This window comes from Argopecten irradians, chromosome 13 (genome assembly GCF_041381155.1).
Source record: "Argopecten irradians isolate NY chromosome 13, Ai_NY, whole genome shotgun sequence".
Classification (NCBI taxonomy): Eukaryota; Metazoa; Mollusca; class Bivalvia; order Pectinida; family Pectinidae; genus Argopecten; species Argopecten irradians.
Window position 1 is genome coordinate 2177098 of NC_091146.1, and position 72089 is coordinate 2249186.

Below are 72089 nucleotides of genomic sequence, written 5' to 3' on the forward strand. Positions count from 1 at the left end.
TTTTTTCGTCATAAAAAGAAGGTTGGCCAAGTTGTAACGTTAATAGACCCTGGTTAATTTGTTAAAGATAATGACTGCTCCCCAATGCTAAATAATGAGTACTCCCTGAACCGGATGTAGTAAACCGGATGCAGTTATTACACGTGGTCATGTTCCCGTTCAAATTATTATTGAAAAGTATTATAGCTGTTCATCTAGAATCAGTGTTAAATGAGTTAAATACGGAGTCAAAACCAAAGTTTAAACAAATAATCCTTTCCTTATGAAACAATATTTTAAAACAAATCTTAATTTTAACTTCTTTGAATATTGTCTGTATTGTGCAAACTTTGAAAGGACAGTAGCTAACTTACCTTTCGTTGCATCTCTTTGCTTCCATTTCAGAATAGTGCTCATGTCCTTCCGAGCAACTGTATACAGATTGTCTTTAAAAAAGATTCAATAAAGAAATCACTGCCTTTTTTAATTTTCATTTTAAGAAAAACAAACATTTTGATGACGTTGTTCAATAAATTGCATTTTAAAGAACGAAATTATAAATTGAAAGTATCCTAAACTAAACCCTTATGCATATGCTGTAAATTATGGTGGCCCGTTAGTGCCATTTACTAATATCGCAATATCGCCCTCTCAACTTAGGTCGACAACGCGAGATCGCGACAACTCGACGGCGACAACGCGACAACTCGACGGCGACGCTCGACAACTCGACGGCGACGCTCGACAACCCGACGGCGACAGAGCGATATTATCGCCGATATTATCGAGCGTCGCCGTCGAGTTGTCGCGTTGTCGAGCGTCGCGTAAATTATGGACATGCGTATTACACAATTAAGCGCCCAACTGATCGAGTGTTGTCTGGCGGCGTGGTCAAAATGGCTTCCAACACAGAAGGTAGACTAAGTGTTTTGCTTGTCATTTACTTTATTTTTGACTTTTTTTCTCTCTAAGAAACACTACAGTATGAATAATACACTATTACAGTACATGAATATATTGTCCATGTTCCATACTAATCGAGCTAATATGTTAGCGTTTTAGCACCACGTGTTTTAGACCTGCCCTAGTTAGGCCTAGGCCTACTAAGAGTCATGTTTCTGCTACGGTGGTGTAGGATGATTATTCTCCCAAATTGTATTACAATTTATTATCATGCATGGGCCTAGTGGGTTAAATCAGCCCCAATATATATCTATTTTAGGGTTATATACCATTGTATACATGTGTGCTTCTGATGGATGAGGCACCGTGACCCACATGATCTATGGTTATTTTACCACAGGAGTGTTTGACGTTCTATAGTATTTAAGGGTATATATTTATACTATATATTATTGACAGAACGTCAAACTCCTGTGGTTTTGGACGGGGGGGGGGGGGGGGGGGGGGGGGGGTGGGGGGGGGGGGATGTTGTTAACACCGGACATATAATGAGATATTTGAGATTATAACCTTAACGCCAGGCATATAATGACAGTATAACCTTAACACCAGACATATAATGACAATATAACCTTAATGCCAGACATATAATGACAGTATAACCTTAACACCAGACATATAATGACAGTATAACCTTAACACCAGACATATAATGACAGTATAACCTTAACACCAGACATATAATGACAGTATAACCTTAACACCAGACATATAATGACAGTATAACCTTAACACCAGACATATAATGACAGTATAACCTTAACACCAGACATATAATGACAGTATAACATTAACACCAGACATATAATGACAGTATAACCTTAACACCAGACATATAATGACAGTATAACCTTAACACCGGACATATAATGAGATATTTGAGAGTATAACATTAACACCAGACATATAATGACAGTATAACCTTAACACCAGACATATAATGACAGTATAACCTTAACACCAGACATATAATGACAGTATAACCTTAACACCAGACATATAATGACAGTATAACCTTAACACCAGACATATAATGACAGTATAACCTTAACACCAGACATATAATGACAGTATAACCTTAACGTCAGACATATAATGACAGTATAACCTTAACACCAGACATATAATGACAGTATAACCTTAACACCAGACATATAATGACAGTATAACCTTAACACCAGACATATAATGACAGTATAACCTTAACACCAGACATATAATGACAGTATAACCTTAACACCAGACATATAATGATAGTATAACCTTAACACCAGACATATAATGACAGTATAACCTTAACACCAGACATATAATGATAGTATAACCTTAACACCAGACATATAATGACAGTATAACCTTAACACCAGACATATAATGATAGTATAACCTTAACAACAGACATAATGACAGTATAACCTTAACACCAGACATATAGTGACAGTATAACATTAACACCAGACATATAATGACAGTATAACCTTAACACCGGACATATAATGAGATATTTGAGAGTATAACCTTAACACCAGACATATAATGATAGTATAACCTTAACACCGGACATATAATGACAGTATAACCTTAACACCAGACATATAATGACAGTATAACCTTAACACCAGACATATAATGACAGTATAACCTTAACACCAGACATATAATGACAGTATAACCTTAACACCAGACATATAATGACAGTATAACCTTAACACCAGACATATAATGACAGTATAACCTTAACACCAGACATATAATGACAGTATAACATTAACACCAGACATATAATGACAGTATAACCTTAACACCAGACATATAATGACAGTATAACATTAACACCAGACATATAATGACAGTATAACCTTAACACCAGACATATAATGACAGTATAACCTTAACACCGGACATATAATGAGATATTTGAGAGTATAACCTTAACACCAGACATATAATGACAGTATAACCTTAACACCAGACATATAATGACAGTATAACCTTAACACCAGACATATAGTGACAGGATAACTTTAACAACAGACATAATGACAGTATAACCTTAACACCAGACATATAATGACAGTATAACATTAACACCAGACATATAATGACAGTATAACCTTAACACCAGACATATAATGACAGTATAACCTTAACGTCAGACATGTAATGACAGTATAACCTTAACGTCAGACATGTAATGACAGTATAACCTTAACACCAGACATATAATGACAGTATAACCTTAACACCAGACATATAATGACAGTATAACCTTAACACCAGACATATATTGACAGTATAACCATAGATCCTCAAGGCTTTTACATTGTTGTAATAGGGTCAGGTTACCAGTGTATGTCAATGATAATGAGTGAAGATGAGATCAGTTACTTTATATACTATATTACTAATACCATTGTTCTTTACATAAGTTGTATTTTGGTTTATTATTTTAAATGATTTTTATGATTTTTCAAAACATATCTTATTTTTATGTCATCTGACCCTTCATCCATTATCATGTGCTGTGTGCATTTTTTTTTTCATTCAAGGTCATAGGGGTGAAAAAAAGGCTAAAATCTTTAAAGACTTTTTCTCAAAAAACCAAAAGGCCCAGAGAAACTTATATGTGACCTGTAGCATGCTCAGATAAAGGGCTACCAAGTTTGTTCAAATGAATGACCTTGAGCTTCATTCAAGGTCACAGGAGTTAAATAGGCTAAATCTTTAAACAACTTCTTGTCAATTACCAAAAGCTTTTGGGATCTAATATTGGGCCTGAAGCATGTTGGAATAATGAGCTACCAAGTCTGTTCAAATGAATGACCTTGACCTTCATTCAAGGTCACAGGATTCAAATAGATTACCTCTGTAATGACTTAATGTGTAGTTCAGTTCTACTATATAGTATACATGTTGTATATGTAAGTTGTATTGTATTAGTCAGATGACCGATAAGGCCTTTTGTTTATTTTTAATTTTTTACTGTTTTATTATAGGTCTGTTGAGTTCTGAAGATTTTATGGAGCAGAATTTTGGTTTGGTTTGGAGAATACATGTGTATTATCTTCATTTGATTTTTTTTTTAAATTATTTACTTTGTTTTCCTTCTCTTTTCTTTTGGAATACCATGGTTTGTTTGGCACTAATGATTCACTTTCTGTGATTGTTACCAGGTTCAATTCCTGGGAACCATCCATGAAAAGTGTTTGGTAAACAAAGTAAATTATGAAATACATATAGTTTGCAGGGATCAATAGGAAAAATTGTAGTGATTTTGGAGATACAGATTATTTTATTAGAATGGTTATATGTTTGGTAGAGATAGTGTATATATCTGTACGATGCGTGATCATAGATTAGTTATTGTCAAGTTAATTCTACTCGAGTTGCTTCCCTTTAGGTGTAGTGCGTATATTGGTTTAGCTAGCGCTGTAATGGTACGGTTACTAGTATAGGACGTCTGATATAGGTTTACGCATCTCGCTCAGGTTCGTGGATAGCGCTCTTCCGTTTAAACTCTATAGTTTGCATACACTGAAAGTCAGTTGTTCACAGGTAGTGGATTTTGGGTAGAGACATATATGGTCAATTTCGGGCAGTGTCGCATTGCGGACAAAAGCCGTGGTCCATATTAGGCATGATGCTGATCTATCAGGAGCACGTGCAAACGGTTAAGGTTGGGATTGGTCAGTAGAATAATTTGGGAGTTAATGAATATTAATTGTTATTGAAGCGGTATAAAAAGAGGTGCGCGCTTTACTTATCAGAGTTTTTCCTGTAGTTTTAGAAGTGAGTGGAAGTGCCGTTACTTTGTGAGGATGGACTTGTAAATACTTATGTGAAAATGGGGTGAAAGGACTTGGCCAAGTGTGAATGTACGATCATGGAACAGTGTGAATTATTAACTGTGTTTGAATTTGCTGTGGATTAATAAAAATGTGAACTTTATCTATTGTGTCAAGTAGTTTATCGCACCACATTTCATCCCAAAAAGAACTTATACGTCTCGTCGTCGCCAACATGTAGGCGGCCGACGTTACAAAATTGCATAAGCAATACTAAGAATGCTTGATAATATATTATGTTCTTCATTAAGAATCATATACCCATCATAATCCCATTTAAGATCAAGGATTCTAAGGACCAAACTGAATACCAGCAGGCACTGGAGGCAAACAATGACTGGTGTTTGGAAAGAGGACTTTCCCTTTTCTCATACAGAGGTATTGAGACCAAAGAGAACCTTTTAAAGGTCTTAATCACAAATGAAATAATCTACAGGTATGACAATTAAGTTTATTCTTTAATTTCTACATGAACTACATAAACATTAATATGATTCTATATTTTGGTAAACAAAAGTACCTTAAGAATAAGGACATCATTTTTGGAACCTTTAGTTTTATCGTAAACGGTGGTTTACAACAATATATATATATATCTACAATAGCAATAATAATATAAAACATGTGTGTACAGTTTGGAAGTAGTACTAAAAGAGAGCGCTTTGCAGGCGCCATGTGACCCTATCCGCACATATCGGTGACGTTATCAAATCTGCAGTTTACAACACTCCTCCCCATTTTATGGTGCTCCCTCCTAAAATGAAAATGTCGGTGGTCCTGCTGATAAATCACGAGGTCCGATGTTGTCTTAAGAGGCGTCGAGGTTCCTTGTCCAGGTCTTGAAGTTTATACTTAAAATCCGAAGTGCAGGGGCGCTTACTCCAAGAAACATCCCTTGTAGGGAAGATGACCAAACTAAATATTTGTTGTTTCTTTTTTGCCCCTAAATTGGATTTATCCAAAGTCTGTTCTGCATGGTCATTATTGTTTTATTACATGTACTGTCCTTTTAACCAAAGGGACTTCCTGTCCGAACGGCAAATTAAATGTTATACACTATGTAGTTGTTCAACCGACCCTGCTTGTGAACATTTAGCGGGTTGGTGCAATTAAGATACCAGATGAAATGGTGCCACATGTGGTGTTTGGGGAGTGGCGCCATTTTACTTCATTTGCAATCTTGTATGTACAAAAACATTGGAGGTGCTGAGTTCATTAATTTCTACGGTTACCTTTGGTACCTAGTTTGACATGGGCGGCTATTAGTCTTTCTGTACAGGCCAGTCCAAAGTATTTGTTACTCGATAGTCCAGTTTTTACTTCAAACGTTTTGTACACATATAATGCTATTGTTTTCTGCAAACCATTCCTTGGTCTATGGATGAACGGTGCTATTAAGGACACCTGCTCTCACATTAGTAATTTTCAAACAAGTCTGTGCGGCACCACATGTGGTGCCTGTAATAATATGTCATCCCTTATTTATAAGATGGCGGCACGAACCCTGGCACCTGCCTGTAGACATTACATGGAGATCAGATGAATCCCTATGGCATTACTAGTAAACTAATTACAACTAACTAATATGCCCATTGTAACATTTTAACTCCCCCCCCTTTTGTTACGATACAACTATTTATAGGAGGGGTGGCCACCATAACAAAGAGCGAGGCCTCTGTAGGGTATTGGTCCTGAGTTAGCCCGAAACACCTCTACCATGTTCCATAGGATGTGCCAGGCTGATGCAGATGGAGTTCATCTATCCCCATCTTTGTTACTCGGTCGGTTACAAAGTGGAGCCGATCGTATAGGATAACGCTGTTCAATTGCTAAACGGATTTATTCCTCCCAGAGAATAACCCTAACAGTAGGGATTATGCCCCACACCCCTGGGTTGGCCCTAAATGAGTACAGGCTGAGACTGATCCTTGGAGATTGTAGGGATTCTACGTACAGAGTTCCGAACTGATTAGAAGGACTGGGCAAATCTCCCAACCTCTTTAGACAGTCGGGAACAGGAGAGGATGAATATGAGATAACATGGAGCCCCCAGGAGTAACCTGCAACCTGATGATTCACCTCCACTGTTTCACCGGTTCACAGGCTACCTACATGGCCTGGATGGTGGCCGTCCTGGGATTGTATTTGGGGGTCACCGATAGCTCTTTAGCAACGGAGGCCAAGAGATCAGTCTTGAGACAGGCCGACCCATGTTGAACAAACTTGGTAGCTCTTCATCCAAGCATGTCACAGGCCTTACATCAGGCTTTTCAGTTATACAAAAGAAGTTGTTTCAGCAGTGAGAAGCTGTTCAAAGATTTTAGTCTATTTGACCCATGTGACCTTGAATGAAGTTCAAGGTGACCTTGAATGAAGTTCAAGGTCATCCATTTGAACATTTGTAGCCCTTCATCACAGCATGCTACAGGCGAAATATCAGAACAGTTTTGGTTAGTGAGAAGACGTCATTTGACAGCGGATGAAGATGGACATGTAGGACATCTTGACCTTTCAGATCAGATGACCTAAAATCAATAATCAAACTACAATTTATCTATATAAACTTTGATGGTTTTTATTGGCCATATCATATTTCAAGAATGACAATGAATTACATGTTTTACACCTTAAATAAGACAATAAGATATGTTATCTTATTTATGTCTGATTACATTTATTTGTATATTGCAGTGTTCATACTGAAATCAACCAATTTAAGGACGGGCTTCAAAAAGTAGGGCTCTTTCTTGATGCCATGATGTTGTCTCCAGATGTATTTCAACCACTGTTTTGTGACGTTAGCAGCCAGCCATTGAAGTTTTCTGACTTAAGGTCAATTTATAAAGTTAAATATAGTGACCAGGGGACCAATTACAGGCAGCAGGAGAACAAAGCCATTTACTGCCTGGAGGCATACCTAGCCGACTGTGAAGGTACATTTATGCAAATTATTGAATAAACAGCATCAACATACCCCCTTATTATACATGTAGGTGGTAATGATAACAGTGCCACTGTTTATAAAAATCCTTCTTATTTACTAATTTGACTCAAACTATAAATTGAAGTACAAAAAGTACTGCCTTTTGGTTAATTTAGCAGAGGGTTATTATAAAAAAAAAATTTAAACTGGCTGTTTCTTGATGAACACTTTTTTGTAGATAATTGAACTATGACATACTACTAGTATAACAAAAGTTATGTTTTTAATTCTTTTTCCCATAGATGATATTAAAATGCATAATGCTGTATTTATTTTATCTTATTCATACCTTTTATTCAATAATTTCTTCTGAAGACAACGCTGTTGTTCATATAGAAAGTAAAAATAAACTTTTGGAATGATTACATTTTCATGCAATATCAAAAGATTAAAATTTACCAGGTTAAGTCAATAGGTAATATTAGTTGATGCAATCTAATTATGTCATATCGTATTGTTGAAGTCTCTTTCTCATGCTCAACACTGGTAACATAGCAATAATTAAGTACACGTGTGTATCACTTCTAAAATCTAAACTAAATAACAAAACAACCTTTCATCCATCATAGCCTTTTGTTGCTATTATAAGTACAAATTATGCAGTTTCTTTTTACTATCATTAACATGACATTACCATACAAAGTTACTATTTTAAGGAATTAAAGGGCATGATATAGATTCACTTTAAATTTGCTCTTTTGACCAAAGATAATTTATATTCCATCCATCTATTGTCAGGTGGAGCAAGTGGAATGAAGCTTGAAAGGGTCCTGGGGTTCTGGACAGGAGCAGAAAAATTGCCACCCCTAGGATTTTCCAAACCCTTGGAGGTGTCATTTACCTGTGAAAGAAGACTTCCCTCTGCACATACATGTAGTATGGAGCTGAAAATCTTCAGGGGTTATAATACCCCTGAAGAATTTGAGCATGACATCAATCGTGCTATTGAGTGGGCAGGAGGTTTTCATCTAGTTTAGGAAATAGCATTGAATCATACATTTGTTAGTTTTCTGGTACCACATGTTTATATTAGCCCACCATCATTAAATGAGTCATCAATATGAGTACCCTGGGCGGGTGACACACTTCGCACAACCACAAACGAAGCATGGTAAACATATGTTCGGATCAGATGAGTCAAAGGCAAATTCCATCATCTTTGTCAACAAATATGTGTCTAAATGTTTTGCAACATCCATTCCAGTAGTTCTTTTGCATTCTCTGCATTTTGCGGTAGTCCTCTGCCGCCAGTGTGCATAATTGACATGAAATGGTCATTCATTTCCTCTGTGCATCCATAACTGTTTGGATACTGGCAGAATACTTTCAAAGATTCCACATCTCTTGTTGAAACTGGAAACTTGAAATCGACAGTGTCTGCAACGCAACAAATATCTCATAATTAACTGACAAAGAGCTATATATATATATATATACATATATAAATACTTTGGATAAGGTGAGCTAAACAACACACATTTGCCTAGTATTATATGATTATCAAGCAAGACAATTTGCTAATGGTTAGCCCATAAAGGTAACCTTATATATGTACCATGAGCTTGTATTACCCTTGACATGTACCAATTTTCATAAAATTGAGTTTGACAGTAAAATGCAGGTAACATATTGATCTGATTATTGTCTACAAGGAGGTCAACATATTGATCTGGTTTAGGGATGCAATATATTAGTTTACCCAAGACTGACCTTCATGTTTCAATGTCATATAAGAGATAATGCACAGAATGATGAACATAGGAAAGTCAGACAAGGACAGAAGAACAAAATACAAAGTTATTCAAAATTCTTACATCACAATTACTGGTCAAACTTCACTCTATAAACAGGACCGCAAGGCTTAGTATGTTACATAATAAAGGTTCAATAGTTTTTTTAATTGCCATATTGATATGACACTAATTAATAAGTTAATTACCATAAAGTTCAGGGTGGCAGTACATCATTTCTGGTTTTCCAGGAGGACATCCTTCAGTCTGCCTTGATTGACTACGAATGCGATGGTGGTTCCAGTCATGTCGTAGTAAATCAAGTTCCTCCTGAATTATCCTTGTAAAGCAGAATCTAATGCATTCACTGTTAAAACAGGAAAGATGTTATTAATTGGTGTACATATATTATAGCATTTAAAAAGGAATTATTTCATGTCAGAATTTAATTGCATTTTAATGTACAAAAGATATGTTGTAATGAAATACAGGCATGTTTTAATAAAACCAAGCCATTTTTATTACTTTTCTAATGCTGAATTAAGTTTCCTAATTTGGGTGACCTTTTAAAGTTAACACTACCTGACATCCCTGTCAAATGTGCTGATTTTGATACTCTTTTGCTGTAATTGCATTCATATTAAGTTAAAGCCTCGGTGTTGCTTCATATACTATTAGGAAGTTTCTCTTCTAAAGTAATTGGAATAAAGAATATGGAATTAAGATTGATTTTTAAACAGTATAGACTACTTTTTCTGCATGTGATAGCCTATCAGTTGTACACGTTTCAACTTACATGTGAATCTCAGTTGCAGTTGTAAACTTTCCTTGATATTCCATATCTCGGAAATAGTCAATCCAGTGACCTATTCCCATTTGCCTCATTGACCTCCACCACCGCTCAATTCTCTACAGATAAAAAGTGAATTGATGCATTTATTCAAGCACAACTAGAATAAAGACAAGTCATGCAAGGAAGGGCCCAATAAATGACTGCATGACATAAAATTTTTTTACCGTATTCGACCCAATTAGCGCCCATGTTCCTTTAAACGCCCCTCCCGCTTTTTGAGGCCTCGATTTCAATTGCCCACACATAAATAAAGACCAAAACTACACAAAATTGTCTAGATTTGCAATAATTATGTCTTATTAGCACCTTCTCAATTTTTTAAACACCCTGGGCGCTTAATGGGTCGAATACGGTAATAACTTATACTAGCATAATGAAGAAGTGACTTCCCTTAAAAAATGTCAGTTTGGTGATGTGGTTAATGAATTAATCCCTTGAGCTAATAGTGAGTGTACATTTTAAGGGTCAATATCAATTAAATCGGACAAAAAGTTATATGAAGCTGAAGTACTCTATTTTTCTTTTATAAGAGAGTTAGATGTGTGTAGCTATCACTTGTGTTCATGAAAAATTGTGTGACAGAAATGTTTTTGTTTTTTAAGCTTAATTGTTTAATTTGTTTTCAATGAAATTATTTCATAAAATTATTTTGATATATAATTTTGTAAATAAAAGGTTTTGTATTTTGCAAAATTAGTTGTTTAGATGAAAATTCAACAGTTTTTGGAAAATCACTGTATTGTTTGCATCAGGGGCCATATTATTTGTCATGGTAATTAGAATTTCTTAAATATGCAAATGTGAAGGTCCGTCAGCGGCTGCGGGGCCATATGAATTGTCATATAGCTACGTGTATATGGTAATTTGATTTTCTTTAATATGCAAATGTGAAGGTCCATCAGCGGCTGCGGGGCCATATAGCTATATTGTAATTTGATTTTCTTAAACATGCAAATGTGAAGGTCCGTCAGCGACTGCGGGGCCATATAAATTGTCATATAGCTACGTGTATATGGTAATTTGATTTTCTTTAATATGCAAATGTGAAGGTCCGTCAGCGGCTGCGGGGCCATATAAATTGTCATATAGCTACGTGTATATGGTAATTTGATTTTCTTTAATATGCAAATGTGAAGGTCCGTCAGCGGCTGCGGGGCCATATAAATTGTCATATAGCTACGTGTATATGGTAATTTGATTTTCTTTAATATGCAAATGTGAAGGTCCGTCAGCGGCTGCGGAGCCATATAAATTGTCACATAGCTACGTGTATGCAAATGTGAAGGTCCGTCAGCGGCTGCGGGGCCATATAAATTGTCATATAGCTACGTGTATATGGTAATTTGATTTTCTTTAATATGCAAATGTGAAGGTCGTCAGCGGCTGCGGGGCCATATAAATTGTCATATAGCTATATGGCAATTTGATTTTCTTTAATATGCAAATGTGAAGGTCCATCAGCCGCTGCAGGGCCATATAAATTGTCATATAGCTACGTGTATGCAAATGTGAAGGTCCGTCAGCGGCTGCGGGGCTATATAATTTGTCATTTTTTTTAATTGGATTTCTTAAATTTGTTAATCTTTAAATCTTTTCATGAGCTTTAAACGATATCATTTGTTTTTGAGATAGATTTACCTGATTTGACGTTGAACAACCAATGATGACACTCTTTTCCCTGCTGTGGTCATCATCATCATGCCATCTCATGGCCTTTTGCATATCCTCTATGTATGTGTTTTCTGTTCCGCCGTCAACACGTAAACATCTAGGGACTCCTAAAATACAATGATTGAATGCATCTTGTGAAATTGCTAATACTGAAAAAATGTCATTGTAAGTAGATTTCATTTTCTTTAAAGCAAAGTTCATGAATAAAATAAATTGTTTAGACAGTTGATTGAATTGTCATATTTGTGTTTTGTCAAAATCATTCTATATAGAGTAGGCATACACTGTATAAAATAAATGTACATGTATTTGCTTAATATACCTTTGATCTCCTGTACATACTCTAGGAAGTATGAAGCAACTACTTTTGGATTGTTGTTTGTTCTGGCAACTTTCAACCAAAGGACACGTCTTGAAAATCTGCAATTGTCAATAATTTTTTTATTTGATAATAAATTTGATATTAGAAATATCAATTTGAAAAATATTTCAACATCCACATTTATCTTTTTAGTTTTTATTAGTTTAACGTCATATTAACAGCCAGGGTCATGTAAGGACGTGCCAGGTTGGGTGTTGGAGGAAAGCCGGATTATCCGGAGAAAAACCACTGACGGGCGGTCAGTACCTGGCAACTGCCCCACATAGAATTAGAACCCACATCCCAGAGGTGGAGGGCTTGTGGTAATATGTCTGGGCACCTTAACCACTCAGCCACCACGGCCCTCCACGTTTTTCATTCGTTGAATTAAAACCATGAAAACATCTCTCCACCTGAAGACACTTCATGCTTGTATTTTGAATCTCTAATACAAGTTCTGGAGACTATTATACTCAGTCTGGTAATTTTACTACATTAACCCATGTATAAAGGTCAGTATAAACAATTTTATCTTATAGGTGGATTAGGCTTCTGACAGATACCATGCCAAAATTGTGACATCATATGGTCACACATATAATGAACTTCATTGCCTGATAAATATTAATTTTTATATAATTAATAAGTCTATATATATTGATAGTGAAAAGCCTAGGTAAAAATCAAGGTGCCATATCAGAACAGCCTATTACTAACTAAGGACAATGTGAAATCCAAAACATGAACACAAAACACTATAAAGAGGTACAGTACTACTATGAGTTAAATCCTGTATTTCATGTTGAATTAGCCTTTATTCATTATAGGCATTCATTATCCACTATGCCAACTGAAAGCAGTTGATTTATTTTATTAATCTTTCATGTTGAAAGAAATGTCTAGCTTAAGGTTAGAATAAAGAATTTCTTCTTGACGTCAGAAGTACCAGCTTTGTCCTCAGTTATTGACAATTAATGAATAGAAAACAGTGAGATTTACCCACATATGGCACCATGTATGGCTAATCCAAATGGCTTTAGTTTATCATAGCCATCAATATGTACTAAAAAGTTTGGTCCCCTGTTGAAGTAATTCCTTCTAGAAAGACAATGGCTCCTCCTGATATCAACTCCATGTGGATCTAAAGTCCTGAGAACCCTGGCTACAGTATTTCTATGCAAATGAACAAATCAAATGTATGTATATTTACAGTAAGTAGTATATTAATCACAAAAAGTACTGGACTAAAGTGGACTTCTATGGGCAGATAACACAGTAATATGCAAAGAGAATTTTTTCCTTAGGGAACAATGTTAATAAATCAAATGTTGTTTTTATATGACTACACAATTTAGCATTTCGTCTGTGGCTTAAATTGAATAGTAATTAAATTGGCTCTTGAATGGAATATATCATAAAATTTTATCACAAATTGGCTGCTGTCTTAAAGAGAGTGCACAAATCAAAAGGGATATATAGTACAATTACATCTATATTGCAACATGAACATTATATCAACTCACTTTAGAATCCAAATATATGCTTATCCCAAAACAACAGATCCCAGAAGGATCTTGGTGCCCACCAAAGAATGATATAAGCCAATGAAAAGAGGGATCTGCTGATGAAAAGAGGGGTCTTTTCTCTGCTTTTTAAACTTCAACTATCAAAATCAATGATAGCTGCCAAGCTGTCACCTTGCTTACAGATTGGTCCAAAAATGCAATATAAACAACTAGGGCCTTAAGGGAAACTATATATGAAATTTGAGACAGATCTTTTTAAGTACATTTTAAGAAATAGCGAAATGTACTGAAATAAATTGTATTGTGATTGTGAATTATACAAATACGATTTCATACTAATTGAGCTGATCAGTTAGTATGTGTCCACCAGGGCTTCAATTGTATTCACCTTCCAACATCTATGCCATGCTTTGTTAACAGCCTCAATTTCATGGAACGGTAGCCCAAGCTCTTTCCACTTCCTTTTATTTCTTCCTGCAAATATGAATTGGTACCTTAAAGCTTGTTACTTGCATGGTATATACATTATACATACATTTAGCTGAATAACAATAATACAATATTCCTTTATAAGACAATAATCAGTGGAGATCAATGGAGGCATGTATATGTATACAGACTACAGAGCACTCATAACATGGCCTCATCATATATTAACAATTTCTAAACCTACCTGAATGGCCAAGATAACTTCTTCCATACTTGAATGCCCACGTCTGCTCAAACCAAGTCTTTTCATGTGTCTTTTTAATGTACGAATACTACAATGAAATTAAACTGTTTTATTATCATCAGTAAATATGTTTGTTTGACAGCTAGGTTTCTTCAATTATCCTCCTTCAATTATACTCTTTTTTTTTTTATGAGAAAAGTTTAAGTAAGTATCATGTACTATATATGTTAACAAGAGGCCTATGGGTCTTAGTAATCTCCTGTGATATCATATACAATTCTAATTAGTTACCAGGTATGATATACAAGATGCCGACTGAAGTCGTTTGTCTCATTTGACAAAAAAATCATGAAATAAGAAACAATTTTTTGGTGAATGTAAAATGTTTACAAAACATGTTATCAAGAACATCAAAATACAATAAATTCATTAATTCATACCAGATTTAAAAAAAAAAATCTAAATAATGATTATTATTGCAAAGGGCAATAACTCTGTCAGTTGAATCAATGCCATTTACAAACCATTCCAGATCTTCCAAATGCTAGTCAATAGATACAAAGTTTTGTACATATTTACTCAAGTCATCCTGTTCACACGGAATCATAAGGAAATATAAAAAGTAATAACGGACAACACACAACGCACAAAGAATAGGTGACCAAACAAAATGTAAATATCTAGAATTGTATACCTTAAACCATACATTGTAGCAAGATTATTACAAATGTAGTATTTAGCGACACAACCAACAATTCCACTTTTTTGTAATTTACCTGATGCTTAATCCTTGAAGGTGTAACTTTGCTTGAATCTCAAGATATGTGAAACCGTCAAAGAATAGGCCCCTCAATGTATCATCAATGTTTTCTTTTTGCATAAAATTAAAAATACATATATATATTTATGTAATCAGATTTATACTACAGAGAAAAGGACATGTTCAAATTGACATATTTCAATTAAATTTCATATATATAGACACGCAACTAAATTACCATTGTACAGTTTTGAATTAAAAGTCTTTCTGCACTATTGATTTTCCTTGCTTACATACATGCATCTGTATGAATTTTATGTGTAAAAAGTCACCCAGCTGTAATTTTACAATTTTCCTTCGAATTTATCTAGATCTATTGGTTGCTTTTACAAAAGTTTTGATATAAAAAAATTCCTACTTTCAGTTATTTATAAATATTTGCTTAATTTTCCAATATTGTGCACTGCTTAAAACTTAAAATTGTGAAAACATTTTTATCTTGCAAATTATAAAAATCAAACATAGTTTTTAAAAAAAAATACATATATATAACGAAAAACTAGACAAATACTATGAACTGAAAGAGGAGACAATTTTCTTCAAGTAGGCATATGCCTTTTGCTAAAATAAATCGGTAGATGAAATCTGTACCTTTTTCGTTTATTCCGAACAACCGGTTTGACTGTTTTTAAAGTAACTATTTCAAGTATAAATCCTGATTGACCCGCAGTTTTTGATAGAAGCCTGTGAGGGCTTTGTCAATTAGGCTTGTCTGACAGAAATATAAAATCACTAGGTCTAGCTGTCATAAACGAACAACCGGTCAAACCAGTCAAACCGTATAATCCAAAATGGTAAATTAAAATAAGTGATTTAAGGAATAGAAGTAAAATAAATTAAATATATAAACAATAGGAAAAATAACAGCGCAGAAAACTGTTTTTCTCATGACTGTCAGCAAGAATAAATACAGGACAGTTGTACAAAAATTTCATAATTTACTTTGTTTACCAAACACTTTTCATGGATGGTTCCCAGGAATTGAACCTGGTAACAATCACAGAAAGTGAATCATTAGTGCCAAACAAACCATGGTATTCCAAAAGAAAAGAGAAGGAAAACAAAGTAAATAACTTAAACAAGAGGCCCAAAGGGCCTTAACGGTCATCTGAATACCTTGACAATAGTAAAATTAATTATATATGGTGTCACTTTGTCAGGATCATGTCAGGATCATTTTCAATTTCTTTCAACAAATTTTATTTCAAACAAGAGGCCCAAGGGCCTTTAAATATAGGAACTTAATTATACATAGTGTCATGGTTGTCATCTTCGATTTGGGATCAACCAGAGATGTAACAATACTTTGTCTGGACCATGTCAGGATCATTTCATGCAAGTTTCAGCCAAATCCCTTCGGTAGAACTTGAGAATAAGTTCAAAATGTGTTTTCAAGATGGCGGCTGTGGCGGCCATCTTGGATTTCGGATTGACCCGAAAAATAACAACACTTTGTCTGGACCATGTCAGGATCATTTCATGCAAGTTTCAGCGAAATTGCACCGGTAGAACTTGAGAAGAAGTTCAAAATGTGTTTTCAAGATGGAGACTGTGGCGGCCATCTTGGATTTCAGATCGACCCGAAAAATAACAACACTTTGTCGGGACCATGTCAGGATCATTTCATGCAAGTTTCAGCCAAATCGCACTGGTAGAACTTGAGAAGAAGTTCAAAATGTGTTTTCAAGATTGCGGCTGTGGCGGCCATCTTGGATTTCGGATCGACCCGAAAAATAACAAGACTTTGTCGGGACCATGTCAGGATCATTTCATGCAAGTTTCAGCGAAATCGCACTGGTAGAACTTGAGAAAGTTCAAAATGTGTTTTCAAGATGGCGCCTGTGGCGGCCATCTTGGATTTCGGATCGACCCGAATAATAACAACACTTTGTCGGGACCATGTCAGGATCATTTCATGCAAGTTTCAGCCAAATCGCACCGGTAGAACTTGAGAAGAAGTTCAAAATGTGTTTTCAAGATTGCGGCTGTGGCGGCCATCTTGGATTTCGGATCGACCCGAAAAATAACAACACTTTGTCGGGACCATGTCAGGATCATTTCATGCAAGTTTCAGCCAAATCGCACCGGTAGAACTTGAGAAGAAGTTCAAAATGTGTTTTCAAGATGGCGCCTGTGGCGGCCATCTTGGATTTCGGATCGACCCGAAAAATAACAACACTTTGTCGGGACCATGTCAGGATCATTTCATGCAAGTTTCAGCCAAATCGCACCGATAGAACTTGAGAAGAAGTTCAAAATGTGTTTTCAAGATGGCGGCTGTGGCGGCCATCTTGGATTTCGGATCGACCCGAAAAATAACAACACTTTGTCGGGACCATGTCAGGATCATTTCATGCAAGTTTCAGCCAAATCGCACCGGTAGAACTTGAGAAGAAGTTCAAAATGTGTTTTCAAGATGGCGCCTGTGGCGGCCATCTTGGATTTCGGATCGACCCGAAAAATAACAACACTTTGTCGGGACCATGTCAGGATCATTTCATGCAAGTTTCAGCCAAATCGCACCGGTAGAACTTGAGAAGAAGTTTAAAATGTCGGGACCATCTCAGGATCATTTCAGGTAAGTTTCAGCTCAATCCCACTGGTCAAACTTGAGAAGAAGTTCAAAATGTGAAAAGTTAACGCACGGCGGACGGCGCACGGCGGACGGCGCACGGCGGACGGCGCACGGCGGACGGCGCACGACGACGGACGAAACATGATGACTATAGGTCATCCTGACCCTTCGGGTCAGATGACCTAAAAAAATCAAATGAAGATAATATACATGTATTCCAAACCAAAACAAAATTCTGCTCGATAAAATTTTAAGAATTCATGATCAACAAGACCTGTAATAAATAAAAAAAAATAAAAAAAATGAAAAAAATTAGAATCTGTATAATTTTGAACAGATAAATGATCTCAAATAATGAACCAACATACCTCCCATCAAAAAACATGTACTAATTAAATACAATGTATCAAGTTATATTTAAGCATTATTCTCAATATCTTTTGGGGTTATGACTTCATAACCCCATGGGATATTGAGAATAATTCTAATAACTCAATCAGGTACTAATTAGGCATAAGCCCATTCATACAGTAATTAGTGACGTCACAATGGCCAGTTAAGCTCCGCCCACTGGTGGTCTAACTTTGGTGGTTTGGCTTTGTATTACTATACAGTGTAAATTTTTAATTAATGATTTCTTCCTTATTTTCGGACCGATCCTTAAACGTCATACACCAAAATGGAGATGGGGTTATTCCTTTTCCAATGATGAGTTCCAATTTTCGCTGACATTTCTGTGTCGGTAGTAATCAACTTACCTATATTTTTTTTACTAAACCCAAGCCAATTTAGACCACCAGTGGGCGTGGCCTAATCTTTTGTTCTGACCAGTGTGACGTCAGCCTGAATGGCCTTAAACATTTCCGTAAATTTACTAACGTTTACAATAAAACAAATTGAGTTGTGGCACATTGATATCTTATCCAATAATTCAGTTTGGCCAATTACTGTGTCGCTTATAAAATTCCCTGCGAAAACGTTTTGTATTTATGACGTCATAATATGTGACATTCTACAATTCTTTCGGTCAATGGAAAAATAACCTCAAAGATCTAACCAATAAAAATGAGTGTAACATATGAAATTAAATTAATATCTTAATCTCCACTCATTCAATATTTAACAGGTTGGATACAACCCTGCATATGGGTAACAGTTACCATTTGAGTAACCTGTTTCAGTAATCACACATTTTTATTTTATTGATGTTAAAAAAATTGGTTCATTTAATCAAGGACGTATATCACTTATAAATCCTTGATTTGATACAAGCAATTAATTTCCCCCAAATCACGATTTCTGGTAGAGCCCGGTAGGTCTACTGTACAGTATATATATAAATTCGGATCCAAGTTGAAAACTTGTGTCCATTCCCATTCATTGCTTATTGACCTATAAGCTTACTCTTAAACACCCGAGTCTACCAGAAAATAGGTTACACTAATAATATATATTTCCTTCCCACAGAAATAATCAGAACTGATAATAGAATTCTATATTCAATCTAGACGACGACGAGAAACTTCTGATTGCAGATCTATCACGTTTACGTAACTTAAGCATACCGTTAGGCCTACGTTATAAGTTTTATATACAAGTATATAATATGGTCTAACCTTATCAGTATCGTTAATTGCCATGCTTACCTTCTACGCTGGAAGCCATTTTGATCGGATCAAAATCAAATATCCAGATCAATTAGACGCTTGTGTGTCAATACGCATGTCCAGAATTTACGCGACGCTCGACAACGCGACAACTCGACGGCGATGCTCGATAATATCGGCGATAATATCGCTCTGTCGCCGTCGAGTTGTCGAGCGTCGCCGTCGAGTTGTCGAGCGTCGCCGTCGAGTTGTCGCGTTGTCGCCGTCGAGTTGTCGCGATCTCGCGTTCTCGACCTTAAGTTGAGAGGGCGATATTGCGATATTAGTAAATGGCACTAACGGGCCACCATAGTAAATGAATAAAAGTAATCGAACAATGTGAAAAAATATAACGAATCACACTCATTGAAGGATATATATCTATGATGGAATATACGTGTATCTAAACATTCATTGTATCCCAACAAGGCCTGACACTTACGTGACTAAGTAATACTTTAAACCATAATTCGACCTTGACACCTGCGTGTCTTAGACAATAACTTAAACCCCAATTCGATATTGACAACTGCGTGGCGAGGTATGCGCATTAATGTATTTGATACCGATATACAATCTGATTTGGAGGACGACATTTATACGATAACAAGACAGGAATACTATGTTGCGTTCATTTTTTTTTTACATTACTAGCTTTTTTGCTTATTGCTTTTTTAAACAATATATTTTTTTAATTTGTGTTATTGTTCAGTTTTACGTGAGCACGTAAAAAGATAAAAAAAAATAACACTACATAAAATAGAATATGTTTAGCATACACAAATAGAAATATTGGTCACCACACATTAAAAAACATATTTTCTGTTTCGCCGTACGAGAGAAATTTATTCAATGAAAAAGTCCTGTTTCAATGCTTGTTATTCGCCGATTGATTTACTCGTACGAAACATCTTAAAATGGTTCTTCGATGTCGGTACAAAACCTCCTTTATATATCTACTGTGAAATCATTTATTTTCGTTGGGCTCAATTTTCGTTGATTCTAAAATTTTACAATTTCTTTGGCACTTAAATTCGTGGAGAAGACCTTAGACATTACCGTTAAAACACACAGTCGACACTGTCACCTGTACTGTTTGATCGCTCAAGCGGAACTAAGCTCTACCACACAACACAGTTACAATCACAATCTAGAGTCGGTAGCCAGTGTTTTTACAGATGTGTCCAACAAACAATTATCGTGTCACACTAATAGAGTCATGATATACTCAATCAGTTATTTGTTGGTACATGTAGATGCAGTCTATGAAATTCTGAAAACTATCTTTGTTTGAACAATATTTTTCAACTATATATATTTTCGTGGGGATGTAAATTCGTTGATTTTGGTCAAAAAACGAAATCCACGAAAATTAAACCCCCACGAAAATTAATGATTTCACAGTATTAAAATATGGCCATTTATATAATTATACTTACTGGTTTCCCATCCTGAAGTTGTCTTTGGCTTCTATATATGAAGCAATCGTCGTCAAATGACAGTACGCCTAAAGAAAAATATTTATCAATGAATGCAACTTTACAGAACAACGACTTACGGTTTTGAAAAAAGAAAGTAAACACCATGATGGATATGTTAGAAAGATAAGTTGCTCCACCGACGACAATTTTTTTCTTTATCAAAACCCAGGATCAAATGAGTAAGTATTGTTTTTCTTCGGTTACAAACAAGAGGCCTAGAGAGCCTGTATCACTCACATGGTTGTAATGCCAAGTAATGTTCTGAATACAACACCACTGTTTCATTTATTTAGGATTATAAAGATTCAACTCAAATTTCCCTATTGAGCTCCTCTCTTTCTTCTGCAGGGGGTCAAATTCTGTATCCATTCCCCAAAGATGTTCCTGGCCAAATTTGGTTACATTCCATATAACACTTTATGACTAGTAGGCAGTAGCGATTTAAAGAATTGATATCTGTATCCCCTATTAGGCCCGATCCTCCTGCCCCGAGGGACTCAGAGCCATTTATACAAACTCTGCTCCCTTTCCCCAAGGATATTCCTGACCAACTTTGGTTACATTCCATGCGGAACTCTATACCTAGTAGCAATTTAAAGGATTTACCTCTCTATTTCCCATATAAGGCTCCGCCCCTCGTCCCCCCTGGGGGTCAGAGCCAAACTTCATATCAACTCTGTTCCCCTTCCACACGAATTTTTTTGACCAAATTTGGTTTCAATCCATGCAGAACTTTAGAACTAGTAGCGATTTATAGGATTTGCCTCTATTTCCCATAGTCGGCCTCGCCCCTTCTGCCTCCGGGGGTCAGAGCCAAAATTTATAACAACTCTACCCCCTTTTCCCCAAGGACATGTCTGGCCAAATTTGGTTACACACCATGCAGAATGCTAGGACGAGTAGTAATTAAAAAGATTTACCTTTATTCCATCTATTTCCCTTCTGCCTCTGGGGAGTTCAGAGCCAAAATGTATACAAACTCTGTTTCTATTCCCCCAAGGATGTTTCTGGCTAAATTTAGTTACAATCCATGCAGAACTGTAGGGCAAGTAGGGATTTAAAGGATTTACCTCTATTTCCTTTATGGGACCCTGCCCCTCATGCCCCTGGGGAGTTCAGAGCCAAAATCTATACAAACTGTCCCCCTTCCCCGAATGATGTTTCTGGCCAAATTTTGTTACGCTATTGGGCCCCGCCCCTTCTTCTCCAGGGGGTTGAGGGGCAAAATTTATATAAACCCTATTCCCTTTCCCCCAAGGATATGGCTACAATCCATGCAGAACTCTAAGACTAGTAGCGATTTATAGGATTAATACTACTACGCCCTAATGGTGACCGTTACTTCTACGCTCTAATGGTGACTGTTACTACTACGCTCTAATGGTGACCGTTACTACTACGCTCTAATGGTGACGGTAACTATGTAACTACTACCCTCTAATGGTGACTGTAACTACTACGCTCTAATGGTGACTGTTACTACTACGCTCTAATGGTGACTGTTACTACTACGCTCTAATGGTGACTGTTACTACTACGCTCTAATGGTGACTGTTACTACTACGCTCTAATGGTGACTGTAACTATGTAACTACTACGCTCTAATGGTGACTGTTACTACTACGCTCTAATGGTGACTGTTACTACTACGCTCTAATGGTGACTGTTACTACTACGCTCTAATGGTGACTGTAACTATGTAACTACTACGCTCTAATGGTGACTGTTACTACTACGCTCTAATGGTGACTGTTACTACTACGCTCTAATGGTGACTGTTACTACTACGCTCTAATGGTGACTGTTACTACTACGCTCTAATGGTGACTGTTACTACTACGCTCTAATGGTGACTGTTACTATGTAACTACTACGCTCTAATGGTGACTGTTACTACTACGCTCTAATGGTGACTGTAACTATGTAACTACTACGCTCTAATGGTGACTGTTACTACTACGCTCTAATGGTGACTGTAACTACTACGCTCTAATGGTGACTGTAACTATGTAACTACTACGCTCTAATGGTAACTGTTACTACTACGCTCTAATGGTAACTGTTACTACTACGCTCTAATGGTGACTGTTACTACTACGCTCTAATGGTGACTGTTACTACTACGCTCTAATGGTGACTGTAACTATGTAACTACTACGCTCTAATGGTGACTGTAACTATGTAACTACTACGCTCTAATGGTGACTGTAACTACTACGCTCTAATGGTGACTGTTACTACTACGCTCTAATGGTGACTGTAACTATGTAACTACTACCCTCTAATGGTGACTGTTACTACTACGCTCTAATGGTGACTGTAACTATGTAACTACTACGCTCTAATGGTGACTGTTACTACTACGCTCTAATGGTGACTGTTACTACTACGCTCTAATGGTGACTGTAACTATGTAACTACTACGCTCTAATGGTGAATGTAACTATGTAACTACTACGCTCTAATGGTGACTGTAACTATGTAACTACTACGCTCTAATGGTGACCGTTACTACTACGCTCTAATGGTGACTGTAACTATGTAACTACTACGCTCTAATGGTGACTGTAACTACTACGCTCTAATGGTGACTGTTACTACTACGCTCTAATGGTGAATGTTACTACTACGCTCTAATGGTGACTGTAACTACTACGCTCTAATGGTGACTGTAACTACTACGCTCTAATGGTGACTGTTACTACTACGCTCTAATGGTGACTGTAACTATGTAACTACTACGCTCTAATGGTAACTGTAACTATGTAACTACTACGCTCTAATGGTGACTGTTACTACTACGCTCTAATGGTGACTGTTACTACTACGCTCTAATGGTGACTGTTACTATGTAACTACTACGCTCTAATGGTAACTGTAACTATGTAACTACTACGCTCTAATGGTGACTGTTACTACTACTACGCTCTAATGGTGACTGTTACTACTACGCTCTAATGGTGACTGTAACTATGTAACTACTACGCTCTAATGGTGACTGTAACTATGTAACTACTACGCTCTAATGGTGACTGTAACTATGTAACTACTACGCTCTAATGGTGACTGTTACTACTACGCTCTAATGGTGACTGTAACTATGTAACTACTACGCTCTAATGGTGACTGTTACTACTACGCCCTAATGGTGACCGTTACTACTACGCTCTAATGGTGACTGTAACTATGTAACTACTACGCTTTAATGGTGACTGTTACTACTACGCCCTAATGGTGACTGTTACTACTACGCTCTAATGGTGACTATTACTACTACGCTCTAATGGTGAATTGTTATTACTACGCCCTAATGGTGACCGTTACTACTACGCTCTAATGGTGACCGTTACTACTACGCTCTAATGGTGACTGTAACTATGTAACTACTACGCTCTAATGGTGACTGTTACTACTACGCCCTAATGGTGACCGTTACTACTACGCTCTAATGGTGACTGTAACTATGTAACTACTACGCCCTAATGGTGACTGTTACTACTACGCTCTAATGGTGACTGTTACTACTACGCTCTAATGGTGACTGTAACTATGTAACTACTACGCTCTAATGGTGACTGTAACTATGTAACTACTACGCTCTAATGGTGACTGTTACTACTACGCTCTAATGGTGACTGTTACTACTACGCTCTAATGGTGACTGTTACTACTACGCTCTAATGGTGACTGTTACTACTACGCTCTAATGGTGACTGTTACTACTACGCTCTAATGGTGACTGTAACTATGTAACTACTACGCTCTAATGGTGACTGTTACTACTACGCTCTAATGGTGACTGTAACTACTACGCTCTAATGGTAACTGTAACTATGTAACTACTACGCTCTAATGGTGACTGTTACTACTACGCTCTAATGGTAACTGTGACTATGTAACTACTACGCTCTAATGGTGACTGTTACTACTACGCTCTAATGGTGACTGTTACTACTACGCTCTAATGGTGACTGTAACTACTACGCTCTAATGGTGACTGTTACTACTACGCTCTAATGGTGACTGTAACTATGTAACTACTACGCTCTAATGGTGACTGTTACTACTACGCTCTAATGGTGACTGTTACTACTACGCTCTAATGGTGACTGTAACTATGTAACTACTACGCTCTAATGGGTGACTGTAACTACTACGCTCTAATGGTGACTGTTACTACTACGCTCTAATGGTGACTGTAACTATGTAACTACTACGCTCTAATGGTGACCGTTACTACTACGCTCTAATGGTGACTGTTACTACTACGCTCTAATGGTGACTGTTACTACTATGCTCTAATGGTGACTGTAACTATGTAACTACTACGCTCTAATGGTGACTGTTACTACTACGCTCTAATGGTGACTGTACTATGACTACGCCTAATGGTGATGTACCTACTATGTATTACTACTACGCTCTAATGGTGACTGTTACTACTACGCTCTAATGGTGACTGTAACGTAACTACTACGCTCTAATGGTGACTGTTACTACTACGCTCTAATGGTGACTGTTACTACTACGCTCTAATGGTGACTGTTACTACTACGCTCTAATGGTGACTGTACTACTACGCTCTAATGGTGACTGTTACTACTACGCTCTAATGGTGACTGTTACTACTACGCTCTAATGGTGACTGTTACTACTACGCTCTAATGGTGACTGTAACTATGTAACTACTACGCTCTAATGGTGACTGTTACTACTACGCTCTAATGGTGACTGTAACTATGTAACTACTACGCTCTAATGGTGACTGTAACTATGTAACTACTACGCTCTAATGGTGACTGTTACTACTACGCTCTAATGGTGACTGTTACTACTACGCTCTAATGGTGACTGTTACTACTACGCTCTAATGGTGACTGTTACTACTACGCTCTAATGGTGACTGTTACTACTACGCTCTAATGGTGACTGTTACTACTACGCTCTAATGGTGACTGTTACTACTACGCTCTAATGGTGACTGTAACTACTACGCTCTAATGGTGACTGTAACTATGAAACTACTACGCTCTAATGGTGACTGTAACTATGTAACTACTACGCTCTAATGGTGACTGTAACTACTACGCTCTAATGGTGACTGTATACTACTACGCTCTAATGGTGACTGTAACTACTACGCTCTAATGGTGACTGTTACTACTACGCTCTAATGGTGACTGTAACTACTACGCTCTAATGGTGACTGTAAATTATGTAACTACTACGCTCAATGGTGACTGTAACTGTACTACCTCTAATGGTGACGTACTACTACGCTCTAATGGTGACTGTTTACTACTACGCTCTAATGGTGACTGTTAACTACTACGCTCTAATGGTGACTGTAACTACTACGCTCTAATGGTGACTGTAACTATGTAACTACTACGCTCTAATGGTGACTGTAACTATGTAACTACTACGCTCTAATGGTGACTGTAACTATTGTAACTACTACGCTCTAATGGTGACTGTAACTATGTAACTACTACGCTCTAATGGTGACTGTAACTATGTAACTACTACGCTCTAATGGTGACTGTAACTATGTAACTACTACGCTCTAATGGTGACTGTAACTACTACGCTCTAATGGTGACTGTTACTACTACGCTCTAATGGTGACTGTTACTACTACGCTCTAATGGTGACTGTAACTACTACGCTCTAATGGTGACTGTTACTACTACGCTCTAATGGTGACTGTAACTATGTAACTACTACGCTCTAATGGTGACTGTTAACTACTACGCTCTAATGGTGACTGTAACTATGTAACTACTACGCTCTAATGGTGACTGCTCTACGCTCTAATGGTGACTGTAACTATGTAACTACTACTACGCTCTAATGGTGACTGTAACTACTACGCTCTAATGGTGACTGTTACTACTACGCTCTAATGGTGACTGTTACTACTACGCTCTAATGGTGACTGTTACTATGTAACTACTACGCTCTAATGGTGACTGTTACTACTACGCTCTAATGGTGACTGTTACTATGTAACTACTACGCTCTAATGGTGACTGTAACTATGTAACTACTACGCTCTAATGGTGACTGTAACTATTTAACTACTACGCTCTAATGGTGACTGTAACTATGTAACTACTACGCTCTAATGGTGACTGTAACTACTACGCTCTAATGGTGACTGTAACTATGTAACTACTACGCTCTAATGGTGACTGTTACTACTACGCTCTAATGGTGACTGTAACTATGTAACTACTACGCTCTAATGGTGACTGTAACTATGTAACTACTACGCTCTAATGGTGACTGTTACTACTACGCTCTAATGGTGACTGTTACTACTACGCTCTAATGGTGACTGTTACTACTACGCTCTAATGGTGACTGTAACTATGTAACTACTACGCTCTAATGGTGACTGTAACTATGTAACTACTACGCTCTAATGGTGACTGTAACTACTACGCTCTAATGGTGACTGTAACTACTACGCTCTAATGGTGACTGTAACTACTACGCTCTAATGGTGACTGTAACTATGTAACTACTACGCTCTAATGGTGACTGTTACTACTACGCTCTAATGGTGACTGTAACTACTACGCTCTAATGGTGACTGTAACTATGTAACTACTACGCTCTAATGGTGACTGTAACTATGTAACTACTACGCTCTAATGGTGACTGTTACTACTACGCTCTAATGGTGACTGTTACTACTACGCTCTAATGGTGACTGTTACTACTACGCTCTAATGGTGAATGTAACTATGTAACTACTACGCTCTAATGGTGACTGTAACTACTACGCTCTAATGGTGACTGTATACTACGCTGTAATGGTGACTGTTACTACTACGCTCTAATGGTGACTGTAACTATGTAACTACTACGCTCTAATGGTGACTGTAACTATGTAACTACTACGCTCTAATGGTGACTGTTACTACTACGCTCTAATGGTGACTGTAACTATGTAACTACTACGCTCTAATGGTGACTGTACTATGTAACTACTACGCTCTAATGGTGACTGTAACTATGTAACTACTACGCTCTAATGGTGACTGTTAACTACTACGCTCTAATGGTGACTGTAACTACTACGCTCTAATGTGTGTAACTATGTTACTACTACGCTCTAATGGTGACTGTAACTACTACGCTCTAATGGTGACTGTTACTACTACGCTCTAATGGTGACTGTTACTATGTAACTACTACGCTCTAATGGTGACTGTAACTATGTAACTACTACGCTCTAATGGTGACTGTTACTACTACGCTCTAATGGTGACTGTAACTACTACGCTCTAATGGTGACTGTTACTACTACGCTCTAATGGTGACTGTTACTACTACGCTCTAATGGTGACTGTTACTACTACGCTCTAATGGTGACTGTTACTACTACGCTCTAATGGTGACTGTTACTACTACGCTCTAATGGTGACTGTTACTACTACGCTCTAATGGTGACTGTTACTATGTAACTACTACGCTCTAATGGTGACTGTAACTACTACGCTCTAATGGTGACTGTAACTATGTAACTACTACGCTCTAATGGTGACTGTACTACTACGCTCTAATGGTGACTGTTACTACTACGCTCTAATGGTGACTGTATACTACTACGCTCTAATGGTGACTGTTACTACTACGCTCTAATGGTGACTGTGAAATGTTACTACTACGCTCTAATGGTGACTGTATACTACGTCTAATTGACATGTAACTACTACGCTCTAATGGTGACTGTTACTACTACGCTCTAATGGTGACTGTTACTACTACGCTCTAATGGTGACTGTAACTACTACGCTCTAATGGTGACTGTAACTACTACGCTCTAATGGTGACTGTAACTACTACGCTCTAATGGTGACTGTTACTACTACGCTCTAATGGTGACTGTAAACTACTACGCTCTAATGGTGACTGTTACTACTACTACGCTCTAATGGTGACTGATGTACTACTACGCTCTAATGGTGACTGTTACTACTACGCTCTAATGGTGACTGTTACTACTACGCTCTAATGGTGACTGTAACTACTACGCTCTAATGGTGACTGTAACTATGTAACTACTACGCTCTAATGGTGACTGTTACTATGTAACTACTACGCTCTAATGGTGACTGTTACTACTACGCTCTAATGGTGACTGTAACTATGTAACTACTACGCTCTAATGGTGACTGTAACTACTACGCTCTAATGGTGACTGTTACTACTACGCTCTAATGGTGACTGTTACTACTACGCTCTAATGGTGACTGTTACTACTACGCTCTAATGGTGACTGTAACTATGTAACTACTACGCTCTAATGGTGACTGTTACTACTACGCTCTAATGGTGACTGTTACTACTACGCTCTAATGGTGACTGTAACTACTACGCTCTAATGGTGACTGTTACTACTACGCTCTAATGGTGACTGTAACTACTACGCTCTAATGGTGACTGTTACTACTACGCTCTAATGGTGACTGTTACTACTACGCTCTAATGGTGACTGTTACTACTGTAACTACTACGCTCTAATGGTGACTGTTACTACTACGCTCTAATGGTGACTGTTACTACTACGCTCTAATGGTGACTGTTACTACTACGCTCTAATGGTGACTGTTACTACTACGCTCTAATGGTGACTGTAACTACTACGCTCTAATGGTGACTGTAACTATGTAACTACTACGCTCTAATGGTGACTGTAACTATGTAACTACTACGCTCTAATGGTGACTGTTACTACTACGCTCTAATGGTGACTGTAACTACTACGCTCTAATGGTGACTGTTACTACTACGCTCTAATGGTGACTGTTACTACTACGCTCTAATGGTGACTGTAACTACTACGCTCTAATGGTGACTGTTACTACTACGCTCTAATGGTGACTGTAACTACTACGCTCTAATGGTGACTGTTACTACTACGCTCTAATGGTGACTGTAACTACTACGCTCTAATGGTGACTGTTACTACTACGCTCTAATGGTGACTGTTACTACTACGCTCTAATGGTGTACTACTACGCTCTAATGGTGACTGTTACTACTACGCTCTAATGGTGACTGTTACTACTACGCTCTAATGGTGACTGTTACTACTACGCTCTAATGGTGACTGTAACTATGTAACTACTACGCTCTAATGGTGACTGTAACTATGTAACTACTACGCTCTAATGGTGACTGTTACTACTACGCTCTAATGGTGACTGTTACTACTACGCTCTAATGGTGACTGTAACTACTACGCTCTAATGGTGACTGTTACTACTACGCTCTAATGGTGACTGTTACTACTACGCTCTAATGGTGACTGTTACTACTACGCTCTAATGGTGACTGTTACTACTACGCTCTAATGGTGACTGTTACTACTACGCTCTAATGATGACTGTTACTCTAATGGTTACTGTTACTACTACGCTCTAATGGTGACTGTAACTACTACGCTCTAATGGTGACTGTAACTACTACGCTCTAATGGTGACTGTTACTACTACGCTCTAATGGTGACTGTAACTATGTAACTACTACGCTCTAATGGTGACTGTAACTACTACGCTCTAATGGTGACTGTTACTACTACGCTCTAATGGTGTGACTGTAACTACTACGCTCTAATGGTGACTGAACTATGTAACTACTACGCTCTAATGGTGACTGTTAACTACTACGCTCTAATGGTGACTGTTACTACTACGCTCTAATGGTACTGCTACTAATGGTGACTGTTACTACTACGCTCTAATGGTGACTGTTACTACTACGCTCTAATGGTGACTGTTACTACTACGCTCTAATGGTGACTGTTACTACTACGCTCTAATGGTGACTGTTACTACTACGCTCTAATGGTAACTGTAACTATGTAACTACTACGCTCTAATGGTGACTGTAACTATGTAACTACTACGCTCTAATGGTGACTGTAACTATGTAACTACTACGCTCTAATGGTGACTGTTACTACTACGCTCTAATGGTGACTGTTACTACTACGCTCTAATGGTGACTGTTACTACTACGCTCTAATGGTGACTGTTACTACTACGCTCTAATGGTGACTGTAACTATGTAACTACTACGCTCTAATGGTGACTGTAACTATGTAACTACTACGCTCTAATGGTGACTGTTACTACTACGCTCTAATGGTGACTGTTACTACTACGCTCTAATGGTGACTGTTACTACTAATGGTGACTGTTACTACTACGCTCTAATGGTGACTGTAACTATGTAACTACTACGCTCTAATGGTGACTGTAACTATGTAACTACTACGCTCTAATGGTGACTGTTACTACTACGCTCTAATGGTGACTGTAACTATGTAACTACTACGCTCTAATGGTGACTGTTACTACTACGCTCTAATGGTGACTGTTACTACTACGCTCTAATGGTGACTGTTACTACTACGCTCTAATGGTGACTGTTACTACTACGCTCTAATGGTGACTGTTACTACTACGCTCTAATGGTGACTGTTACTACTACGCTCTAATGGTGACTGTTACTACTACGCTCTAATGGTGACTGTTACTACTACGCTCTAATGGTGACTGTAACTACTACGCTCTAATGGTGACTGTAACTATGTAACTACTACGCTCTAATGGTGACTGTTACTACTACGCTCTAATGGTGACTGTTACTACTACGCTCTAATGGTGACTGTAACTATGTAACTACTACGCTCTAATGGTGACTGTTACTACTACGCTCTAATGGTGACTGTTACTACTACGCTCTAATGGTGACTGTTACTACTACGCTCTAATGGTGACTGTTACTACTACGCTCTAATGGTGACTGTTACTACTACGCTCTAATGGTGACTGTTACTACTACGCTCTAATGGTGACTGTAACTATGTAACTACTACGCTCTAATGGTGACTGTTACTACTACGCTCTAATGGTGACTGTAACTATGTAACTACTACGCTCTAATGGTGACTGTTAACTACTACGCTCTAATGGTGACTGTAACTACTACGCTCTAATGGTGACTGTAACTACTACGCTCTAATGGTGACTGTAACTATGTAACTACTACGCTCTAATGGTGACTGTTACTACTACGCTCTAATGGTGACTGTAACTACTACGCTCTAATGGTGACTGTTAACTACTACGCTCTAATGGTGACTGTTACTACTACGCTCTAATGGTGACTGTTACTACTACGCTCTAATGGTGACTGTAACTATGTAACTACTACGCTCTAATGGTGACTGTAACTATGTAACTACTACGCTCTAATGGTGACTGTTACTATGTAACTACTACGCTCTAATGGTGACTGTTACTATGTAACTACTACGCTCTAATGGTGACTGTTACTACTACGCTCTAATGGTGACTGTTACTACTACGCTCTAATGGTGACTGTTACTACTACGCTCTAATGGTGACTGTTACTACTACGCTCTAATGGTGACTGTTACTACTACGCTCTAATGGTGACTGTAACTATGTAACTACTACGCTCTAATGGTGACTGTTACTACTACGCTCTAATGGTGACTGTTACTACTACGCTCTAATGGTGACTGTTACTACTACGCTCTAATGGTGACTGTTACTACTACGCTCTAATGGTGACTGTAACTACTACGCTCTAATGGTGACTGTTACTACTACGCTCTAATGGTGACTGTTACTACTACGCTCTAATGGTGACTGTAACTACTAACTATGTAACTACTACGCTCTAATGGTGACTGTTACTACTACGCTCTAATGGTGACTGTTACTACTACGCTCTAATGGTGACTGTTACTACTACGCTCTAATGGTGACTGTTACTACTACGCTCTAATGGTGACTGTAACTACTACGCTCTAATGGTGACTGTAACTATGTTACTACTACGCTCTAATGGTGACTGTTACTACTACGCTCTAATGGTGACTGTTACTACTACGCTCTAATGGTGACTGTAACTACTACGCTCTAATGGTGACTGTTACTATGTAACTACTACGCTCTAATGGTGACTGTTACTACTACGCTCTAATGGTGACTGTAACTACTACGCTCTAATGGTGACTGTTACTACTACTACTACGCTCTAATGGTGACTGTTACTACTACGCTCTAATGGTGACTGTAACTATGTAACTACTACGCTCTAATGGTGACTGTTACTACTACGCTCTAATGGTGACTGTAACTACTACGCTCTAATGGTGACTGTAACTACTACGCTCTAATGGTGACTGTTACTACTACGCTCTAATGGTGACTGTTACTACTACGCTCTAATGGTGACTGTTACTACTACGCTCTAATGGTGACTGTTACTACTACGCTCTAATGGTGACTGTAACTACTACGCTCTAATGGTGACTGTAACTGTAACTACTACGCTCTAATGGTGACTGTTACTACTACGCTCTAATGGTGACTGTACATGTTACTACTACGCTCTAATGGTGACTGTTACTACTACGCTCTAATGGTGACTGTACAACTACTACGCTCTAATGGTGACTGTTACTACTACGCTCTAATGGTGACTGTAACTACTACGCTCTAATGGTGACTGTATACTACTACGCTCTAATGGTGACTGTTACTACTACGCTCTAATGGTGACTGTTACTACTACGCTCTAATGGTGACTGTAACTACTACGCTCTAATGGTGACTGTTAACTACTACGCTCTAATGGTGACTGTTACTACTACGCTCTAATGGTGACTGTTACTACTACGCTCTAATGGTGACTGTTACTACTACGCTCTAATGTGACTGACTATGTTACTACTACGCTCTAATGGTGACTGTAACTATGTAACTACTACGCTCTAATGGTGACTGTTACTACTACGCTCTAATGGTGACTGTTACTACTACGCTCTAATGGTGACTGTTACTACTACGCTCTAATGGTGACTGTTACTACTACGCTCTAATGGTGACTGTTACTACTACGCTCTAATGGTGACTGTTACTACTACGCTCTAATGGTGACTGTTACTACTACGCTCTAATGGTGACTGTTACTACTACGCTCTAATGGTGACTGTAACTACTACGCTCTAATGGTGACTGTTACTACTACGCTCTAATGGTGACTGTAACTATGTAACTACTACGCTCTAATGGTGACTGTAACTACTACGCTCTAATGGTGACTGTTACTACTACGCTCTAATGGTGACTGTTACTACTACGCTCTAATGGTGACTGTTACTACTACGCTCTAATGGTGACTGTTACTACTACGCTCTAATGGTGACTGTTACTACTACGCTCTAATGGTGACTGTTACTACTACGCTCTAATGGTGACTGTTACTACTACGCTCTAATGGTGACTGTAACTATGTAACTACTACGCTCTAATGGTGACTGTAACTACTACGCTCTAATGGTGACTGTAACTATGTAACTACTACGCTCTAATGGTGACTGTAACTATGTAACTACTACGCTCTAATGGTGACTGTAACTATGTAACTACTACGCTCTAATGGTGACTGTTACTACTACGCTCTAATGGTGACTGTTACTACTACGCTCTAATGGTAACTGTTACTACTACGCTCTAATGGTGACTGTTACTACTACGCTCTAATGGTGACTGTTACTACTACGCTCTAATGGTGACTGTTACTACTACGCTCTAATGGTGACTGTAACTACTACGCTCTAATGGTGACTGTAACTATGTAACTACTACGCTCTAATGGTGACTGTAACTACTACGCTCTAATGGTGACTGTAACTATGTAACTACTACGCTCTAATGGTGACTGTAACTATGTAACTACTACGCTCTAATGGTGACTGTAACTATGTAACTACTACGCTCTAATGGTGACTGTTACTACTACGCTCTAATGGTGACTGTTACTACTACGCTCTAATGGTGACTGTTACTACTACGCTCTAATGGTGACTGTAACTACTACGCTCTAATGGTGACTGTAACTACTACGCTCTAATGGTGACTGTTACTACTACGCTCTAATGGTGACTGTAACTACTACGCTCTAATGGTGACTGTTACTACTACGCTCTAATGGTGACTGTTACTACTACGCTCTAATGGTGACTGTTACTACTACGCTCTAATGGTGACTGTTACTACTACGCTCTAATGGTGACTGTAACTATGTAACTACTACGCTCTAATGGTGACTGTAACTATGTAACTACTACGCTCTAATGGTGACTGTTACTACTACGCTCTAATGGTGACTGTTACTACTACGCTCTAATGGTGACTGTTACTACTACGCTCTAATGGTGACTGTAACTACTACGCTCTAATGGTGACTGTAACTATGTTACTACTACGCTCTAATGGTAACTGTAACTATGTAACTACTACGCTCTAATGGTGACTGTTACTACTACGCTCTAATGGTGACTGTTACTACTACGCTCTAATGGTGACTGTTACTACTACGCTCTAATGGTGACTGTTACTACTACGCTCTAATGGTAACTGTAACTATGTAACTACTACGCTCTAATGGTGACTGTAACTATGTAACTACTACGCTCTAATGGTGACTGTTACTACTACGCTCTAATGGTGACTGTTACTACTACGCTCTAATGGTGACTGTAACTACTACGCTCTAATGGTGACTGTAACTACTACGCTCTAATGGTGACTGTTACTACTACGCTCTAATGGTGACTGTAACTACTACGCTCTAATGGTGACTGTTACTACTACGCTCTAATGGTGACTGACTGTAACTACTACGCTCTAATGGTGACTGTTACTACTACGCTCTAATGGTGACTGTTACTACTACGCTCTAATGGTGACTGTTACTACTACGCTCTAATGGTGACTGTTAACTACTACGCTCTAATGGTGACTGTACTGTAACTACTACGCTCTAATGGTGACTGTTACTACTACGCTCTAATGGTGACTGTTACTACTACGCTCTAATGGTGACTGTAACTACTACGCTCTAATGGTGACTGTTACTACTACGCTCTAATGGTGACTGTTACTACTACGCTCTAATGGTGACTGTTACTACTACGCTCTAATGGTGACTGTTACTACTACGCTCTAATGGTGACTGTAACTATGTAACTACTACGCTCTAATGGTGACTGTAACTATGTAACTACTACGCTCTAATGGTGACTGTAACTATGTAACTGTAACTCTAATGGTGACTGTAACTACTACGCTCTAATGGTGACTGTAACTATGTAACTACTACGCTCTAATGGTGACTGTAACTACTACGCTCTAATGGTGACTGTAACTACTACGCTCTAATGGTGACTGTTACTACTACGCTCTAATGGTGACTGTTACTACTACGCTCTAATGGTGACTGTTACTACTACGCTCTAATGGTGACTGTTACTACTACGCTCTAATGGTGACTGTAACTACTACGCTCTAATGGTGACTGTAACTATGTAACTACTACGCTCTAATGGTGACTGTAACTATGTAACTACTACGCTCTAATGGTGACTGTAACTACTACGCTCTAATGGTGACTGTTACTACTACGCTCTAATGGTGACTGTTACTACTACGCTCTAATGGTGACTGTAACTACTACGCTCTAATGGTGACTGTTACTACTACGCTCTAATGGTGACTGTTACTACTACGCTCTAATGGTGACTGTTACTACTACGCTCTAATGGTGACTGTAACTATGTAACTACTACGCTCTAATGGTGACTGTTACTACTACGCTCTAATGGTGACTGTTACTACTACGCTCTAATGGTGACTGTTACTACTACGCTCTAATGGTGACTGTTACTACTACGCTCTAATGGTGACTGTTACTACTACGCTCTAATGGTGACTGTAACTACTACGCTCTAATGGTGACTGTAACTATGTAACTACTACGCTCTAATGGTGACTGTTACTACTACGCTCTAATGGTGACTGTAACTATGTAACTACTACGCTCTAATGGTGACTGTAACTATGTAACTACTACGCTCTAATGGTGACTGTTACTACTACGCTCTAATGGTGACTGTAACTATGTAACTACTACGCTCTAATGGTGACTGTAACTACTACGCTCTAATGGTGACTGTAACTACTACGCTCTAATGGTGACTGTGTAACTACTACGCTCTAATGGTGACTGTTACTACTACGCTCTAATGGTGACTGTTACTACTACGCTCTAATGGTGACTGTTACTACTACGCTCTAATGGTGACTGTTACTACTACGCTCTAATGGTGACTGTTACTACTACGCTCTAATGGTGACTGTAACTACTACGCTCTAATGGTGACTGTAACTATGTAACTACTACGCTCTAATGGTGACTGTTACTACTACGCTCTAATGGTGACTGTAACTATGTAACTACTACGCTCTAATGGTGACTGTAACTATGTAACTACTACGCTCTAATGGTGACTGTTACTACTACGCTCTAATGGTGACTGTAACTATGTAACTACTACGCTCTAATGGTGACTGTTACTACTACGCTCTAATGGTGACTGACTGTTACTACTACGCTCTAATGGTGACTGTTACTACTACGCTCTAATGGTGACTGTTACTACTACGCTCTAATGGTGACTGTAACTACTACGCTCTAATGGTGACTGTAACTATGTAACTACTACGCTCTAATGGTGACTGTACTACTACGCTCTAATGGTGACTGTTACTACTACGCTCTAATGGTGACTGTTACTACTACGCTCTAATGGTGACTGTTACTACTACGCTCTAATGGTGACTGTTACTACTACGCTCTAATGGTGACTGTTACTACTACGCTCTAATGGTGACTGTAATGTAACTACTACGCTCTAATGGTGACTGTTACTACTACGCTCTAATGGTGACTGTTACTACTACGCTCTAATGGTGACTGTTACGCTCTAATGGTGACTGTAACTACTACGCTCTAATGGTGACTGTAACTACTACGCTCTAATGGTGACTGTTACTATGTAACTACTACGCTCTAATGGTGACTGTAACTACTACGCTCTAATGGTGACTGTTACTATGTAACTACTACGCTCTCTAAACGCTAATGGTGACTGTTACTACTACGCTCTAATGGTGACTGTAACTACTACGCTCTAATGGTGACTGTTACTACTACGCTCTAATGTGACTGTACTACTACGCTCTAATGGTGACTGTTACTACTACGCTCTAATGGTGACTGTTACTACTACGCTCTAATGGTGACTGTACTACTACGCTCTAATGGTGACGTACTACGCTAATGGTGAACTACTACGCTCTAATGGTGACTGTAACTACTACGCTCTAATGGTGACTGTAACTATGTAAACTACTACGCTCTAATGGTGACTGTAACTATGTAACTACTACGCTCTAATGGTGACTGTAACTATGTAACTACTACGCTCTAATGGTGACTGTAACTACTACGCTCTAATGGTAACTGTAACTACTACGCTCTAATGGTGACTGTAACTACTACGCTCTAATGGTGACTGTAACTATGTAACTACTACTCTAATGGTGACGGTAACTATGTAACTACTACGCTCTAATGGTGACTGTAACTATGTAACTACTACGCTCTAATGGTGACTGTTACTACTACGCTCTAATGGTGACTGTAACTACTACGCTCTAATGGTGACTGTAACTACTACGCTCTAATGGTGACTGTAACTATGTAACTACTACGCTCTAATGGTGACTGTAACTATGTAACTACTACGCTCTAATGGTGACTGTAACTATGTAACTACTACGCTCTAATGGTGACTGTAACTATGTAACTACTACGCTCTAATGGTGACTGTTACTACTACGCTCTAATGGTGACTGTAACTACTACGCTCTAATGGTGACTGTAACTACTACGCTCTAATGGTGACTGTAACTATGTAACTACTACGCTCTAATGGTGACGGTAACTATGTAACTACTACGCTCCAATGGTAACTGTAACTACTACGCTCTAATGGTGACTGTAACTACTACGCTCTAATGGTGACTGTAACTACTACGCTCTAATGGTGACTGTAACTACTACGCTCTAATGGTAACTGTAACTATGTAACTACTACGCTCTAATGGTGACTGTAACTATGTAACTACTACGCTCTAATGGTGACTGTAACTATGTAACTACTACGCTCTAATGGTAACTGTTACTACTACGCTCTAATGGTAACTGTAACTACTACGCTCTAATGGTGACTGTAACTACTACGCTCTAATGGTGACTGTTACTACTACGCTCTAATGGTGACTGTAACTACTACGCTCTAATGGTGACTGTAACTATGTAACTACTACGCTCTAATGGTGACTGTAACTACTACGCTCTAATGGTGACTGTTACTACTACGCTCTAATGGTGACTGTTACTACTACGCTCTAATGGTGACTGTTACTACTACGCTCTAATGGTGACTGTTACTACTACGCTCTAATGGTGACTGTTACTACTACGCTCTAATGGTGACTGTAACTACTACGCTCTAATGGTGACTGTAACTACTACGCTCTAATGGTGACTGTTACTACTACGCTCTAATGGTAACTGTAACTACTACGCTCTAATGGTGACTGTAACTACTACGCTCTAATGGTGACTGTAACTACTACGCTCTAATGGTGACTGTAACTACTACGCTCTAATGGTGACTGTTAACTACTACGCTCTAATGGTGACTGTTACTACTACGCTCTAATGGTGACTGTAACTACTACGCTCTAATGGTGACTGTAACTACTACGCTCTAATGGTGACTGTAACTATGTAACTACTACGCTCTAATGGTGACTGTAACTATGTAACTACTACGCTCTAATGGTGACTGTAACTACTACGCTCTAATGGTGACTGTAACTATGTAACTACTACGCTCTAATGGTGACTGTAACTGTTACTACTACGCTCTAATGGTAACTGTTAATACAACGCCCTAATGGTGACCGTTATTACTCCGGCATTCCTTCACCAACCAACTTAGCTCGTCCTTACAATGACTCTGGCTGTTAAGAGGACGTTAAAATAATACACCAAAAATTCATTATTTCATTTTACCTGCCGTCTATGGTTCTCTAAAAGCAGATACAATTAAGGGTTTTTTTCAAGTCATGTATTACATATTAATAAACGGAACAGCATTGTGGCATTTAAAGTAATTTATTTACGATTCATATCGTTTTGATGAATATATTGTGATCGATATCTCTACACCATATTTATGTACAAGGTGTATATATTATGTAATAATAGTTTTTTTACTAACATTTCAGACTTCAAATAACAAAAAAGGTTAAAAAAGACAGCAAATGTATCAACGGCCCTCATCGAACCCCCAAACATGTAATTATAGATAAAACGCCTTATCCATTAGGCTACTTCTATTGATAATAAAAATGTATGTTAAGACCATACCAGAGAAAACAGTTTCTCCCATACTTCACAGGGGTATCCCGCGGTTGCTAGAGAAAAGATAACTCTATCTTACACAGGGGGGTGTAAGACAGCTCGCACGCGCTAGACAATAACGTGACGTCATCAATATATGCGGTGTTACTGCGCCGCTCATTGTAGATGACGTCATCAATTTTGACGCATAACGACGTTCCTGCGATAATCGCGCGATGAAAAAGCTTGAAACCAAATGGAATCTCATCATTTTTTCTACTAAATATGGGAGAAAAATAATCTTACATGGGTCTGTGAAGTGGACAGGGATATCTCAACCCGAGTGAAAGATTTTGACCGGTCAACCCGAGACTTGGCGAGGATTGACGGCCAAAATCTTTCACGAGGGTTGAGATATCTCTGTCCACTTTACAGACCCATGTAATATTCTATTATTCTACCCCATCGGAAAGAGATATCTAACCTCCCGGTGAGGGAAAGATTTCTCTGTATTACCGGCAAGACAGCCTGCACGTGTAGAACATATTCGCGTGATAAACCGGAAGTTGTAAAACGTCGTATATGCAAATAACAATTAATCTGTGAAGTCAATATTACACTCGAACTTGAGCTCGTGAATCTCGCGCGTGCTGAACTTTGACCTATAATGATAACCGCAATCAGAATTCCACATACCTTCATATATTTCATTGATGTTTATCAGGTAAAGACTTATTTTAACTGGTTTTCAAACAAAATTAGTAAATATTTCTATGACTGTGAATATTTTAAAATGATTTAGTAACAGTGCAACAAGTTTAACAAAGCTTTTTGATAAAGCAAAATAGAAATCTTCAAGTTGATATATTTATTCTTTAGTTTTTAATCGCGTATTTGTAGTTTAACAATTTTTGGAATTACGGAACCTATTGTCTGCATAAAATGATTCCTTCTATAATGATGACAAAGCAAGAGAAATAGTTTAAAATGAATACGAACCTGCCAAGAAAATTCGCTTCTGTTGTTTCCTTAAACAATGCCTTGAAAGGTGTAACAGGTACAAAGTCGTCTCACAAGATTATATGATACGATATTAACTTTAACGCCGATGTGTTACGTCACAGGTCAAGATTATCAACAAGCCTTTTTGATAATTTAAAACCCTGTTTAAACAAGTATGATTTAGTATGCCTATATGTATATCAGTTCTTACATTAAGGATACGTTTACATAAGTAAAATGATAAAAGTGTGTATGGGTTAACATTAAGTATTAATTTTGATTCGTAAATTGTTGTGTAGCTTTTATTTTAAAAAATATCCGAAAAACAAATGTACATGTTATGCCCACATGGTTCGCAACACATTCCTGTCACTACATCACTATGTCATTATGTTTACGTTTACTTGTACCGTCTACTATATAATCTAACCAAGGCAAAGTGAAGTATATGGCGGTATAACTGACACCCAAAACGTGACCATTCTGAAGTCACTAATTAATGTTGACGTGGTGACGTCAACTGATCACCGTCAAAATGGCTGTTCCATCTTGTGGATTAAATCGTCGTTAATAAACGGTTTTCCTGGTCTAGCTTAAACAATGTTAATGCAGAGACCCCAAAATGAGTTGGTAATGTAAATATAAGCATTAAACTATCTATGGTCTATATACAGTAGATGCCAGAGCTTTGTAGACAATCATTTTATTAAGATTGTCTGCAAAGCTCTGGCATCTAAATTGTATATAGACCATAGATGTCATAGGAAGATAGTTTAATGCTTAGATATCCACTAGTATCTATAGTAGGTGCAAGGAACGTTTGTTTGAACGGACTTTACAAAAGCAAATTATGGCATACATGGAGACTTCATAAATAATTATAAAATGCTTATTTTCTTCACATTCCTTACTTTTTAAGTAAGTATAAAAATGATAAAACCATATACATAATATAAAGAAAACACAAATTCATAAGTATAACTGAACCATTCGAGACAGTTATGGCATTCCATATAGATGCCCGCTGCTGTAGTACAGTCCGTTACCAAGTTCTATCTTGGACCCAGGCACTGTTAAACACAACAAACTAAATACTGCCGACAATATATACAAATAAATGGCTAGTCCACTTACACCTGGTAAATACAACAACTGAATCACCTTGAACAACCTTTATCGAGGCTGCTTCACCATGGCAGTCAGTTAATCTTGTACAAAGTACACAGTATCACAACACCTATGACCGAGTCACCCTTTTACCGCGGCACCAAGTGCTTTGGCAAACCTTGTCTCATTGTTCAAGGAACACGTCGCCCTGTGTTACTGAACACCAGGTATCGAACTGACATCCCGATACCCTGTACTCGTTAGCACGTCACCCTGTACTGCAGTACCCTGTAACGTATACCCCATGGTGACAGCAACAGTGGAACCCCAACTTCCTCAGCTTGACCCAAACTTATTCAGCTTTGTCACTGACAGAATCTTGCTGAAGCAGAAATTCGCCTCATACTTCATGCTCCTTGTTGATTGGATTGATGGGGCTTAATTAACGTCCTTGTTCCGGTTATAACTGAGCCTAGGACACTAAGTGGGGAGGGGGTTTGATGGGGATATCAAGGGAGGCAATTTCGCAGTTTACTATATATAATGAGGGTTCTAAATTGTTTGGGCCAGAAACACTAACACTGTGCCTTACACTATTTAATTTGTTGATTGATTGATTTATTGATTGATGGGGCTTAACGTCCTTGTTCCGGCTATAACCCAGCCTAGTATATAAAATTGTTGACAGTCTAGCTAAACTATATATGTAAGGATTGGTGGATTATTCTTGGTATACATAATTTCAATAATTAACTATTTATTTATTGCAACAGTAACCAACCTCTCATTGCCAATATATCTTCCCTATATATAACTGTAAAATTAGAAACTATTTGCAATATTCCAGACCTGCTCATTAATTAAACAAGAGACCCAAAGGGCCTTAACGGTCATCTGACTACCTTGGCAATAGTAAAATTAATCATATACGGTGTCACTTTGTCAAGACCAATTTACACTATTAAATTTGTTGATTGATTTATGGGGCTTAACGTCCTTGTTCCGGTTATAACCCAGCCTAGTATATAATATTGTTGACAGTCTAGCTAAACTATATATGTAAGGATTGGTGAATTATTCTTGATATTGTTATGTATGACACTAAATACATGTAGTTATGAGATAAGGGAGATAACTCCTATAGCTTTTTTTTATCAATACATCCTATGAAGGTCATATCATTGATTTAGGTTATAGAACTTTCTAGAATATAATCATGTATAAACAAATATGTTTGTAAACATGTTGATTTTAAGTAGAGATCTAGAATGATCTATTTCCAGAAAGTTATGTGTGTTTACTTGTTTACTGTTTTTAGTTAGATATTTCTAGAAGTAGAAGGTTCTCCAATATTCTTGAATTACGGTTTAGCTATATATACTCCAGCTGTCCAAGGCTAATCAGAACTGTAATGAGACCTGTAATAAGACATATCAAGAATTGTACAGCGCCATATAAGATTCTATTGGGAGAGCTATTGTGACTTTATCTGTGGATTATTACAACACTTTGTGTGGATTTATTCATATTGCTTGGAACTTTACAAATCATCGGTGGACATTCAATTTCCTTGTGGATTTGTGATAATTGTGAATTTGAAACCTGGAAGGATCAAGGATTATACCAGGACATTCGCATACAGATAAGTAACACTTTAAATCATCGTACTACTCTTGTACCACCACCAATTACTTTAGACATTGTAAACCATCTCTGTATAATATTGTATATATAATTAAATTGTGTTTTGAATTTAGCTGCTGGTTTCTCCTTTCTGTTATTCGTTAATGTAACAGAATTGGGGGCTCGTCCGGGATCGATATTTTATTTGTGGAATCTAACTTTGAAAAATTAATTAAGAAATTTTCAAAATTTGTGTACAAACTTTGAGTTTACATTTGAAACCAACAGCTAGATAAATATGACTACTATGCAGGTAGAACAGTTTGTTAAAGCGCCATCCCTGGAAGTTCTTTTGCAAGTTAGTAAGAAGGATTTACTGTTATTGGGTAAACATTTAGGCCTTACTATCAAAACTAATTTGAGGAAAGCTGAAATTAGGAATGTAATTATAAGATATTTTGTTGACAATGGCAAATTTGACTCTAGTGCATTAGATAGTATAGAGGAAACAGTCACTTCAGAAATCCAAATTAGACAAATGGAACTTGAACATGAAATGAAAATGAAACAAATTGAGAAAGAAATGAGAGAAAGAGAAATAGAAAAGGAGTTAAGAGAAAAAGAAATTGAAAGAAAATTAAAAGAAAAAGAGATCGAGAGAGATCAGATGTTAGAACTAGAGAAGCAGAAAATTCAAGCTGAAACAGAACTTAGAATTAAAGAATTAGAGCTAGCTTCTCAAGACGGTTCAAGTAATCCAACTTTTAGGGGTTTACAAGGAAACAGAGGTTTTGATGTCAGTAGAAATATTAGGTTAGTTCCTCCTTTTCAAGAGAAAGAAGTTGACAAGTATTTTCTGCATTTTGAGAAAATAGCTGACAGTATGAAATGGCCTGAAGATAAGCTTACAATGCTTCTCCAGAGTGTCCTGATTGGTAAAGCTAGAGACATTTATTCTTCTTTATCTGTAGATGAGATTTCAAATTACCAAGTAGTCAAGAAAGCCTATTTTGAAAGCTTATGAGTTAGTTCCTGGGGCTTACCGCCAGAAATTTCGAAACTCGAGAAAGAGAGATGAACAAACTCATGTAGAATTTGCCAGAGAAAAGGAACAATTATTTAATAGGTGGTGTGATTCTAAAGAAATTGATGAGGATTTCGGTAAATTGAGGCAATTATTGTTGATAGAGGAGTTTAAAACGTTGTGTCCACACAAACATAAAAACTCATTTAGATGAGAGAAAAGTTGAAACACTTAGTGAAGCAGCTACAATGGCTGATGATTACGCTCTCACCCACAAAGGCTCATTTGTTAAAAACAGTTCTCAAGACAAAAATAGTACCACAGGTACTAGTAAATTTGGTCAGCCTAGGAACCCAACCTTTAGTGGCCCTTCTAACGACAAACCTAAATTAGGTGATAAGACTAAGTCTGATTCTAAAACAGATCACAGGGCAGGTGTGGGGTCTCCTTCTGGTCCTGTTTGTAATTACTGCAAGAAAGTAGGGCATACTATGTCTGAATGTTATTCTCTCCAGCGTAAGGAGCAAAGGCGTAAACAGTCAGTTCCTTCTGTGTTAGCTATGTCAAAGCCTAGTCAGAAACTTAGTGATATTGTGGAAGATTCTAAAGTGTCTGTTGAGATTAAGAGCTCAGAGTCTGATAGTGTCTTGGAGAAGTACTCTCCCTTCATTTCTGAAGGTTTTGTTTCACTTACTAGTGATATCACCAACTTGAAACCTGTGAAGATTTTGAGAGATACTGGGGCTTCTCATTCTTTAATATTAGATGGCGTAGTGCCTTTGTCTGAGGAGACCTCATCTGGTAGTAGTGTTTTGCTTCAAGGTGTAGAGTTAGGTTTTGTTAATGTGCCTCTCCATTGTGTTTATTTAAAGTCAGACTTAGTAACTGGGCCTGTCACCATTGGTGTTAGACCGGAACTTCCCATAGAGGGCGTGTCGCTCATTTTAGGCAATGACTTGGCTGGAGAGAAAGTTAGATCCCTTAGTGTCCAGTATTCCAGATAAAACAGATGATGCTGAGACTATTCAACAGGAATTTCCTGGTATTTTCCCTTCTTGTGCTGTAACTCGTTCAATGAGTAAGAAGGTTTCTGATGTTGCAGTAGTTGAGGATCATTATAGTCCAGGGTTAGGTGACACTTTCTTGGCTCATGATATAGAGGATGTCGGGAGCAAGTGTGATCTTTTGAGCAATCCTGTAGACTTTGATAGTGATAGAGTTGTTCCTAACAAGGGTACTTCTTTGTCTGACATGATGAGTAAATCATCTTTGTCTAGAGAGGAGCTTATAGTAGAACAGGAGAAAGATCCTGAAATCTCCTTATTGTGTAATCGGGCTTTGAGTGAGGAAGAGGCTGAGAAAGTCCCGGTTTGTTACTTCCGTCAGTCAGGTGTGTTGATGCGCAAGTGGCGCCCCCCTGATGTGTCTCCCGAGGAAGACTGGAAGGTTGTTAATCAAATAGTTGTCCCACCGAGGTATAGGCAAGGTATTCTGAGTTTGTCTCATGACGTACCTATGGCAGGGCATTTAGGTGTGACCAAGACTTATAACAGTATCTTAGATCACTTCTTTTGGCCCAAGTTGAAACGGGATGTGGCGGATTTTTGTAGGTCTTGTCATACTTGTCAGGTGGTAGGGAAACCTAATCAGAAAATCCCTGTTGCACCTTTGCACCCCATTCCAGCATTTGAGGAACCATTTAGTAGAGTCATTATAGACTGTGTAGGTCCTCTACCCAAAACTAAGTCTGGGAATGAGTATCTTTTAACTATTATGTGTGCTTCCACACGCTTTCCTGAAGCCATTCCACTCAGAAATATTAAAGCCCCTAACATAGTCAAGGCTTTGGTTAAATTCTTTACATTGGTTGGTTTTCCAAAAGCTGTCCAATCGGACCAAGGTTCAAATTTCATGTCTGGTATTTTTCAACAAGTCATGTACCAGCTCCAGATCAAGCAGTATAAGTCTAGTGCTTATCATCCAGAGTCTCAGGGTGCTTTAGAACGTTTTCATCAGACATTGAAGAATATGATGAGATCTTATTGTTTTGAAAACAAAAGAGATTGGGACGAAGGTATACACATGTTGTTGTTTGGCGTTAGAGAATCTGTACAAGAATCTCTTGGCTTTAGTCCCTTTGAACTTGTGTTTGGACATACTGTACGTGGTCCTTTGAAAATTTTGAAAGACAAAATTTTGGACGAAGATTCTAAAGTGAATCTCTTAGAGTATGTGTCTAACTTTAAGCAAAGGTTGACAAGGGCATGTGAACTGGCAAAAGAAAATTTGGCCGTTACTCAAACCAAAATGAAAACATGGTATGATAAAGATGCCCGTGCAAGAAGTTTTGATCCAGGTGACAAAATTTTGGCTCTATTACCAATACCGGGTCAGCCTTTGCAAGCTAGATATTTTGGACCTTATATTGTTGAGAAAAAGGTTGATGGTGTTAACTACATTGTACAAACTCCAGGGAGGCGCAAGAAAACTCAATTATGTCATGTTAATATGCTTAAGAAATATGTAGATAGAGAAGAGAGCAAGACCTCTCAACCTATTGCTACTTTGGCCTCTGTACCATCACAAAGTGAAAGTACAGCTGATATTTGTAAATTAGACTTAGATGGTGGTGTACAAGATGTAGGTTTAGACTGTGGTCTTAAGTTACGGAACTCAGATGTGCTCGCGAACTTGGACAAGAAACTATGTCATCTATCGGAAAAAGAACGCAATGAACTTAAAGATTTGATACTTGAGTATAAACATTTGTTTCCGGATACACCAGGCAAAACAGATGCTATCTATCATGACGTGGATGTAGGCGATGCGCCACCTGTCAAGCAACATCCTTACCGTGTCAATCCTTTGAAAGAAGAACATTTAAAGAAAGAAATTCAATACATGTTGGACAATGATATTATTGAACCAAGCAAAAGTGAATGGAGCTCTCCATGTGTTCTGGTACCAAAGCCAGACAAGACATACCGGTTCTGTACTGACTTCAGAAAAGTAAACTCTGTCAGTAAAACAGACTCTTATCCAATTCCAAGGATTGACTCGTGTATTGACAAAGTTGGCAAAGCCAAGTACGTAAGCAAGTTTGACCTATTGAAAGGGTATTGGCAGGTGCCATTAACAGAAAGAGCTAAAGAAGTGTCGGCATTTGTAACCTCACAAGGTTTGTACCAGTACAAAGTTATGCCGTTTGGTATGAAGAATGCCCCGGCAACATTTCAACGTCTTCTTAACAGCGTGATATCAGACCTGGAAGGCTGTGGTGGATACATCGATGACGTCATCAACTACCACGACACGTGGGAAGACCATCTACGCGGGATTCGTGAATTCTTCGAAAGACTCACTACCATGAAATTGACTGTAAACTTATTGAAATGTGAATTTTGTCATGCAACTGTTGAATTTTTAGGCCATGTTGTAGGACAGGGGCAGGGTAAACCTGTTCAGGCCAAAGTAGAATCAATTATAGATTTTCCAACTCCTGGAGGCAAGAGAGAGCTGATGATATTTCTTGGTATGGCTGGATACTACAGAAAATTTTGTCAAAATTTCTCTGTTATAGCAGCTCCACTTACTGCTTTGTTAAAGAAAAATGTCAAATTTGTTTGGTCAGACGAATGTAAGTCTGCATTTGAGAAATTGAAAGCCATACTATCAAACTCACCAGTTCTGACTGCTCCAGATTTTAATAAACAGTTTAAACTGTTTGTTGACGCCAGTGATGTAGGTGTTGGTGCTGTTTTGATGCAAGAAGGTTCTGAACAAATTGACCATCCAATTTGTTATTTCTCGAAAAAGTTTGACAAACACCAGAGAAATTATTCCACCATTGAGAAAGAATGTTTGGCGTTGATTTTGGCCTTGAACCAATTTTATGTGTATCTCTGCACTACAGTTGTGCCTGTGTTGGTCTTTACCGACCACAACCCTTTGACATTCATTGGGAAAATGAAAAACAAAAACCAAAGCATTCTCAGGTGGAGTTTGACTTTGCAAGAATACAATCTTGACATCAAACATATCAAAGGGAAAGACAATATTCTAGCAGATGCTTTATCAAGGATTTAAATATGACTTAATATTTGAAGAAAGTTTCCTTTTCAAGAAAACTTTCTTTTCTTTAAGGAGGGGTGTGTTATGTATGAACACTAAATACATGTAGTTATGAGATAAGGGAGATAACTCCTATAGCTTTTTTTATCAATACATCCTATGAAGGTCATATCATTGATTTAGGTTATAGAACTTTCTAGAATATAATCATGTATAAACAAATATGTTTGTAAACATGTTGATTTTAAGTAGAGATCTAGAATGATCTATTTCCAGAAAGTTATGTGTGTTTACTTGTTTACTGTTTTTAGTTAGATATTTCTAGAAGTAGAAGGTTCTCCAATATTCTTGAATTAAGGTTTAGCTATATATACTCCAGCTGTCCAAGGCTAATCAGAACTGTAATGAGACCTGTAATAAGACATATCAAGAATTGTACAGCGCCATATAAGATTCTATTGGGAGAGCTATTGTGACTTTATCTGTGGATTATTACAACACTTTGTGTGGATTTATTCATATTGCCTGGAACTTTACAAATCATCGGTGGACATTCAATTTCCTTGTGGATTGGTGATTATTGTTAATTTGAAACCTGGAAGGACCAAGGATTATACCAGGACATTCGCATACAGATAAGTAACACTTTAAATCATCGTACTACTCTTGTACCACCACCAATTACTTTAGACATTGTAAACCATCTCTGTATAATATTGTATATATAATTAAATTGTGTTTTGAATTTAGCTGCTGGTTTCTCCTTTCTGTTATTCGTTAATGTAACAATATATATACATACAATAATTAACTTTGTTATTTATTGCAACAGTAACCAACCTCTCATTGCCAATATATCTTCCCTATATATAACTGTAAAATTAGAAACTATTTGCAATATTCCAGACCTGCTCATTAATTAAACAAGAGACCCAAAGGGCCTTAACGGTCATCTGACTACCTTGGCAATAGTAAAATTAATCATATACGGTGTCACTTTGTCAAGACCATGTCAGGATCATTTTCAATTTCTTTCAACAAATTTTATTTCAAACAAGAGGCCCAAGGGCCTTGACATATAGGAAATTAATTAGATATAGTGTCATGGTAGCCATCTTCGATTTTGGATCAACCAGAGATGTAACAACACTTTGTCGGGACCATGTCAGGATCATTTCATGCAAGTTTCAGCCAAATCGCACCGGTAGAACTTGAGAAGAAGTTCAAAATGTGTTTTCAAGATGGCGGCTGTGGCGGCCATCTTGGATTTCGGATCGACCCGAAAAATAACAACACTTTGTCGGGACCATGTCAGGATCATTTCATGCAAGTTTCAGCCAAATCGCACTGGTAGAACTTGAGAAGAAGTTCAAAATGTGTTTTCAAGATGGCGGCTGTGGCGGCCATCTTGGATTTCGGATCGACCCGAAAAATAACAACACTTTGTCGGGACCATGTCAGGATCATTTCATGCAAGTTTCAACCAAATCGCACCGGTAGAACTTGAGAAGGATCGACCCGAAAAATAACAACACTTTGTCGGGACCATGTCAGGATCATTTCATGCAAATTTCAACCAAATCGCACCGGTAGAACTTGAGAAGAAGTTCAAAATGTGTTTTCAAGATGGCGGCTGTGGCGGCCATCTTGGATTTCGGATCGACCCGAAAAATAACAACACTTCGTCGAGACCATGTCAGGATCATTTCATGCAAGTTTCAGCCAAATCGCACCGGTAGAACTTGAGAAGAAGTTCAAAATGTGTTTTCAAGATGGCGGCTGTGGCGGCCATCTTGGATTTCGGATCGACCCGAAAAATAACAACACTTCGTCGGGACCATGTCAGGATCATTTCATGCAAGTTTCAGCCAAATCGCACCGGTAGAACTTGAGAAGAAGTTCAAAATGTGTTTTCAAGATGGCGGCTGTGGCGGCCATCTTGGATTTCGGATCGACCCGAAAAATAACAACACTTTGTCGGGACCATGTCAGGATCATTTCATGCAAGTTTCAGCCAAATCGCACCGGTAGACCTTGAGAAGAAGTTCAAAATGTGTTTTCAAGATGGCGGTTGTGGCGGCCATCTTGGATTTCAGATCGACCCGAAAAATAACAACACTTTGTCGGGACCATGTCAGGATCATTTCATGCAAGTTTCAGCCAAATCGCACCGGTAGAACTTGAGAAGAAGTTCAAAATGTGTTTTCAAGATGGCGGCTGTGGCGGCCATCTTGGATTTCAGATCGACCCGAAAAATAACAACACTTTGTCGGGACCATGTCAGGATCATTTCATGTAAGATTCAGCTAAATCGCACTGGCAGAACTTGAGAAGAAGTTCGAAATGTGAAAAGTTAACGCACGGCGCACGGCGGACGACGACGGACGAAACATGACGACTATAGGTCATCCTGACCCTTCGGGTCAGATAACCTAAAAAAAAGAATCATTATAAACTTCCGGAAATCAAGGGGAATAACTCCAATAAAAATATTGTACAATCATTCGCTTTAGATCAGTATAGTTTCTATGCCACATAGATCATGATATACAACGGAGCACAACAATCAAACAGTTGCCGCTGAGTCAATCACAAACAATTTAGTCTCGATGTCGCCATACTGATTAAGGTTTTAGACCCTGTTTAAACTAGTGATATTTTGTATGCAAGTATATCACACCTTAGGAATACTAAGTTGTTAAAAAGTACACGTGTGTGTATCAGGTCTAACCTACATTTCTGTCACCAAATACCCATGTCACTATGTTTATTTGTGTCATAGGTACTACTGTGGATTACTGCCGAGTCGTAGATTGGTGTGTTGCGTATACATCTTGGCAAATACGCGAAATGCACATGTTAGTTTTGCATATCCACAGGGTTCGGTATTCCATCTTTGCATATTACAGAGTTAGCTCCCTTGCGGGTAGGTATCGATTGTTACGTCATTATTTTGTGAGCGCAATTCACGTCGTTTTCTCCGAAACGTATGACGTTATGCTTGCAAACACATGACGTCACAATCAATACCTACCCACAAGTGAGCTAACTCTGTAATATGCAAATTCGGGATATATTTCTGTCACCAAATATGAATGACACTTTATTTATTTGTGTCTTTAGCATGTAAGGACTCCTTGTTTGTGCGGATTCTATTTTACAAAAGCACGCGCAGTAGTTAAAAAGAGTGTCTAAAACCTTATTCACATTCATGACTACTCGAATGCCAAATTTTTGTTCTGCACAAAATATGAAGAATTCTTCCATATGTCGTCCGTCTTTTCGATTTTGAAATGAGGAGTTTTGATAAAAACTGCAGTATTATTAGTAATTTGATGATCAGGAGGAAAATGTTAGTGATTTCAGTCATTGTAAACAATTCGTGATCCAAACGGAATGCATTCAGATCATGTACTAAAGTCATCAGATCGAAAATCGCAGAAAACAGTGTAAATAGTACCAAACAAGCTATTGCTATCTGGAACATGATCACAGTGTAGACCATGCCGAGTAAATGACAACAGCCAGTATATGTCTTGGCGTCAAGTATTTCATCAATGCGGTTCTTGTGTTCATAAAACACATCCATGATTGTTTTATCGCTGCCAAACTGAAACAAATGTAGCATGTCCCTTTGTAACTCGGAACAGTCCCTTCTATATGAGTGGTACCTCCGTATGTCTGTTTGATCGACAGTCTGACACGCGCAGATTCCTCTAGTAAGGCATTGTGTAGATATGTCAAATGCACGCGCCTTTTTAGCCAGCAGTCTAGGTATGTTTTTGGCGCGAAGTTTTCTCACCGCGTCCTTCAGTTCCGTGGTGACGTGGTGAGGATGGTCTAGGAGCTGACATGTAGTGCACATCACACGGTTACACGTGTGGCAGAAAAATCCGACATCATTGTCAGGATGGGACGGACATGTTTGTTTAGATTTGCTGCGCTGTATGACGTCACGTAGAAATGGGCGGGAATCTAGCTCGTCCCTACGCAGTGTCTGGTGATTACACCTAATCGTGTCCCTCCGCGAGCAATGTCGACACAAACTCAATTTACACTTTAAACATATCAATGTTTCCTCGCCACCTTGGCAAACTGCACACCGAAGGTTTGTAGATCTCACAGTGTCGATGATATTGTTCACTGTGAAGTTTTTCCGCAGATTCCGTACATTATTATTATACACGATATAGGTTTCCTTACACAATGGACATTGTCTGTAACTAAGAATGGAGGTTTCGTAAGCTTTCCTGATACATTCCAAACAGAATGTATGACCACAACTTAAAATCCTTGGGTCATTGAATAATTCCTTACAAATGCTACATTTGAGATCCCCTTTAATCTCTTCCAACCTATTTCTGGAAGCCATGGTCTGTTCAGGCTCGTTTTTCACTTCCTCTGATAAAAGAAAACAAATCATTAATTCAATTAAAATGTGCTATTTTCTCTTATTGCATCGCAAATAGTTAACTGCCTTGTGCGTAGTTATACATTGTGAAAGAAGACTAATGTGTAGTCTTATAACACAAGTCTATGTGTAGTCTTATAACACAAGTCTATGTGTAGTCTTATAACACAAGTCTATGTGTAGTCTTATAACACAAGTCTATGTGTAGTCTTATAACACAAGTCTATGTGTAGTCTTATAACACAAGTCTATGTGTAGTCTTATAACACAAGTCTATGTGTAGTCTTATAACACAGGTCTATGTGTAGTCTTATAACACAAGTCTATGTATCGTCTTATAACACAAGTCTATGTATAGTCTTATAACACAAGTCTATGTGTAGTCTTATAACACAAGTCTATGTATAGTCTTATAACACAAGTCTATGTATAGTCTTATAACACAAGTCTATGTGTCGTCTTATAACACAAGTCTATGTGTAGTCTTATAACACAAGTCTATGTGTAGTCTTATAACACAAGTCTATGTATAGTCTTATAACACAAGTCTATGTGTAGTCTTATAACACAAGTCTATGTGTCGTCTTATAACACAAGTCTATGTGTAGTCTTATAACACAAGTCTATGTGTAGTCTTATAACACAAGTCTATGTGTAGTCTTATAACACAAGTCTATGTGTAGTCTCATAACACAAGTCTATGTACAGTCTTATAACACAAGTCTATGTATAGTCTTATAACACAAGTCTATGTGTCGTCTTATAACACAAGTCTATGTGTAGTCTCATAACACAAGTCTATGTATTAGTCTTATAACACAAGTCTATGTGTAGTCTTATAACACAAGTCTATGTTTGGTCTTATAACACAAGTCTATGTTTGGTCTTATAACACAAGTCTATGTGTAGTCTTACAACACAAGTCTATGTGTAGTCTTATAACACAAGTCTATGTGTAGTCTTATAACACAAGTCTATGTGTCGTCTTATAACACAAGTCTATGTGTAGTCTTATAACAAGTCTATGTGAGGTCTTATAACACAAGTATATGTGTAGTCATATAACACAAGTCTATGTGTAGTCTTATAACACAAGTCTATGTGTAGTCTTATAACACAAGTCTATGTGTAGTCTTATAACACAAGTCTATGTGAGGTTTTATAACACAAGTATATGTGTAGTCTTATAACACAAGTCTATGTGTAGTCTTATAACACAAGTCTATGTGTAGTCTTATAACACAAGTCTATGTGTAGTCTTATAACACAAGTCTATGTGTAGTCTTATAACACAAGTCTATGTGTAGTCTTATAACACAAGTCTATGTGTAGTCATATAACACAAGTCTATGTGTAGTCTTATAACACAAGTCTATGTGTAGTCTTATAACACAAGTCTATGTGTAGTCTTATAACACAAGTCTATGTGTAGTCTTATAACACAAGTCTATGTGTAGTCTTATAACACAAGTCTATGTGTAGTCTTATAACACAAGTCTATGTGTAGTCTTATAACACAAGTCTATGTGTAGTCTTATAACACAAGTCTATGTGTAGTCTTATAACACAAGTCTATGTGTAGTCTTATAACACAAGTATATGTGTAGTCATATAACACAAGTCTATGTGTAGTCATATAACACAAGTCTATGTGTAGTCTTATAACACAAGTCTATGTGTAGTCTTATAACACAAGTCAAGTCTATGTGTAGTCTTATAACACAAGTCTATGTGTAGTCTTATAACACAAGTCTATGTGTAGTCATATAACACAAGTCTATGTGTAGTCTTATAACACAAGTCTATGTGTGGTCGTCTTATAACACAAGTCTATATGTAGTCTTATAACACAGGTCTATGTGTCGTCTTATAACACAAGTCTAAGTGTAGTCTTATAACACAAGTCTATGTGTAGTCTTATAACACAAGTCTATGTGTAGTCTTATAACACAAGTCTATGTGTAGTCTTATAACACAAGTCTATGTGTAGTCTTATAACACAAGTCTATGTGTAGTCTTATAACACAAGTCTATGTGTAGTCTTATAACACAAGTCTATGTGTAGTCTTATAACACAAGTCTATGTGTAGTCTTATAACACAAGTCTATGTGTAGTCTTATAACACAAGTCTATGTGTAGTCTTATAACACAAGTCTATGTGTAGTCTTTCTTATACACAAGTCTATGTGTAGTCTTATAACACAAGTCTATGTGTAGTCTTATAACACAAGTCTATGTGTAGTCTTATAACACAAGTCTATGTGTAGTCTTATATAACACAAGTCTATGTGTAGTCTTATAACACAAGTCTATGTGTAGTCTTATAACACAAGTCTATGTGTAGTCTTATAACACAAGTCTATGTGTAGTCTTATAACACAAGTCTATGTGTAGTCTTATAACACAAGTCTATGTGTAGTCTTATAACACAAGTCTATGTGTAGTCTTATAACACAAGTCTATGTGTAGTCTTATAACACAAGTCTATGTGTAGTCTTATAACACAAGTCTATGTGTAGTCTTATAACACAAGTCTATGTGTAGTTTTTAACACAAGTCTATGTGTAGTCTTATAACACAAGTCTATGTGTAGTCTTATAACACAAGTCTATGTGTAGTCTTATAACACAAGTCTATGTGTAGTCTTATAACACAAGTCTATGTGTGGTCTTATAACACAAGTCTATGTGTAGTCTTATAACACAAGTCTATGTGTAGTCTTATAACACAAGTCTATGTGTAGTCTTATAACACAAGTCTATGTGTAGTCTTATAACACAAGTCTATGTGTAGTCTTATAACACAAGGTTTATGTGTAGTCTTATAACACAAGTCTATGTGTAGTCTTATAACACAAGTCTATGTGTAGTCTTATAACACAAGTCTATGTGTAGTCTTATAAACACAAGTCTATGTGTAGTCTTATAACACAAGTCTATGTGTAGTCTTATAACACAAGTCTATGTGTATAGTCTTATAACACAAGTCTATGTGTAGTCTTATAACACAAGTCTATGTGTAGTCTTATAACACAAGTCTATGTGTAGTCTTATAACACAAGTCTATGTGTAGTCTTATAACACAAGTCTATGTGTAGTCTTATAACACAAGTCTATGTGTCGTCTTATAACACAAGTCTATGTGTAGTCTTATAACACAAGTCTATGTGTAGTCTTATAACACAAGTCTATGTGTAGTCTTATAACACAAGTCTATGTGTAGTCTTATAACACAAGTCTATGTGTAGTCTTATAACACAAGTCTATGTGTAGTCTTATAACACAAGTCTATGTGTAGTCTTATAACACAAGTCTATGTGTAGTCTTATAACACAAGTCTATGTGTGTAGTCTTATAACACAAGTCTATGTGTAGTCTTATAACACAAGTCTATGTGTAGTCTTATAACACAAGTCTATGTGTAGTCTTATAACACAAGTCTATGTGTAGTCTTATAACACAAGTCTATGTGTAGTCTTATAACACAAGTCTATGTGTAGTCTTATAACACAAGTCTATGTGTAGTCTTATAACACAAGTCTATGTGTAGTCTTATAACACAAGTCTATGTGTAGTCTTATAAACACAAGTCTATGTGTAGTCTTATAACACAAGTCTATGTGTAGTCTTATAACACAAGTCTATGTGTAGTCTTATAACACAAGTCTATGTGTAGTCTTATAACACAAGTCTATGTGTAGTCTATAACACAAGTCTATGTGTAGTCTATGTGTATATAACACAAGTCTATGTGTAGTCTTATAACACAAGTCTATGTGTAGTCTTATAACACAAGTCTATGTGTAGTCTTATAACACAAGTCTATGTGTGGTCTTATAACACAAGTCTATGTGTAGTCTTATAACACAAGTCTATGTGTAGTCTTATAACACAAGTCTATGTGTAGTCTTATAACACAAGTCTATGTGTAGTCTTATAACACAAGTCTATGTGTAGTCTTATAACACAAGTCTATGTGTAGTCTTATAACACAAGTCTATGTGTAGTCTTATAACACAAGTCTATGTGTAGTCTTATAACACAAGTCTATGTGTAGTCTTATAACACAAGTCTATGTGTAGTCTTATAACACAAGTCTATGTGTAGTCTTATAACACAAGTCTATGTGTAGTCTTATAACACAAGTCTATGTGTAGTCTTATAACACAAGTCTATGTGTAGTCATATAACACAAGTCTATGTGTAGTCTTATAACACAAGTCTATGTGTAGTCTTATAACACAAGTCTATGTGTAGTCTTATAACACAAGTCTATGTGTAGTCTTATAACACAAGTCTATGTGTAGTCTTATAACACAAGTCTATGTGTAGTCTTATAACACAAGTCTATGTGTAGTCTATATAACACAAGTCTATGTGTAGTCTTATAACACAAGTCTATGTGTAGTCTTATAACACAAGTCTATGTGTAGTCTTATAACACAAGTCTATGTGTAGTCTTATAACACAAGTCTATGTGTAGTCTTATAACACAAGTCTATGTGTAGTCTTATAACACAAGTCTATGTGTAGTCTTATAACACAAGTCTATGTGTAGTCTTATAACACAAGTCTATGTGTAGTCTTATAACACAAGTCTATGTGTAGTCTTATAACAAAGTCTATGTGTAGTCTTATAACACAAGTCTATGTGTAGTCTTATAACACAAGTCTATGTGTAGTCTTATAACACAAGTCTATGTGTAGTCTTATAACACAAGTCTATGTGTAGTCTTATAACACAAGTCTATGTGTAGTCTTATAACACAAGTCTATGTGTAGTCTTATAACACAAGTCTATGTGTAGTCTTATAACACAAGTCTATGTGTAGTCTTATAACACAAGTCTATGTGTAGTCTTATAACACAAGTCTATGTGTAGTCTTATAACACAAGTCTATGTGTAGTCTTATAACACAAGTCTATGTGTAGTCTTATAACACAAGTCTATGTGTAGTCTTATAACACAAGTCTATGTGTAGTCTTATAACACAAGTCTATGTGTAGTCTTATAACACAAGTCTATGTGTAGTCTTATAACACAAGTCTATGTGTAGTCTTATAACACAAGTCTATGTGTAGTCTTATAACACAAGTCTATGTGTAGTCTTATAACACAAGTCTATGTGTAGTCTTATAACACAAGTCTATGTGTAGTCTTATAACACAAGTCTATGTGTAGTCTTATAACACAAGTCTATGTGTAGTCTTATAACACAAGTCTATGTGTAGTCTTATAACACAAGTCTATGTGTAGTCTTATAACACAAGTCTATGTGTAGTCTTATAACACAAGTCTATGTGTAGTCTTATAACACAAGTCTATGTGTAGTCTTATAACACAAGTCTATGTGTAGTCATATAACACAAGTCTATGTGTAGTCTTATAACACAAGTCTATGTGTAGTCTTATAACACAAGTCTATGTGTAGTCTTATAACACAAGTCTATGTGTAGTCTTATAACACAAGTCTATGTGTAGTCTTATAACACAAGTCTATTGTAGTCTTATAACACAAGTCTATGTGTAGTCTTATAACACAAGTCTATGTGTAGTCTTATAACACAAGTCTATGTGTAGTCTTATAACACAAGTCTATGTTGTAGTCTTATAACACAAGTCTATGTGTAGTCTTATAACACAAGTCTATGTGTAGTCTTATAACACAAGTCTATGTGTAGTCTTATAACACAAGTCTATGTGTAGTCTTATAACACAAGTCTATGTGTAGTCTTATAACACAAGTCTATGTGTAGTCTTATAACACAAGTCTATGTGTAGTCTTATAACACAAGTCTATGTGTAGTCTTATAACACAAGTCTATGTGTGGTCTCATATAACACAAGTCTATGTGTAGTCTTATAACACAAGTCTATGTGTAGTCTTATAACACAAGTCTATGTGTAGTCTTATAACACAAGTCTATGTGTAGTCTTATAACACAAGTCTATGTGTAGTCTTATAACACAAGTCTATGTGTAGTCTTATAACACAAGTCTATGTGTAGTCTTATAACACAAGTCTATGTGTAGTTCTTATAACACAAGTCTATGTGTAGTCTTATAACACAAGTCTATGTGTAGTCTTATAACACAAGTCTATGTGTAGTCTTATAACACAAGTCTATGTGTAGTCTTATAACACAAGTCTATGTGTAGTCTTATAACACAAGTCTATGTGTAGTCTTATAACACAAGTCTATGTGTAGTCTTATAACACAAGTCTATGTGTAGTCTTATAACACAAGTCTATGTGTAGTCTTATAACACAAGTCTATGTGTAGTCTTATAACACAAGTCTATGTGTAGTCTTATAACACAAGTCTATGTGTAGTCTTATAACACAAGTCTATGTGTAGTCTTATAACACAAGTCTATGTGTAGTCTTATAACACAAGTCTATGTGTAGTCTTATAACACAAGTCTATGTGTAGTCATATAACACAAGTCTATGTGTAGTCTTATAACACAAGTCTATGTGTAGTCTTATAACACAAGTCTATGTGTAGTCTTATAACACAAGTCTATGTGTAGTCTTATAACACAAGTCTATGTGTAGTCTTATAACACAAGTCTATGTGTAGTCTTATAACACAAGTCTATGTGTAGTCTTATAACACAAGTCTATGTGTAGTCTTATAACACAAGTCTATGTGTAGTCTTATAACACAAGTCTATGTGTAGTCTTATAACACAAGTCTATGTGTAGTCTTATAACACAAGTCTATGTGTTGTCTTATAACACAAGTCTATGTGTAGTCTTATAACACAAGTCTATGTGTAGTCTTATAACACAAGTCTATGTGTAGTCTTATAACACAAGTCTATGTGTAGTCTTATAACACAAGTCTATGTGTAGTCTTTATAACACAAGTCTATGTGTAGTCTTATAACACAAGTCTATGTGTAGTCTTATAACACAAGTCTAAGTGTAGTCTTATAACACAAGTCTATGTGTAGTCTTATAACACATTCAAGTCTATGGTGGTCTTATAACACAAGTCTATGTGTAGTCTTATAACACAAGTCTATGTGTAGTCTTATAACACAAGTCTATGTGTAGTCTTATAACACAAGTCTATGTGTGTAGTCTTATAACACAAGTCTATGTGTAGTCTTATAACACAAGTCTATGTGTAGTCTTTATAACACAAGTCTATGTGTAGTCTTATAACACAAGTCTATGTGTAGTCTTATAACACAAGTCTATGTGTAGTCTTATAACACAAGTCTATGTGTAGTCTTATAACACAAGTCTATGTGTAGTCTTATAACACAAGTCTATGTGTAGTCTTATAACACAAGTCTATGTGTAGTCTTATAACACAAGTCTATGTGTAGTCTTATAACACAAGTCTATGTGTAGTCTTATAACACAAGTCTATGTGTAGTCTTATAACACAAGTCTATGTGTAGTCTTATAACACAAGTCTATGTGTAGTCTTATAACACAAGTCTATGTGTAGTCTTATAACACAAGTCTATGTGTAGTCTTATAACACAAGTCTATGTGTAGTCTATATAACACAAGTCTATGTGTAGTCTTATAACACAAGTCTATGTGTAGTCTTATAACACAAGTCTATGTGTAGTCTTATAACACAAGTCTATGTGTAGTCTTATAACACAAGTCTATGTGTAGTCTTATAACACAAGTCTATGTGTAGTCTTATAACACAAGTCTATGTGTAGTCTTATAACACAAGTCTATGTGTAGTCTTATAACACAAGTCTATGTGTAGTCTTATAACACAAGTCTATGTGTAGTCTTATAACACAAGTCTATGTGTAGTCTTATAACACAAGTCTATGTGTAGTCTTATAACACAAGTCTATGTGTAGTCTTATAACACAAGTCTATGTGTAGTCTTATAACACAAGTCTATGTGTAGTCTTATAACACAAGTCTATGTGTAGTCATATAACACAAGTCTATGTGTAGTCTTATAACACAAGTCTATGTGTAGTCTTATAACACAAGTCTATGTGTAGTCTTATAACACAAGTCTATGTGTAGTCTTATAACACAAGTCTATGTGTAGTCTTATAACACAAGTCTATGTGTAGTCTTATAACACAAGTCTATGTGTAGTCTTATAACACAAGTCTATGTGTAGTCTTATAACACAAGTCTATGTGTAGTCTTATAACACAAGTCTATGTGTAGTCTTATAACACAAGTCTATGTGTAGTCTTATAACACAAGTCTATGTGTAGTCTTATAACACAAGTCTATGTGTAGTCTTATAACACAAGTCTATGTGTAGTCTTATAACACAAGTCTATGTGTAGTCTTATAACACAAGTCTATGTGTAGTCTTATAACACAAGTCTATGTGTAGTCTTATAACACAAGTCTATGTGTAGTCTTATAACACAAGTCTATGTGTAGTCTTATAACACAAGTCTATGTGTAGTCTTATAACACAAGTCTATGTGTAGTCTTATAACACAAGTCTATGTGTAGTCTTATAACACAAGTCTATGTGTAGTCTTATAACACAAGTCTATGTGTAGTGTAGTCTTATAACACAAGTCTATGTGTAGTCATATAACACAAGTCTATGTGTAGTCTTATAACACAAGTCTATGTGTAGTCTTATAACACAAGTCTATGTGTAGTCTTATAACACAAGTCTATGTGTAGTCTTATAACACAAGTCTATGTGTGTAGTCTTATAACACAAGTCTATGTGTAGTCTTATAACACAAGTCTATGTGTAGTCTTATAACACAAGTCTATGTGTAGTCTTATAACACAAGTCTATGTGTAGTCTTATAAACACAAGTCTATGTGTAGTCTTATAACACAAGTCTATGTGTAGTCTTATAACACAAGTCTATGTGTAGTCTTATAACACAAGTCTATGTGTAGTCTTATAACACAAGTCTATGTGTAGTCTTATAACACAAGTCTATGTGTAGTCTTATAACACAAGTCTATGTGTAGTCATATAACACAAGTCTATGTGTAGTCTTATAACACAAGTCTATGTGTAGTCTTATAACACAAGTCTATGTGTAGTCTTATAACACAAGTCTATGTGTCGTCTTATAACACAAGTCTATGTGTAGTCTTATAACACAAGTCTATGTGTAGTCTTATAACACAAGTCTATGTGTAGTCTTATAACACAAGTCTATGTGTAGTCTTATAACACAAGTCTATGTGTAGTCTTATAACACAAGTCTATGTGTAGTCATATAACAAGTCAATGTGTAGTCTTATAACACAAGTCTATGTGTAGTCTTATAACACAAGTCTATGTGTAGTCATATAACACAAGTCTATGTGTAGTCTTATAACACAAGTCTATGTGTAGTCTTATAACACAAGTCTATGTGTAGTCTTATAACACAAGTCTATGTGTAGTCTTATAACACAAGTCTATGTGTAGTCTTATAACACAAGTCTATGTGTAGTCTTATAACACAAGTCTATGTGTAGTCTTATAACACAAGTCTATGTGTAGTCTTATAACACAAGTCTATGTGTAGTCTTATAAGCACAAGTCTATGTGTAGTCTTATAACACAAGTCTATGTGTAGTCTTATAACACAAGTCTATGTGTAGTCTTATAACACAAGTCTATGTGTAGTCATATAACACAAGTCTATGTGTAGTCTTATAACACAAGTCTATGTGTAGTCTTATAACACAAGTCTATGTGTAGTCTTATAACACAAGTCTATGTGTAGTCTTATAACACAAGTCTATGTGTAGTCTTATAACACAAGTCTATGTGTAGTCATATAACACAAGTCTATGTGTGTAGTCTTATAACACAAGTCTATGTGTAGTCTTATAACACAAGTCTATGTGTAGTCTTATAACACAAGTCTATGTGTAGTCTTATAACACAAGTCTATGTGTAGTCCTTATAACACAAGTCTATGTGTAGTCTTATAACACAAGTCTATGTGTAGTCTTATAACACAAGTCTATGTGTAGTCTTATAACACAAGTCTATGTGTCGTCTTATAACACAAGTCTATGTGTAGTCTTATAACACAAGTCTATGTGTAGTCTTATAACACAAGTCTATGTGTAGTCTTATAACACAAGTCTATGTGTAGTCTTATAACACAAGTCTATGTGTAGTCATATAACACAAGTTCTATGGTGTAGTCTATATAACACAAGTCTATGTGTAGTCTTATAACACAAGTCTATGTGTAGTCTTATAACACAAGTCTATGTGTAGTCTTATAACACAAGTCTATGTGTAGTCTTATAACACAAGTCTATGTGTAGTCATTATAACACAAGTCTATGTGTAGTCTTAAAAACAAGTCTATGTGTGTAGTCTTATAACACAAGTCTATGTGTAGTCTTATAAACACAAGTCTATGTGTAGTCTTATAACACAAGTCTATGTATAGTCTTATAACACAAGTCATATGTGTAGTCTTATAACACAAGTCTATGTGTAGTCTATATAACACAAGTCTATGTGTAGTCTTATAACACAAGTCTATGTGTAGTCATATAGCACAATGGGTTTATGTGTAGTCATATAACACAGGTCTATGTGTAGTCTTATAACACAAGTCTATGTGTAGTCTTATCAACACAGGTCTATGTGTCGTCTTATAACACAAGTCTATGTAGTATTATATAACACAAGTCTATGTAGTAGTCATTATAACACAAGTCTATGTGTCGTCTTATAACACAAGTCTATGTGTAGTATTCTTATAACACAAGTCTATGTGTAGTCTTATAACACAAGTCTATGTGTCGTCTTATAACACAAGTCTATGTAGAAGTCTTATAAACACACAGTCTATGCGTAGTCTTATAACACACAGTCTATGTGAAAAGTCTTATAACACAAGTCTATGTGTAGTCTTATAACACAAGTATGTGTAGTCTTATAACACACAGTTATGGTTTGGTCTTTTAACACAAGTCTATATGTAGTCTTATAGTCTTATAACACTAAATTCATGGAGTCTATGAGACTAAAGTCTATGCCTTTTTTTTACATTTACTTCCTTATGAAAAGTAGGTTTTAGTACTTTCTAGATCATATAATCATGTATAAACAAATATGTTTGATAAACATGTTGATTTTAGTCGTGAGATCTAGAATGATCTATTTCCTGTAAAAGTTATGTATGTTTACTTGTTTACTGTTTTTAGTTAGATATTTCTAGAAGTTGTTTTATAACACAAGTATATGTGTAGTCATATAACACAAGTCTATGTGTAGTCTTATAACACAAGTCTATGTGTAGTCTTATAACACAAGTCTATGTGTAGGTCTTATAACACAAGTCTAGGTTTTATGTAGTCTTATAACACAAGTCTATGTGGTTCTTATAACACAAGTCTATGTGTAGTCTTATAACACAAGTCTATGTGTAAGTCTTATAACACAAGTCTATGTGTCGTCTTATAACACAAGTCTATGTGTGTAGTCTAAATGTGTAGTCTTATAACACAAGTCTATGTGTAGTCTCATATAACACAAGTCTATGTGTAGTCTTATAACACAAGTCTATGTGTAGTCATATAACACAAGTCTATGTGTAGTCTTATAACACAAGTCTATGTGTAGTCTTATAACACACAAGTCTATGTGTAGTCTTATAACACAAGTCTATGTGTAGTCTTATAACACAAGTCTATGTGTAGTCTTATAACACAAGTCTATGTGTAGTCTTATAACACAAGTCTATGTGTAGTCATATAGCACAAGTATAGTGTAGTCTTATAACACAAGTCTATGTGTAGTCTTATAACACAAGTCTATGTGTAGTCTTATAACACAAGTCTATGTGTAGTCTTATAACACAAGTCTATGTGTAGTCATATAACACAAGTCTATATGTAGTCATATAACACAAGTCTATGTGTAGTCATATAACACAAGTCTATGTGTAGTCTTATAACACAAGTCTATGTGTAGTCTTATAACACAAGTCTATGTGTAGTCTTATAACACAAGTCTATGTGTAGTCTTATAACACAAGTCTATGTGTAGTCTTATAACACAAGTCTATGTGTAGTCTTATAACACAAGTCTATGTGTGTCTATAACACAAGTTATGGTAGTCTTATAACACAAGTCTATGTGTAGTCTTATAACACAAGTCTATGTGTAGTCTTATAACACAAGTCTATGTGTAGTCTTATAACACAAGTCTATGTGTAGTCATATAACACAAGTCTATGTGTAGTCTTATAACACAAGTCTATGTGTAGTCTTATAACACAAGTCTATGTGTAGTCATATAACACAAGTCTATGTGTAGTCTTATAACACAAGTCTATGTGTTGTCTTATAACACAAGTCTATGTGTAGTCTTATAACACAAGTCTATGTGTAGTCTTATAACACAAGTCTATGTGTAGTCTTATAACACAAGTCTATGTATAGTCTTATAACACAAGTCTATGTGTAGTCTTATATCTTATAACACAAGTCTATGTATAGTCTTATAACACAAGTCTATGTGTAGTCTTATAACACAAGTCTATGTGTAGTCTTATAACACAAGTCTATGTGTAGTCTTATAACACAAGTCTATGTTTTCGTCTTATAACACAAGTCTATGTGTAGTCTTATAACACAAGTCTATGTGTAGTCTTATAACACAAGTCTATGTGTAGTCTTATAACACAAGTCTATGTGTCGTCTTATAACACAAGTCTATGTGTAGTCTTATATAACACAAGTCTATGTGTAGTCTTATAACACAAGTCTATGTGTAGTCTTATAACACAAGTCTATGTGTAGTCTCATAACACAAGTCTATGTACAGTCTTATAACACAAGTCTATGTATAGTCTTATAACACAAGTCTATGTGTCGTCTTATAACACAAGTCTATGTGTAGTCTCATAACACAAGTCTATGTGTAGTCTTATAACACAAGTCTATGTGTAGTCTTATAACACAAGTCTATGTGTGGTCTTATAACACAAGTCTATGTGTGGTCTTATAACACAAGTCTATGTGTAGTCTTATAACACAAGTCTATGTGTAGTCTTATAACACAAGTCTATGTGTAGTCTTATAACACAAGTCTATGTGTAGTCTTATAACACAAGTCTATGTGTAGTCTTATAACACAAGTCTATGTGTAGTCTTATAACACAAGTCTATGTGTAGTCTTATAACACAAGTCTATGTGTAGTCTTATAACACAAGTCTATGTGTAGTCTTATAACACAAGTCTATGTGTAGTTTTATAACACAAGTCTATGTGTAGTCTTATAACACAAGTTATGTGTAGTCTTATAACACAAGTCTATGTGTGTCTTATAACACAAGTCTATGTGTAGTCTTATAACACAAGTCTATGTGTAGTCTTATAACACAAGTCTATGTGTAGTCATATAACACAAGTCTATGTGTAGTCTTATAACACAAGTCTATGTGTAGTCATATAACACAAGTCTATGTGTAGTCTTATAACACAAGTCTATGTGTAGTCATATAACACAAGTCTATGTGTAGTCTTATAACACAAGTCTATGTGTAGTCTTATAACACAAGTCTATGTGTAGTCTTATAACACAAGTCTATGTGTAGTCTTATAACACAAGTCTATGTGTAGTCTTATAACACAAGTCTATGTGTAGTCTTATAACACAAGTCTATGTGTAGTCTTATAACACAAGTCTATGTGTAGTCTTATAACACAAGTCTATGTGTAGTCTTATAACACAAGTCTATGTGTAGTCTTATAACACAAGTCTATGTGTAGTCATATAACACAAGTCTATGTGTAGTCTTATAACACAAGTCTATGTGTAGTCTTATAACACAAGTCTATGTGTAGTCTTATAACACAAGTCTATGTGTAGTCTTATAACACAAGTCTATGTGTAGTCTTATAACACAAGTCTATGTGTAGTCTTATAACACAAGTCTATGTGTAGTCTTATAACACAAGTCTATGTGTCGTCTTTATAACACAAGTCTATGTGTAGTCATATAACACAAGTCTATGTGTAGTCTTATAACACAAGTCTATGTGTAGTCTCATATAACACAAGTCTATGTGTAGTCTTATAACACAAGTCTATGTGTAGTCTTATAACACAAGTCTATGTGTAGTCTTATAACACAAGTCTATGTGTAGTCTTATAACACAAGTCTATGTGTAGTCTTATAACACAAGTCTATGTGTAGTCTTATAACACAAGTCTATTGTAGTCTTATAACACAAGTCTATGTGTAGTCTTATAACACAAGTCTATGTGTAGTCTTATAACACAAGTCTATGTGTAGTCTTATAACACAAGTCTATGTGTAGTCTTATAACACAAGTCTATGTGTAGTCTTATAACACAAGTCTATGTGTAGTCTTATAACACAAGTCTATGTGTAGTCTTATAACACAAGTCTATGTGTAGTCTTATAACACAAGTCTATGTGTAGTCTTATAACACAAGTCTATGTGTAGTCTTATAACACAAGTCTATGTGTAGTCTTATAACACAAGTCTATGTGTAGTCTTATAACACAAGTCTATGTGTAGTCTTATAACACAAGTCTATGTGTAGTTTTACACTTTTAGTCTTATAACACAAGTCTATGTGTAGTCTTATATACACAAGTCTATGTGTAGTCTTATAACACAAGTCTATGTGTAGTCTTATAACACAAGTCTATGTGTAGTCTTATAACACAAGTCTATGTGTAGTCTTATAACACAAGTCTATGTGTAGTCTTATAACACAAGTCTATGTGTAGTCTTATAACACAAGTCTATGTGTAGTCATATAACACAAGTCTATGTGTAGTCTATAACACAAGTCTATGTGTAGTCTTATAACACAAGTCTATGTGTAGTCTTATAACACAGGTCTATGTGTCGTCTTATAACACAAGTCTATGTGTAGTCTTATAACACAAGTCTATGTGTAGTCTTATAACACAAGTCTATGTGTCGTCTTATAACACAAGTCTATGTGTAGTCTTATAACACAAGTCTATGTGTAGTCTTATAACACAAGTCTATGTGTCGTCTTATAACACAAGTCTATGTAGAGTCTTATAACACAAGTCTATGCGTAGTCTTATAACACAAGTCTATGTGAAGTCTTATAACACAAGTCTATGTGTAGTCTTATAACACAAGTCTATGTGTAGTCTTATAACACAAGTCTATGTTTGGTCTTATAACACAAGTCTATTGTAGTCATATAGCACAAGTATATGTGTAGTCTTATAACACAAGTCTATGTGTAGTGTTATGTATGACACTAAATACATGTAGTTATGAGATAAGGGAGATAACTCCTATAGCTTTTTTTTATCAAAACATCCTATGAAAGTCATATCATTGATTTAGGTTATAGAACTTTCTAGAATATAATCATGTATAAACAAATATGTTTGTAAACATGTTGATTTTAAGTAGAGATCTAGAATGATCTATTTCCAGAAAGTTATGTATGTTTACTTGTTTACTGTTTTTAGTTAGATATTTCTAGAAGTAGAAGGTTCTCCAATATTCTTGAATTAGGGTTAAGCTATATATACTCCAGCTGCCCAAGGCTAATCAGAACTGTAATGAGACCTGTAATAAGACATATCAAGAATTGTACAGCGCCATATAAGATTCTATTAGGAGAGCTATTGTGACTTTATCTGTGGATTATTACAACACTTTGTGTGAATTTATTCATATTGCCTGGAACTTTACAAATCATCTGTGGACATTCATTTTCCTCGTGGATTTTTGATTATTGTTAATTTGAAACCTGGAAGGATCAAGGATTATACCAGGACATTCGCATACAGATAAGTAACACTTTAAATCATCGTATTACTCTTGTACCACCACCAATTACTTTAGATATTGTAAACCATCTCTGTATAATATTGTATATATAATTAAATTGTGTTTTGAATTTAGCTGCTGGTTTCTCCTTTCTGTTATTCGTTAATGTAACAGAATTGGGGGCTCGTCCGGGATCGATATTTAATTTGTGAAATCTAACTTTGAAAAATTAATTAAGAAATTTTCAAAATTTGTGTACAAACTTTGAGTTTACATTTGAAACCAACAGCTAGATAAATATGACTACTATGCAGGTAGAACAGTTTGTTAAAGCGCCATCCCTGGAAGTTCTTTTGCAAGTTAGTAAGAAGGATTTACTGTTATTGGGTAAACATTTAGGCCTTACTATCAAAACTAATTTGAGGAAAGCTGAAATTAGGAATGTAATTATAAGATATTTTGTTGACAATGGCAAATTTGACTCTAGTGCATTAGATAGTATAGAGGAAACAGTCACTTCAGAAATCCAAATTAGACAAATGGAACTTGAACATGAAATGAAAATGAAACAAATAGAGAAAGAAATGAGAGAAAGAGAAATAGAAAAGGAGTTAAGAGAAAAAGAAATAGACAAAGAAAGAGAGTTAAGAGAAAAAGAAATTGAGAAAGAATTAAAAGAAAAAAAGAGAGAGATCAGATGTTAGAGCTAGAGAAGCAAAAAATTCAAGCTGAAACAGAACTTAGAATTAAAGAATTAGAACTAGCTTCTCAAGACAGTTCAAGTATTCAACTTTTAGGGGTTTACAAGGAAACAGAGGTTTTGATGTCAGTAGAAACATCAGGTTAGTTCCTCCTTTTCAAGAGAAAGAAGTTGACAAGTATTTTCTGCATTTTGAGAAAATAGCTGACAGTATGAAATGGCCTGAAGATAAGCTTACAATGCTTCTTCAGAGTGTCTTGATTGGTAAAGCTAGAGACATTTATTCTTCTTTATCTGTAGATGAGATTTCAAATTACCAAGTAGTCAAGAAAGTTATTTTGAAAGCTTATGAGTTAGTTCCTGAGGCTTACCGCCAGAAATTTCGAAACTCGAGAAAGAGATATGAACAAACTCATGTAGAATTTGCCAGAGAAAAAGAACAATTGTTTAATAGGTGGTGTGATTCTAAAGAAATTGATGAGGATTTCGGTAAATTGAGGCAATTATTGTTGATAGAGGAGTTTAAACGTTGTGTCCACATAAACATAAAAACTCATTTAGATGAGAGAAAAGTTGAAACACTTAGCGAAGCAGCTACAATGGCTGATGATTACGCTCTCACACCCACAAAGGCTCATTTGTTAAAAACAGTTCTCAAGACAAAAACAGTACCACAGGTACTAGTAAATTTGGTCAGCCTAGGAACCCAACCTTTAGTGGCCCTTCCAATGACAAACCTAAATTAGGTGATAAAACTAAGTCTGCTTCTAAAACAGATGATAGGTAGGTGTGGGGTCTCCTTCTGGTCCTATTTGTAATTACTGCAAGAAAGTAGGACATGTTATGTCTGAATGTTATTCTCTCCAGCGTAAGGAGCAAAGGCGTAAACAGTCAGTTCCTTCTGTGTTAGCTATGTCAAAGCCTAGTCAGAAACTTAGTGATATTGTGGAAGAATCTAAAGTGTCTGTTGAGATTAAGAGCTCAGAGTCTGATAGTGTCTTGGAGAAGTACTCTCCCTTCATTTCTGAAGGTTTTGTTTCACTTACTAGTGATATTACCAACTTGAAACCTGTGAAGATTTTGCGAGATACTGGGGCTTCTCATTCTTTGATATTAGATGGCGTAGTGCCTTTGTCTGAGGAGACCTCATCTGGTAGTAGTGTTTTGCTTCAAGGTGTAGAGTTAGGTTTTGTTAATGTGCCTCTCCATTGTGTTTATTTAAAGTCAGATTTGGTTACTGGGCCTGTCACCATTGGTGTTAGACCGGAACTTCCCATAGAGGGCGTGTCGCTCATTTTAGGCAATGACTTGGCTGGAGAGAAAGTTAGGGTAGATCCCTTAGTGTCCAGTATTCCAGATAAAACAGATGATGCTGAGACTATTCAACAGGAATTTCCTGGTATTTTCCCTTCTTGTGCTGTAACTCGTTCAATGAGTAAGCAGGTTTCTGATGTTGCAGTAGTTGAGGATCATTACAGTCCAGGGTTAGGTGACACTTTCTTGGCTCATGATATAGAGGATGTCGGGAGCAAGTGTGATCTTTTGAGCAATCCTGTAGACTTTGATAGTAATAGAGTTGTTCCTAACAAGGGTACTTCTTTGTCTGACATGATGAGTAAATCATCTTTGTCTAGAGAGGAGCTTATAGTAGAACAGGAGAAAGATCCTGAAATCTCCTTATTGTGTAATCGAGCTTTGAGTGAGGAAGAGGCTGAAAAAGTCCCGGTTTGTTACTTCCGTCAGTCAGGTGTGTTGATGCGCAAGTGGCGCCCCCCCCCCCCCCTGATGTGTCTCCCGAGGAAGACTGGAAGGTTGTCAATCAAATAGTTGTCCCACCGAGGTATAGGCAAGATATTCTAAGTTTGTCTCATGACGTACCTATGGCAGGGCATCTAGGTGTGACCAAGACTTATAACAGGATCTTAC

At 36.7% G+C, this 72089-nt stretch overlaps 1 protein-coding gene and 2 long non-coding RNA genes across 4 annotated transcripts; 1 reads left to right on the plus strand and 2 right to left on the minus strand.

The window, feature by feature from the left end:
• Positions 1-349: 349 nt before the first annotated feature.
• On the minus strand, positions 350-43556 carry LOC138305486 (uncharacterized). The gene is made up of 3 exons (XR_011205707.1): positions 41480-43556; positions 21065-21132; positions 350-425 (listed from the first exon to the last, which is right to left on the minus strand). It is a non-coding gene; the product is annotated as an uncharacterized lncRNA (long non-coding RNA).
• Positions 5048-12251, plus strand: LOC138305976 (uncharacterized). The gene is made up of 3 exons (XR_011205747.1): positions 5048-5223; positions 7479-7720; positions 8509-12251. It is a non-coding gene; the product is annotated as an uncharacterized lncRNA (long non-coding RNA).
• On the minus strand, positions 8948-19934 carry LOC138305975 (uncharacterized). Of its 2 annotated transcripts, XM_069246283.1 has the most exons (10): positions 19626-19934; positions 15361-15454; positions 14585-14672; positions 14300-14385; positions 13385-13558; positions 12347-12444; positions 11992-12131; positions 10297-10409; positions 9710-9867; positions 8948-9147 (listed from the first exon to the last, which is right to left on the minus strand). In XM_069246283.1, exons 1-10 carry the CDS (start codon positions 19642-19644, stop codon positions 8948-8950), a joined length of 1170 nt encoding a protein of 389 aa, XP_069102384.1. In that variant the 5' UTR covers positions 19645-19934. The 2 variants fall into 2 exon arrangements, with proteins under 2 accessions (XP_069102384.1, XP_069102385.1); XM_069246284.1 differs by lacking the exon at positions 13385-13558.
• Positions 43557-72089: the final 28533 nt, after the last annotated feature.

What these genes read in the sequence shown, in the direction of transcription:
- LOC138305975 (XM_069246283.1), bottom strand. An exon ending in CATGGCATAGATGTTGGAAG is followed by an intron (nt 13,559 to 14,299) that starts GTGAATACAATT and finishes TCATTTGCATAG; the next exon opens with AAATACTGTAGCCAGGGTTC. An exon ending in GTTGTTCAACGTCAAATCAG is followed by an intron (nt 10,410 to 11,991) that starts GTAAATCTATCT and finishes TTTTATCTGTAG; the next exon opens with AGAATTGAGCGGTGGTGGAG.